The following is a 62,697-nucleotide window of genomic DNA, read 5'->3' as shown; positions in this document are numbered from 1 at the left end:
ATTCAGAAGCAACAAGGGGAGAACTTCAGTATGACCATTAACTCTCATTAGCCATGGACTCTGTTATATGGAGCTTTTTGAAATGATGCCTGAATAGTAACACAGAGCTGTGCCTGCTCTTCAGAGAGTACAGGTGTTCCTGAAGTAACTTCAGCTTGTATCCTCCTTCTGAGTATTTCTATTCCAGGTAAGAAGTGGTTGTGTCCTTAGTACCAGACTTGATCTACACAGATTCTAGTGACTTTAAATTGATGCAAGTGGTAGTTTCAGAATAGGCAACATAATGGTATTTAAGAGGGTAAGCTCATTCACCGTAAACATCTACTTTATAGTAGATATCTCTACTATAGTATAAACATCTATACTCTCTATACTATACTATACACATCTACTTTATAGTAGTATCTCTGCTGCTGCTGGCCATCATCATATTGGTACTTGATTTTGAAACACCATTTTGGATTGCCACACAGATTTAGTGGTTAGACCTTGATCAGTAAGGTCTCATTCCTCTTATTGGACCATCTGCAAATCAGTTCAGTGATCCTCAAGATGTTTAGATTAGTTCCCTTGTCTTTTCAGTAACAGTTTGGACCTCTTCAAAAAGTCAGTATGCTACATGTTTAAATGTTAAATTAGTAAGACATTAGTCCAAATCTAAAGCACTTATAGAGACTTAAAATCAGACAGAACTAGGGAAAGAAAGAGTAAAATGCAAAGTGGCAGGGTTGTGGAACAGGCTGTGGAAGGGCGGTGTCCGGTGGGGGGAGCAATTTCAGGGTAAGCTTTCACATGTGTAACTGTTGTTGAATAGCAGGGGTGTATGTTTAACTTTTCAAAATTGCAGAAAAACTGCAGATTATAAGCATGAACATGCAATAATGTACCATTAATATTCTAAGGACCACACTGCATGTGAACAGATAATGGGACTGGAATGGTTATGCTCTACCCTAAGTGGAAAGAAAATCTGTCACTGAATACTTGTGTATTCTGCAGTTTCCCTCTGTGACTTCCATAGGAAGCTTCTGTAGTCTGGTTTTATACAAAATACATTCTTAGGCCTTTCTTTGTTGCTGGCAGCTGTCTTCAGCCAATCCAGTAATATTTCTGGACTAGAGGAAAAGCTGAATGTGTGCAAATAATTCCACACTGAAGAAATGCATAGCATAAAACTTTATCTAAAAAAAAAATAAAAAAATTGCTCGAGAGTCCAGTCGTGGTGGGCTGCAATTCTTGCATTCCTCCTTGGATGCAGGATGAAGTTCGGTCTGGCCGGCCAATGGTATAAAGGCAGCAGGCACTAAAAAGGAGGCGGTGATAATGGCAGTGACGGAGGAGGCTGCCCCCCGCCCCAGGTACAGCGGGCGGTGACCCCCGGCGGTGCGGCCGCTGCCGGCGCGGGGCGGGGGCGGCTTCAGCACCAGGCCCGGCTGGGACAGCGGCTCGGGCTGCGCGGCCGCGCCGCTCCTGCCCCGCGGCCCTCCCGCGGAAGGGCGGGCTCCTCCCCGCGGGAAGGCCTGCGTTCGAGCCGTCGTCCGACGTGGGACTCGAGTGGTGCTGCTTGGTTTCTTCCTCCCTGGTGTCCTTTAGCTGACTAGTCCCCCTCTTCAAAGACAGAGAAATGGGAGGCGGTGTTAGTTCGTTTCAGCTCTGCCTGGTTACAGAGCCATACTGCTTCCTTTGAGGAAACTCAGAAGAACCCCTTTCAAGGGTCATTTAATGTTTGTTTTTATAGTGAATTACCCTTCATACATATTTCTTTTCTAATGACTTCTTGATCATTTCTCTAATTGGGAAGTCTAAAGACTTCTGGTGACATGTTTATTTTTCTTAGATGCTTATGGAACAGAAACACAACCTCATGAGGCATGTGTGTCCCAAATGGAATTAGAATGGTCCCACAGTGTTAATTCTGTTCATCCATTATATCTCTGAATATTTCTTTTCTAACTTTAATCCTGGAATTTTAGAGAAGAAACTATTTTGAAGAACCTTGCTTTCCATGCACACATTAAAAATATCAAGAGGGTATAAGCATATGGAAAAGTTACTAGGCAATTTCTCCTTCCCCCTTCACCTTCCCACATATGCAAATGAACATGGGGGGGGGGGGGGAAGGCAAATAGAACCAGAAATTTATCTGTGACCTTTTTACACCTACATTTGTGATGACAACCTTGTACTTTCAATCTGTCATTTTTTCAATGAGATCTTAGAAATTTCAGCCGTGGGTAGTGGGGTTCACAGATAGATGCTGGAAAGATGGTGACTTCCGCTTTTTATTGCTGCCTGTGGGAGGAGATCTCAATTAGCGTGAAAAATATTGAGAATACTTGTATTGAGTGATTCAAGAAAAATTTCTTTATTTATACTGCATACTTGCCTTTTAAAATTGTATGGTTTATTGCTAGACATCGAATAGGAAAATGGGACAGTTTGATATGCTTTAGCTATGGCAGTCTTTAGATATAAGTGTGTGAATGGTAAAGCTACTAATTGATCTCCCTGTGTTGCAGATAGCTTGCATCTTCTTTTCCCTAATGGTTTCACAGTGCTCTCCTCAGTAAACCATGAGAGCAGTGGGGCTTTGTTTTTTATTTTTTTTTTTTAAAAAAAAAGGTTACCAGTAGTTGCAGATTTCCAGTGATTGCTAAGTAAATTAGCAACAGCAATTTACAGCAAAAATTTGCTAAAAGTCAGCAAATTAGAGATTTAAGATGGTGATGTACTACAGCTCTGATGTAATAGTTACAGTTGTAATAAAAATTAGAATAATTTAATACATCTTATGTGCTAAGAGAATACGAGTGAAGTTACCATAGTTTCAGAATGTCTTGTTTTTTAACGATGTCAGTGTTGGTTATTTTTAATTTCTTTTCCTTTCTAAACAATGTAAAGGGAAGAAAAATTAACTTTTGTGAATTATGAGTCCTCTGTTTACCTTTAGAAAAGCTTTGTTTCAATTTATTAATTAATTTTATAAAAAGGGGGTAAAGGTGTAGGTATATGTATGTTGTAATGCTCATTTTAAGAAACTTAAATCTCAACGCTTCTAATATTGGCAGTCTGGCATTCATTGTAAGTATAATAGGTTATTTCATGCTGCTTCTCTTTATATTCATGGTTATGATACCAAAATGTTAAGACCACACACAGACAACTAGGTCTCTTACCACTTACGCATGTAAACAGTCTAGCTTTTTACAAAGTGGAAAAATATTTCTTGTGCAGTATTTTAACATGATCAGCATGTTAGGGCTCAATCTGCAACTGTGTCAACATTTCTTTGGCTGTAACCATTAATTCTGTAGCCTCTTGATAATATGTAAAATGTGAAACTGGTTTGTTTACTACTGGGATTTGTCAGCAATTACTGTCTGCATTTAGCTTAGTACTTTCAAACAGATAATAGATAAAAGAATTATTTTGTGTCATCACTCTGGTTTTAGTAAAACAAAGGATTTTTTTTCAGCTGGCTTTGGGCTCTTTAAAGGGACACGGGAGCAATAAATTTCATAAATACTGTTCTTACACCTGTTTGATGTTAGTAGGCACAGGTACAATACATTAAATAAGATTCTGTAACTACTATTGACATGAATTTAGCTATAGAGACAGGAATGTACATATCTTTCAGGTCTCTGTTATCACGAGACCTGGCATTGTTTCAACATAGCTAGGATTTCTTGTTTTGTTGTGTTTTTTTTTTTTTTTACCTTAATTCATGTTTTCAACATTCTTATTACCATTAGGAACTGCGAGTGCAGTGGTCATGTGCAATATTATCTAAGCACCATATCATCTTCATCACAAACGATTGTGAAGACTAAAAGTTCTGATAGACTGTTCTTCATTTGTTTATAGTATGGAGCTAATAAGAGTAAGATGACATAGAAGTATTTTTGTGGACATCATATCTAGTCAAATAATAAATACTTGGTTTTATACAGTGTCTTTTATCTCTGTTCTCAAAGTCTTCATTAATGTATTTATGAATTTAGTTTCAGCATGTCTTTGAGGTTTTACAGGTAACAAAAAAACCCCCAAACGAACCCCAAAACTTGCTAGACATACCTACAGAACTTCGGTGAGGATTTTTTTGTTTACTTAGAAGTAGGCTGTATAATCACTAACTAAAACTTGCTACTACTCCTGAGAAGGTTGCCAATAATTATTTCCGTGACCTCAGAGGCACTTTGTTGAAATATTTCACCTGAGCTTTTCTTATAAGTTTGTACAAATCTAAAGAATTTGTTTTCCTACTAGTATTTTATTTAAGAAATAAATATAACAGCATAGTATAGCATACACACCAATCCATAAGACTGCCTCTTTAAAAATCTCAAAATACAGACAGAATTGCAATATGGATGAGCTAAATTGTTGGGAGGAAATTCAGATTCAGGAATAGTCAGCTGATAGAATAAGCTATTATATGAAACTTAAAAGGCAAACCTGTGTTTTTAAAGTCAGTATTATAAAGTATTCAATAAATGTGTCATTATTACTATAGGAGGTTAGTAAAGCTTTCAGTTTGTAGAACACTATCTTTTCATTTTTAAGACTTAAATGCTCTTTGCTCTTAAATTGTTACCATTACTGAATACCACTCAGACAGATGTTTTGTAAGTGCTAAAATTTGAATGAATCTTTTGCCCAGTAAAAACTAAACATACCATTCTCCCAAACAGCATATGAACAAGAGAATCAATGTGTTTCGTCACTCCTTTTCAGCTGTCTGGCCCAGCTTAATTTCCTTTGATGGAAAAATGATAAAGATTAATTACAAAGTGAGGCAGCAAAGGATCTCTATCTGTTAGTGAAAACTAAATTCTTGATACCAGTTTTGTTTTCCAATATTTTAAACTTTTAACTTAAATTGTGAATTCTGTGCAAGGAATTTGTTTAGTACAGTAGTTGGAACAGAATATTTTTTCCAGAACCACACGATCATCTTCTAGCTGCATGTAATGGCATAGTAAGTGAGCTCCTTTAAAGCTTTTCCTAAGCATTTTGGGTTTTTTTCCCCGCATTGTCAACTGACAGCATGTTTGGCCTCTTCAACATATATACACACTGTATAGTGTTTATATAATGTTTCTATATTAAGGTATATATTAATACATGTATTTAAAAAGTTAATTTTTTACTTGTTTTTTTCCCTGCAAATGGTAAATTTTGGACATATCTACCAGCTATGTATTTCAGTCTTTTGATTGGTAACAGCTCGTAGGCTTTAGGAAGCAACAGGAATTGTAAGTTGAGTTTTGTGATGAGCCCTTTCCAATTGGTTTGGAAATCTCCCCACCAAGTTATACACATCTGGGAAAATCAGTTTACTTTTATTCAGTGGATTCAATTTTTAGTTAAGAAAGCGCTCTACTGAGAGTGAATCTCCTGTGATCTTAGTGGCCCCTGCTGGACTGCAGATTAGAAGAAGGGTGAAGATGGAGTCTGTCTAATTTGAAAGTAAAGAAGAGAAAGGGTGGGATGACTTACCTAAACAAAACAAAAAAGCCCCAACAACAACAAAAGGCAAACAAACCAAAACCTGCTGAAGATCATTATTATTTATGGGGCAGAGACTGGGCATGGCTGGCATGAGAATGGGCTACGTACAGGGATTCAGTAGTTTGGGTGAGGAACGGAGACTGACTGTTATGAGAGCAGTGGATCATGAATAAGGAGAAAATTAATGGTGGACGTTAACACTGGAGCAGGGATGTGCAGGTAGTGTCAAACTGAAAGCTGAACTAAAAGGTTGAATGGAGAGAAGGTTACAAACAGGGCAATAGTCTCCTGCTTGCCCTTTCTTTTTCCAAAGTATGGAGCAGGGGGAGTAAAACAGGAATTGTTAATGGCTCAATAATGAGATGAGGATTAGGAGTAGTAAATGATACTCAAACTGATGGAAAATCTTGAGTGGCAAGATTAATTGGTTGAAAGACTGGTTTTGGCAGCATGAAATAGGGAAGAGATTAGGAATATCCAGAAGCTGGAAAGTGTCATTTTTTGGGGATGATGGGCACAATTGCCTGCTTTATAGTCTCTGCTCTCCTTTGCACCCTGGAAGGAGAACCTAAGGCCCCTGAAGTGAGACAAAGTCGCAAAATTTTTTATCCTTTTCCAGTGCTAATCCAAAGAAAGGATGATGGTTTACTGTAGGTTAATTGTATTGGTTCAATTGGTGGAGACTTCTGTGGTGCTTCCAATCCCACTAATTTCCCTGTGGGAGTCAATGTGTCACCATATGGTAGATTTTACTTAATCAGTTTTCTGCCTGCTCTTACCAAGGTCGTATTCAGAAGCTGTTTAACTTAACAAATCTACCTGCAGTCATCTGGGAGCGTGTGTGATGTCCTTGGCCTTTTTTGAAGTCTTTCTGTAGTACATTGTGATTGTCTTTTTAGTATATCACTGCGTCACTGTGTACATTTTTCTTACACAGAGATGAACAATATCTGTGTAAGGCTAGAAAAAATAAAGATCACTTCAGTGTGGTATTCTTACAGGAGCAAGTCTTTAAAGGTGTATTTAACTGGAATATAGGTAAGCTATTCCAGGAGTCCATTTTTCAAGACTTTGTTAGAAAGGTCAGACCTGTTCTTTAATATATATCTCCTAGTTGTTCCTACTTTTAATCAGTTAATGGAGGATAAAATAAATGTGGATAATCTCCACATCCTCAGTAGTATAGAAAGACACTGCTTCTTTAAAAAACAAATCAAACTCCCTTTAAAACAGAAAATCTGTATGAACACATTTTTTTGATTGCATTGTGTTTTTGTCATCTACAGTTATATAAAAGATCTAACATTTTATCCAAAAAGTGTATATTTCTCTTAATGGCTTTTAAATGCTTGTATATTTGCCTGAATGTTTCAAAAATGCTTGGTTGATAAAATTGCAGATTTTTTATAGGTTGTTATTTTTCATTGTTTTTTTGAAGCATGAAATAAAAATTTTGGTCTGTGAAAGACTTTTCACTGAATACTCTCAGTTAGTAACTTTTTTTTCTAGTCATGTTTATTCAGCTATTCATGACCTATTTTATAATTTCAAGAAAATGTAACTTTTGTTAAGCTCAGAATGACTTTTTATCTATTATTTTTTAGTGTAACTATTTCGCAGTAATCTTCAGCCTAATGAAGGAAGATTGAAGGCCATGTTGAAAAACATTAAAGCCAGCAAGATTTGGAGCATCTAGCACTTTATCATGTGATAATCATAAATATTAATGAATTAAAATGTTTACACACCCTGGTCTCTAGTGTTCTCTTTGATGTTAATTACTTTACAGTAGATCATCTAAATTCATTCTTGGTGTCAGACAAGTTAAAGAAATGTTTCCTCTTCATTTAACTGTGTCCCTTAGCAACACAGTAAGTCTTATTAGTTGATTAATAACCTGTATTTTTGCTGTGGTTGCTATATACAAATGCTTTTCTTTCTGTCTTTAAAAAGCTCTGAGCAGACCTTTGTTACTAAGTTCAGGCAAAAAATAATATAAAGATATAAATACATGGCTATATGTAAGTATAATGAAGCTTAACAACATTCTCAGACATGTTAAAGCAAAGTTCTATTTTTTGTCTTTCTCTTACTAATGTGAATCGGGTAAAATGGATAGTGCGTTCACTTGTTCCTGTCTCTGTGGTACTCCGCGTTCCTGACATCCAGGAACTGTAATCTGTCATCTGCTGTCATCTCTGTTTCTTCATTCCTTTTAACAAAGACAGTTGTGAGGCTATAGCATACTATCAATTTTTTTAATTAAAAACCAAGCTGTTGCTTTCCAAGAGGTAATTCTCTCTCAATCTGTAATGTAGGGGTTTTCTTCTGTTGAAATCCATGGAAAAAGTTTACATTGGTTTTTTTTTTACTTACTTTATAAAGTGTACTCTTTCTTGTGTTGGCTTTTTAAAAAGATGAGACATATAGGAAGTGAAAACTCAGCCATAGCAGTCTAGCTTTGCAGATACTGTTGAAGATCCTTAGTTGGCATAGTCTTATCAGCCATTGTCTTTGGTAGGTGATTTTTGCAGCATGTGAGAGTTCATCCTTTGGTTTTGCTCCTGTGATTTTCACACTTACAATTGTATGACAGCTGTAGCTTTTTTTAAACCAATGAAATCATATTCTATTAGTAGAATCTATCATCATGTATTTTAATATAAAATTTCTGACTACTGGTAGGCACTGCTTATGTTCTATTGGAAGTGTTATTGCTGTATACAAAGAGGCCTTTCCATCTTGTCAACATGTCTTTTTGAACTTTGTGGGTTTCCAATAACATATGGGTACAGGTGAATATTGTAACAGGAAGAAAAGAAACTTTCTGACCTGTAATATGATCTCTCCATTGGAAGAATGCTTCATAGACCTGTTTATCTACTGCCTGCAGAGGCTAAAACCTTTACACAGGATACTGCTGTTGCACTGCCTTTAGAAGAAGGGGCAAGTGTATTCCCTAAAAATGACCCTGAAATTCATGGCTGAATGTCTTGAGCAAAATGCAAGTGGATTTATGCTATTGAACCTGATAGAAAAGCTTTAAAATGTTAGAGTTGCGTGTCCTCTGGGATTATTATTCATCTTATTCAACTGTTTTAAAAATTTAATCAGGAATGTGAAACTTCTACTGGATCTGCCTGTTTTTACATATCGGCAAGTTTAAAGATCCTGAAGGATATGTTTTGTCCTCAAGTACAACAAATTGTCTCTAAGTGTGTGTCTGTAAACCTTTTCTACAGTTATGCAGAGATGTTACAATGGCAGAATTTGACCTCATCTTTTAAAATCTATTCTTTTCCATTGCTGCTACTGTTGTTCGTATCCTTTGTTTCTGTAGCTGAGATGGATTTTAATGACATTTTTTAAAAAAATTACTTTTTTCTTAAGCAGCTGTAACTAGAAATACATATAGAAATCTTTATTTATTAAAAGGGATTGTGAAAACAAGGTAATTAAACATAATGCAGCATTATAAAGACTGTAGTCTTAAAAAACTGCTTCTGTATTATGCCAAATTGATCTTCAGTTCTACTGTTTCTATATGAGTAGAAGTGCTATTGGCAGATATGTTTTACATATATAGATTCATGGGGAATTTTGTTCTAAAACCTCCAACACTTTCTTGTAATACTAAACAGTAAGGATATTTAAAGCAGCTATTATTTAATTTCCCATGCATATTGAGTGAGAGTGCTTTTTAAAAATCCCTGTAAAGCAGACGTAAATACAACTCTTGTAACTTCAATGGAAAAGACTCTGGCAGGTTACATTTCTTTCATACTTTTCTGTTTCCTTTGAAAGAAAAACTTTCCCAGATGGTCATTGCAGGGTACTGAATGTGACCAGTAATTTTATGTAAGCATTTAAGTTCATAGCCCCTATCAGAATTCCTTATTTGGGTATAGGATTCTTTGCAAAGGGTTTTTCATTTTTTACCACTATCTTTACACTATTAAATGAATGCAAGTTGAGGGTAAGATTATCTGCAAGGTCATAGTGAAACTTAAAGCATGATGGACAAAGTATACTTACCAAGGTTGAAGCTAGAAATAAACACACAAAGGAAAGTATATGGCCATACTGATAGTTATAAATTAAGTGTCAAGGTTTCAAATCTGGGAAAGTATCATCAGAATTTATAAAGTTCTATTTAAATAGTCCATTCTCCTCACTTCAGACATCTGTTGCTGGTTATTGTTTGAGTGACCACCATGTACATTATACAAAAAGGAATGTGTTTTTTGTAAGATCTCTGCTAATGTGGCAGATAAAATCCCAGTGTTTGATAGCAGTGCCAAAGGGCAAAGAGGTGCTGAACAATATTCCTCATCTTTACCATAACTTTCCTTCCTGGAAAAACAGGCTTTGACAGTGGGAAAATGAAGACTGAGATAAGGAGAGGTGGAAAGAGGCTTGGGAACTGAGAGTGATATAGACCAGAACTGTACTTCAGCAAGCAGGGGAAAAAGCCTTCTCGTATGCTGATGTACCAATAATTATATTTTTGTTGATTACAAATCTGAGTTATATCTCCTTGCTATGCTAATAAATTAAAAGGACCAGCAAGTTAAGAAACAGTTGTTTTTGTTGGCATGTAGTGTAAACTGGGACTAGTTTTTACAGCTCTAGCAACTGATTGTTGACTTTTTTAAAGAAGTGTGCTCTGTTTTTATTAATGCAAAATGTTGTATCAGTCTCCAGATTTCATTTTTCACAGGAACAAAATTGGAACTGATGAAAATAATTTACTCCTTGTGAGATATGAAGCAGTTGACAATTATGGTTGTCTTGTTTTTATTGATTATGGGCATTAAATTGCAGTGTAGCAGGTAGGGATGTTTGCATGTAAATTGTATTTCTTTTCCCCTTACAGAGCTAAGCAGGTAGATACAGGTTATGGAAAATTAGGTGTACTGTATACATGTTAAGTAATTCAGTTTTAGTTTTCCATTTTAACATATTGCTGGATAGACATAAACATTGCAATTAAGCAAGATTTAATTCAGCTAGGTGACATCTTAGACACATATTATTCGGTGGCATACCTTATTTTACTAAGCTGCTTTCTTCTGTCAGTTTTACTATAGCACTCACCAGTTTAGAAGATGAATTATGGAGGAATTGTGACCTTGGCGGGCATAGAGAAAGTCTTGAATGATGAACTTAAATTCATGAAAAATGTCATGAAGCATTAGGAGACTATAGAAATTTTTTGTGATAGGCTTACTGATAGAGCAAGGAGAAAAAGAATCTGATAAATATAGAAATAGATGTATTTTTGGCTAGAAAATGATAAAAATAAAAAAACGTTGAGGGACTGTTTTACACAAGATTATTATCTTATGTACAGAAGGTGGTTTTTTTCTTTCAGCAGTTTGGTTCAGTATGGGGGGAATGTGGGAGATGATGAGTGAAGCAGAATTAGCCTCCTTAGGGAGAAAGCACTAGCCTGAGCACAATTCTCTCTCTGTATTTGCACACAACAGGAGAGGGTACTAAGATGCATTTGTAGAGTTTTGCTATTTACTAAGATGTTGTTAAAAAGCTGAATTTTTTTGAAAGAGATGCATTAACTTTGAAAACTAATTTTCCTGTTTCATAGTGTTCTTAGCTGCAACAGAAACAATGGGTTTTAATATAGTTGTCTATTTTAGTTAATTTGTACTCTGCACTGGAATAAGTACACAGAAAGCCAGATTTTAGCATGTGTGTGAATAATAAACTTTGGCAGATTTTGTTCTTTTTAAACTGCCCTAGTTCTGTGTATTTGAGAATGCCTTGTGTGATAGGACTAGAAAGTTGTCAGATCAATGTCTGACATTTGTAGCAGGCAAACTAGCACAAACTCCGTTAAGGCAGAATGAATGGATATACAGATTTGTGTAGTACGTTGGGAAAAAGTCAAAACACCCATTGTAAAGAGAAGCCATGCCTCAGAGCCTTCGGGCTTCTTTACAGAAACTGGTGAGTGTAAGGAACAAGAAAATCTGGTTGCTATAACCCCTTTAGAATCTCCAAAAGTGATTGACAAGGTGCCTCACCAAAGTCTTCAGTGAGCTGAAAAAGAAGGTCCTTACATAGATTACCTGGCTAAAGGATAAAGGTGGATGGAGGCAATACTGGAGTCAAACAGGGAACTCTGGGGTAGACACTGTATTTGTAAATGACCGGAGAAGGGAGCTGAATAATAAAGGCTTACAATGCGGTATTGCAAAAAATTGCGGAGTGTTGAGTTGACTGCACAGTTAAATGACAAACGAATAGGTAAATGCGATGTATGTGGGGGTGAGGGAGAACAGCTTCAAACTTACAGATGCAAATGATGGGTCCTGAACACAGGACCACCACACAGGAATGTCTTCTTAAAGTTTATAATATTTTGTGAAAGCATCAGCTCAATTCACAACAGCATTTTAAAAAGCAGTGTCAATTTGGGGAATTAGTAGGAACAGAATGAAGAAAACGTAAGTAATACCATCACTGCACCATGGTACAAATTGAGGGCCCATCTACTTTTTAAACACTACGTATGCTTATAGTTCTTCTTAGTGGAACTAAGAGAATTAGTGAGAGGTGTGGAACTTCTTCAGTATAAGGAACAATTTAACACTCTTCAGCATGGAAGAAAAAAAGCTGGAGGTGGGTGGGTAATAATAGTGGTCTATTAAATCATAGATGGTGGGAAAAGATAAATAAGAAATGACTGTTTTAATTTATCAGCCAAGGGTATTTAATTAAACCAACATGATATTTTGAAATTAACTAGAAGATACGATTCCTCATGCGCATGTGATTGGTTTGTGGGACTGCTTGCCACAGGATATTGTGGATGCAAAAATTCATGCCATTTTATAAACCAATTTAACAAATTCTGGGAGAAAACAATCACCGATGACTTCTAAATACAGATACAGCCTATGTGATATGAAGCCCCTGTATCTCACATTGCTGAATGTCTAATACATCTACTGAGGAAAGTATCATTATTTGCTTATCTTTTTTAACCTTTTCCTGTAGATGTCTACTACCAGTTGCTGTCAGAGCATATGGGTCATTGTGGACCTTTGGATTGACCCAATATAACTTTTTATGTATTTAAAGTGTACATTTTGTTACATAAAATCAACACTATTTATCATTTTCAGTGATTTTAATGTTTTCCACGTGTGTTAGGATTGCTGCTAAAGATCATTGGAACTTGACATTTGTAAACATAATTGTGGGAAATATTTCCCACATATTCCCAATTAGTAACATAATCCAGGGGAAATTTGAAAAAATTGGCTTTGAAATTTAAAGCTTCAACTTTTTTTAAATGCATTCCCAAATATCAGTTGAAATCCTAGGTACTGAATAGTCCTTTTTAACATTACTAAAATTATATCCTTTTTTCTTTGAGGCAACAGCTTTTTTGATCTCGGTGAAATAGACAAATATTTTTGGAGAATAAATATTTTTGGAGAATAAATCAGTCCTTCTTGCCAATCCTCCCCACCTCCAGCTTTAAAATAGGACTTCTCTGAAATCTTGGGAGCATGTTGTTTCTATTACACTTTGTAATAGGTGAAAATGAGCAATGTGTTACCCATACTGTCTGTACATTGTATTAAAAACAAGTGTTTTCCCTTGGGTTTTCATTACTTGATTGACCACATGTGAATATAATACCTATCAATGCGCTTAGTGTGAAAAAGAATTACAGAAACTGACAAAGCCAGTGACAGATTAAACTATACTTGTGTAAAGTACAGAGTTTGTTTCTTTCTATGTCTATTCAATGTTTGTTTTCATGTTAAAACAATCACACTTAGTTTGGATCTTCTTTTCCCCTACTGGAAGAGACTTGAGTTGATTAACTCATTTTTACAAATCTTTAGAAGAGAAGTGGTAGGCACTTAACCCCCCAACCTGAGAAACTGAGTTGTAGAAAGAGGAATATTTCCAGAAGGATTCACTTTTTTTTGTTACAAATTTTTGATGTGCCTGCTCTAGGTGCATGTAAATACTGATTAATGTCTATGATCTAATGCTGTACACACCTGCCTTCCTTATAGGTAGGTGATATGTTACTGGGTGCCTCCTGAAGGCCTGATGTTAGAACAGAGTCAGGTGTGCTTTTTCAGCTGCATCTGATTTAAGTTAAGGTCTAGTCATCCACCACCTGCTTTTCATTGCCCTATTCTCCTACCAGAGGTTACCACTTCTTAAGTTTGCTGGGAGAGATATATAGTCACTCCCTGTTTATTTCTATCAAACTCAGTAGTTTTTAGCATGCATTTTAAAACAGATGTTGTATCAAAACTGGTTTAGTAAGGGTACAGTTGTACCTGTTCAGTGCTGGAAGCGGCTACCTCTGGAAGAAGTAAGATGGAGGCAGAATGGGCAAGGACAGACAAATGGGGAAATTGCTTCCTTAGCAGGTTAAGCTTTTGTCTGAGCAGCCTGTCTGGTGACAAACACCTCCACCAGGAATCAGTGGTACATTCCACAACTCGTTCTTGCTTTTCGCTAACTCTTCAGTGTTCAACTATGTTACTATTTTACATATTTTTATAAATCAGTTGTTGCTCCTATTCCTTTTGTATCCATTTTTCTTTAGGTACAAAGTGTATTTACTATATACTCTGTTCAGTGCCAGATGAAAACAGTTTTTTTCCCTTGGACATTAAAAGAGAAAAATTATATCCTTTTGCTTTCCAGCTGGTAATTCCTTGAGGTTTTTGCTGATCTGTTTCCATTTTGAAAAACGATGTATTCTCCCTCCATTTGATTCTACTTTTTCAGCAGTAAGATTTAGAGCATCACTTGTTCACTTGAAAGGCTCATCTGTTTCTTCCCTTGTACCTTTGTAGATTATTTTGTTGAGCTTTCCTCTGCTTTATGTTGACTAAATATGCTCCCACTTAATAGAAGGATTTTGTCCAAAGGGTGTCACTTTTGTAATATGGCTTTTTCAGAAGTGAATCACTTTTTTCTTACGTTATTTCTGAAAAAGCTTTCATGCAGTTCTGAAACTTTCCTGGCTTAGCTTTGTTTCAAAGACAAATTAGTTAAAATATGGAGTTTAAAAGTACTTCTTTTACGCACTTGGAAAATGTAACATATCAACCACTTAAGCAAATTGAACAATGTTAAGAAATTCGGCTTGCTAGCTCTTTTTTGCAAATAAAAAATACTTTTGCTTTATGTATTTGTCTTGAAGTCTGAGCATGTGTAATCAATGTATCTTTAATCTGTTAAATTATTTTGGCATAAAGATTTAACATCTGCAAATATTTTATATTGAAACATGGACTGCAGATGTTTTGGTTTGGTTTTCTGTTGCCTCCTGCTTCCCACTTCAGTAGCTGCATGCTGCGGTAGGTAACATCTTCATGAGAGGGAGGGAAGGAAGTGAATTTTAGGGCAGGTGAGACCTTGTCTCTTAGTATAAAAAAGAGTCAGAGGCTTTGTGAAATAATTGCAAAGTTGGGGAACGTGGAACAATTTCCTGCGTGGGACCTCACTTCCCCGTTCTGTTTTTGTGAGAGGGAAGTTGGCCCATCCCTGCAGCTGTGGTACAATAAACTCAAGAAATATGTTACTGGATGCATCATATGCTTGAGAACTGCTGCTCCCTTTGTCTTGGTAATGTGCACATTAGCTTACCAAACAAACGTTGTGGTTTATCTCTTCTTCACCTTACCAGAATTTTGTAAATTGTGTTTTCCGTACTATCCAATGGCTGGATTTATTTCCTCTGACAGAGTTTACATTAAAAGATACTGAGGGTGGTGTCTTTTTACTGTAATTTTTATTGCATTTAATTTTCTAGTCATGACTAGCATATACAGAAACACATAAAATCAGGTGGTATATTACTAAGCATCCTGTATGGTGGTTCTTTTCATATGCTTAACAAATACATCAGTAGCTTGCCAATACATGCTTGGTGATCTTTTCTTTATACTTTAAAGTTTGGCTCATTGATATTAAAATATAGTATGTAGACCATGTATGTGACAACTTGTGAAAATTATATAACAAACTAAAGATCTGAAAAAGGTCCTCAAGCCTTTGTATTACTGGCTGTAATTTCTTCAGAAAAGTGTATTGTCACTTTACTGTTGGTGATTTTTACATTTGTTGGAAGCTTTAGTCAACCCTGCTGTTTCTTAGCAGGACTTTTTACGCAAGCCCTTTTATGTCTTATGAACCTCTAATCATTCTAGTTGTTTTAACCAATCGCTAGACCTGTGATAGTTGGAAATAGCTAAATTTGAAATTCAATTTAGTTACTATGAGGAAGTATTGAAGAAGCTGATAGTGAACTAGGCACTTCTCCAATCTACAGTGCAGAAATCAAAGGGAGTAACAATCATTGTTAGGGTTACCATTCTCAATACTTAATATGATGATACCTATTACTGTAGTGTCTGATCATTACAAAATGAATGATTCAGATCTGCAGAGCTTTTTGTACAGGGTGCGTACTAGTTCCTTTGTCTTTCCACCTGGATAATAAACTAAAGCGCAGAACTGACTTTCTAGAACCACAAAGGATGTCCCAAATTCCAGTTAAGTACAGCAGTGACAAGGCCATCCTTCTCATCATGAATCACTTTCAACAATAAGGGTTTGGTATTATGATAGCTTAGGGTGGGAGCTAGGTAAGGTAGCTCTAATCTTTGTCTGCATCCACTTACCAAAGATCAGGTGATACACAGTAACGCATTACCCTGTGGCACTCTATTGGTGTGTCCAAGCCCTAGGAAATGTTCTTAAAACTTACAAATAAGAATTAATTGTGTTTAGATAGATTGTGAACATGTTCAGCTATCCAGTTATTATGGCCTCTCGCCCTCCCCAACCCAAAGTGGCATAAATGCAGGTTGCTACGGAGATAAGTATTTCTTCATCACTTGCTAGCTATGATTTTAAAAATACCATATTTTTTATAATCATATTTTACGACAAAAGGGTGAAAGCAGCTTGTTGGAATCTCAAATTATCTTTTTATTATCTTGAACAAATACTGTGTTGCTATTTCTGTTTTTCTGGATCAGTTCTGACACAGGCAGGGACATGGTGTATATCCTTTCAAAACAATGTTGAGATTGCACTGTTACTTGGAGACTTTGCCCTCAGGAAAAACTTGCTTTTTGCAATTGTTTGAGCTCCAGCTACATGGCTCCTTTCAATACGTAGGCTACATAACCTCCTACGGAATTGGGACCAGACCAGCATAGATTGACAACCTAAATTAAGCTTAATTCTCTCATGCAATTTAGGCCTTTTTTTCAACATTGTACCTGATAGAGCAGTTCTCCGGGACCAGTTCAGATGTTTAGATTAAGTAATTACTCCTTAGCCTGACTGTGGGTGATGAACTGAAGGGCTCTGTTTGCACTGAAGCATTCTTATGTTGCTAAAAAACATGCAGATCCTTTACCACGGCAGATACTTAAGGTGTTCTTGAAGGAGTTGTCTTGATTAATTTATTTTAATCTGTTGATTTGGGTGGTGCTCTCACAATTATGTACTTTAACAACAGCATATTAGTCCCTAATTTGAAAGTCTCCATTACACACAGCTCCATCAGATTTGAAACTACTTAGATTTCTTTACATTTTCCTAGGGGTTGAATCATCCACACATTTCTTGTTTTCTTTTTCCCATTATTTCTTACCTTTAATATCCTGTCTGTCTGCATCTTCTAAGAGTCTAACATACTGCCTTGATGATGCCTCCTAGTTTCTTCTTGTGTTCTCAGACTACTTTTCTCAGAAGTTTGTTCTGAAGGCTTGTTCTGTGCTTGCACGTCTTTGCTTGGCATGGGACTCCTGAATGTGATCTGAATACTCCTATAGCTCATTGGTTGAATTTTCTTATATTACTTCTTTCCTTACACTAAAACACTGGAAAATTGAACTTTCCTCCCTTTAGGAATTTCTCATACATAGACTGTACTCCTAAAAAAGCAAGCCAACCGCTTGCAAAAGATTACTTACATGTAACTTGTATTCAGATTATAACGAGGGAATTTCCTCTTTGCTTTTGGGAAGTCTGAATGTATTTTAGGTTGACTGTTTCCTGCTTAATCTGTGTATATATTAGTACAGCTACCTTTGAGGGTAGATCTTCAATTTAGACCTCCCTGTCTCTATGCTGTTGATCTGCTGCTCCCTTTTTACTGTTGCAGTCATCCCACAGATTTTTGAAAGCAGAGGGCTAAAAAGATCTAGGCGATGTCAGCTGGTGGCTATAATCCTTCTTTAACAAGACCAGCTATTTGTCCAAATTTTTTACAACTCTAGTAAATAAAAGAGAATCCCATTTGAGATTTCCAAAGGGCAGCCTACTTGTTTGCTGGACACTCACAAAACTGCAATATACAGCCCAGATACTGTAAAGTTTTCTGAAACATAGCAGACCTTAGTTTGTGGGTATGAGTTTCTAGTTACTCTTCCAGTTGTGTGCATCTTCCGTCTTTTCCCCTTTTTGTGATTCAAGATCCTGTAGTCCCATTTTGCATCTAGTACAAGCAGCTGTGGATTCCCCAATAATATAGAGAATGGCTCAGCATTGAGGACGGTTTTGGGTTATGACTCATCTCCTTGGAGCCATGCAATATTTATAACAAACTACAAGATTTTCAAAATTTCCAGAACCAAGCAGTTCTTATCCAGAAACGACAAAAGGTCGAAAGTGGAATTGCCCACCACCACCACCTTTTGCTTCTTAATTCTTGACCATTCTGAAGAATGGACTTGGATCACAAATTCCTTGAGGGTTCCTGCTTGTGGCTTCTTACCGAGCCTTCTCTCTGGTCTGTTCTGCACTCTTTCTGAATCAGCTGGTGAGAAAGTACTTACAATCACCAGTTCCTTTTGTCAAGTGACCTTCTGATTAATCTCATGACAGTAAAACCAGTCACTGGTGACCTGTTGTTTTCTAAACATTCTCCTGAAATTCAAAGTTGAAAACCCACCTTGCTTTGAACAGTAACTGGAGGGGCAGTATTTCTGTGCAACTTGACTGTATGGTGAAAAAAAAATGCTATCCTTTTTTCCCCCCTCCCCCTTTTTTTTTTCCCAGGATGAAAAACCCCAAAAAACAGACCCTGGAGTTTCTGGAAAAATATATGGGAAAGCTGTGCACATATCAAATTGTAACTTTGTCTACTTCTTAAAAGAATGAGAAATGTATGATGTCAGGTGTCAGCAAACCTCCTTTGCTCCCATGTAGCCATCAGCAGTGGTGATGGCATAAATAACTATCCTGACTCATGTGTTTATGCAGCTTGAGGTGTTTGACTACTTGAAAAGTGTGTCCTGCAGTTTTGGAAACTCTGTGTATTGCCTCGAATCATAGTGCTCCTAGACATGCTTGTATATGAAAGGTAAATTAATTTTGTGTAACAACAAATAACCTCTCCTGTGCTGTACACTCACTTAAATGATTTTTGCCTCTTGCTATCACTCTGGAAGAGAAGAGTCGTCAAAATACTGAAAGTCATTGGTGCTAATGTGTAAACGAAAGGAAGATTTGTCATTTTCTTTGGGGAGTGAAAGATAAAGGAGGAGAACAAATTTTTACTCCTAAAAAGCCTGGAAAAAGTGAAGATAGCATCCATATATTGTTGTAATATAGTTGGCACAGTGTACAGGCCCATGACAATACAGAATTGTACTTAATGCTGTAGGTGTTTGAACTTGCATAATTGAATGTATAACATTCACTGATTTTTAGAAAGAACTTGGAAAGGATGGAATATATTAAAATTTTCCTCTTTATTATAAGGCAAGATACATAAATAGAAGCTTATGTGAAATATTTTATTTTATTTTTTTCCACAAGATCTCTTAGTCATGCTTTTGCCACCTGGACACTGATGAAACCTCCTATCAATTATGCCTTTGGAAGCCCTTTTCAGCATTGTAACATTTTTGAGTGCTCATCAGGATCTAGTCTATTATTTTGAACTATTGACATCATCTGAGAGTGGAATAAAATTATCACTGTAACTAAATAGCACAACTTTAAGGCAAGATGTGACGTTAGAAAGAAACAGTCCCTATATGCTTAGCCTGGAGAATTAAAATTTTACAGTGTAGGGCATGCTTCTCTCCCAGTGGAACCGGGAAACGTGTTTCAAAATCATCTTTAATTGAAATTGATTATAAACAAAGCAAGGCTTATAGGGAAAGGTACTGTCTTTCTGTAGACCAATTAATATAACAAACTTCCCAAGGTTTTGGTACTACAAAGACCATTCTGATCTGAAGCAGAGACAGCAAACTTCAAGCCAACTACTACTATTATGTTGATGGTGTCACCTATATTTGCAGCTATCCTTCTGGAAAGTGAAAGTGTGTAATGCTGCAACTGCAGCTCACCTCCTCCCTGCCTGCCCCCAAAAGCTAGCCAAACTATCATATGTTTCCTTTTCAGCTAAGCTTCAATGAATTCTGACCCTACAGCCTGAATCCGTAGAATAATCACAGAAATGGGAAACGCTAATATGTGTCTTGGGAGGCTGGCTCTCCAGTCCTGTCTGGTTTAATGATACTGCGCATTTGGAATGATGTAACTGAATACAAACTCGCCATGCTTATCCCCAGTATCCCAAGTATTTTTGTTTATAATGACTGTTTTTATGCTATTTGAAGTGATGTAGTTTAAAGAAATAAGAGTACCAATGTAGGAGCCCCCCGACTGTAAAAATTCTTACAGCAATAAAAAGTATTTATTTGGGTTTATGTACTCGTTGGGGGATTTGAGATAGTAATCCACCATCTAATATCCTGGGCCAAGGTTTTAACAGGTTATGAGCAGATGACTTTCCTTGACAGACTTACCACTTTGCATTGGTATTCATTCTGTTTACATTATATGTCTGGTTATCTTTTCCATTTGCAGAATCAATGAAGTGTTTGATGTATTTGTATAAACAGTTTGATTCCTGAAAATATGTTCTGAATTAGATGCCATGACTGTACAACAATACAATAACAACATTCTGAGATCATTTAAAGACCTTTGTTTAATAACATAGTGCATGTTAGTAGACTGTTACAGTAAGTATGTTAATGTTAAAAAACAGCTTGTAAAAAATTAGGAGGTTTTGAATTCTAGAATTATGGAGGATATCAAATTGGCGCATCTGTTTCTGTCTTTAATTTTTCAGTGAAATGTTTTTCTATTGAGTTTTGACAAAAGATAATCAGGTGTTTGGGTTTCAGTTTTGACCTCTAAAAATAATTTCCAGCGCTAATTTTGAGACTGAGGTTGAAAACGTAAAATTAAAAATTTCTGTTCGTTTTGTTTGCCTTTCGGTTACAGTACTTAGGAGTCACAAGTTGCTTCTTGCGGCCACAATGACTGGAAATTCTTCATTTCCTCTGAAATAAAGCTAGTATTTTCATGGAATTGCATGTCTTCAGAATAAAAATAAAAATTATTTAGAAACTTCTATAAGATCATCAAATCTGTTAATATAAACATTATCTGTTTTTCTTCCAAGCCCCTCTGTTCCCCACAATTATTTGCATTGGAATTTAGTCTGTACAGAGAACTCTTCCTTTGCTGCTGGAGCAGCCAAAGCTGTATTGAGCTGCTTAGTGTAAATACCATACATAAAGCTGTACCACATGAAAGCATGTAAAGTATAAATACAGGTGGAGGGTATACAATGTATTGGATAATTTGAGAGTGCAAAGGAGCCTGCATGGGAGCTGTTGCTTATATCATGTTCAGGACTGAGGTAAAATAGGAGGTAATGAGACCCAGAAAGATCTGTGCTTATATTCTCTTACTCCCCGTATTCCTCTCTGTCTGTGACAGTTGTGCTTCCTTGTGTCATGTCCCAAAGCTATTCTACTTGAGTGGCAAAACTGTTGGCTTTTGGATGTTGAAATAGCTCCAGACTTGCTGTCTACCAGAAGAGTGCTCCAAAACTCAGAAGGATAGAAATCTTCCATTGGGAAGGCTCGTCTATTACAAGGATTTACATGTTACTCATATATATTTGTTTTTCTTTTAAGTACTACAAATGTTTGGTCTGTTTGTAATATTTTTAAGCTAATTTTGAACTGTTCCATTACATACTTTCAAATATGGTTCATTATTTTCTTTTTTCCAGTTGTTTCAAGATTGGTAAATGAGACAAATATTGCCATTCAAAAGATAATAATTACAAACATTATCTCTTCTTGAAAAACAGGTCTGTGCATCTGTATGTATATATAAAGTTTCTGTAGTCAATAGAAAATTACGCAAGTTAACATGTAGCATTTAATAATTTGAATTTTCTTGATGTATCAAATACTTGTTCGTTGTTGTAAGTGCTGAACCATGAATAATTTACTGGCTTTCTCTTTATAATATGCAGTGTCTGCTAACTTTGAAGTTCAGTAGTCAACTCAAAAGTTTGCTGGAGCTGACTAATGATTCACCAGAGATTTTTGAGAGATATTTTGTCATCAATTTAAAGCCTGGAGAGGTTTGCTGTTGCAGCCATCTGGTAATTCTTGGTTCTCTGGAGGAAAGAGAAGCCTTTTGATAAAACAGATCAAAGCATTCTGCTCTTTCAGTGACTGATACCTATAAGTAACCTAGAAGTTTCTCAAAATGATTTTACAATGCCTGTCTCATTTGCCAAACTTCTGCATTCTAGTTACAATACAATATTGGTCATGAATTATACTTTAATTATATTTAAATCATTATTTAAATACTTCTGTTCATGGATAATTTACAGATCTAAGTGTTTTGTAAATCCAGAGATTTTTCATTTACCAAATATGCTGTCATGATTAATAAAATCAATGCTAAATCTTGTTGTTCTTTGTCTGTACTAACTGTACAGGCAAGGGTACTCTCAAAATCTGTACTTCCACTATACCATAAGCCTAGGATATAGATGTACCTCTTAGACTGTAGGTGATGTACAACCACAGTGTAAAAATATATATCGTACTATTTCTAGAACTAATTCTGTTAGCAGTCGGAATGCTGGCATGGGGTTTGCAGATGTTTGGCAGTGAAGAACGAATATGGAGAAGAGAGAGTTAGGACAGGAAGTGTGCACTGCAACGTCCACTTGAAACGAGACCAATCTAACACTGGATTGTACGTACACATTTGAGATTTGTCTGGAATCAGGATGTTGTCTCTATTCCGTCAGACATTCCAGATGTGCAATTGCCATGACTGCACATGTCCAGTCTTCTCAAAGAGTGAGTTTATTGCATCACAAGTGAGGCACAAGCAGCCAAAACAGAATGATGAAAATTGGCTTTTACCTTGCAAGTTGTTTAGTTAAAGGATGTCTGAGTGAGATTTGGTGCTGTCTTACAGTAGAAGAAAGGGACAGCATTAGCTTGTAATGCATCACACCTCTGTGCATGAAAAGAGGCAATATTCTCTTGCTAGGGGTGAGTTAGTGCACAGTGGAACTAAGGAGATGTATTTGTGCTGTTCACTCTTTCGTATATTAGAAGGTCATTGTAATGGCTGATGTACTGACAAAAGAAAACAATTAAACCTTGTATGTCACACTGTCCTCAGTTAAAGCCTATCAAGGAATTTCAGAATTAGTTGATGTGTCTTGGAATGTAGCCTGTATCATCCTAACAACTATGTATAGTGTGTATTAATAGGTTAGCCTTATTACCATTTAACCATTCAAAGTATAGTATTGGCTAAATGCCGGATGTCAATGAATATTAGGTAGTTACCACAAGTTCTTCAAAGTTGCTGTTCTTTACATTCGGTAGTTTGGAGAGAGGAAAAGACTTCTAAAGAGGCTGAGTTTTTAAGTACTTAATAAGTTTAAAATGCAAACTAGATAACTAATATGGTACTAAATTCTCAGAAAACAGAATGATGGGAGTTTGGTGAAGGAATAGCTTATTTTTCACGTTAAAATTTGCTTGAACTCCCATTTAGAAGTGGCATGTAGATAGCAGAAGAAAAATCCATGTACTTGTGCTTGTTGTTATTGTTTAAACTTTTCAGTGAGCTATCCAAGATGGGTCTGGTGCTCCTTTTTCTCATTAAGCCCACAAACGATGGTTTGTAATTCCATACTTCATAATCTTCCACAGTTTTATGTTCTGCCTGCTGTATCTCTGAATCAGATGCATATGCTTACCTGATTGTTTACCTCCTTGTCTGCTCAACATGTGCTTCCTAGCAGCTACAGTTGAACTTTTTTTTCTTCTTTGTTTTTTTTTTCAGTGTGGGAACTTTGCTGTTTTGGTGGATGTTCATATTTTGCCTCAAGGCTCCAGTAAAGACACCAGCTGGTTTTCAGATCATGAGAAAGAGGTACAACAAATATCAGTGCTACTTCAAAAGCATGTGGCTGCAGGGAAAAAGTTGGACTGCCTTGAACTGTTCAGAATTTTTCAGTGTTATGAGAATATTGTTAGTTATACCTAACCGTCAATGGTTGCTGTGGGACCCCTAAGTCAACCATATGTGCTTTTTGGGTTGCTAATGACCGCTTTCAATTTGCCTTTTAATTTTTAAACTCTGTGTGTGTGCATACGTGCATGTGTGCATGCTGTTTTGATTCTTCTGACTTAACTTTTAATTTTAAAAACATATTTCTTGTGAATGTTTGTAAATTATCCTGAGTGATACAAAACAGATTGTGACAGGTATCATTTTTGCAGAGCTTGTTGGTGAAATACCTTTCTATTAATTGTGTGAATGATGTTGCATTTAGACAGTGCAAGAAAACATAATGAGTATCCATGATAAACTGTAGTAGAAGCATTGTATCTTGGGAAAAGAAACTCCCAGTATTTCTTTTTAAGTGTATCATTTGTATGTCCTGACAACAGATGAAATTTTGGAAAATCAGTGACCAGCAAAATTATGAATGTAACTTTCATCAGATTCAGTGTGATTTCTGCTACAATCTTGTGATGAGTTACTGGCAGGAGTTTTCCCCTATTTCAGTGTGTGTGGGAACTTGAGAAGTTCCCTACTGAAAATGAATGCAGGACATGTTTCAAATGCCTGTGGACTTTCCCGCAAGTCTCTGTTACGGTAATTTTCAGCAGATAGCTTTCCTAATAATGGCATAATTAACTTGTCACTGCAGAGCATCCCCGTACATCTCAAAGTAATACGCTTAAATAAAATTAAAAGAAACAATAAATTAATATCCTGAGGGAGTGAAAGCAGAATATTTAACAGCATGCGATTCATCTAATCTGTGCTTTATTAAGCAGAGAAAGAAGAAAATGGGGGAAATCTTTTAGGCTTCTTTTTTCTGACTAAATGAATACTCATTACCCCTTCTATTTATAACCAGTTTTACTCTCCCAGTTTTAATCTGACTTTTAAGTGTTTTCAAAATGTATTTTGTAAGACTGCCAAAAGAAAAGATATGAATTTCAGGAAATTAGATCATGATTGATTTAATAAAGAGGCATGACAGGGCAGCATTCATTACATTTCTGTGATCGTACGTTTTGAGTGAAGTACAAAGGTTGCATATTTTTGACAACTGGGAAGTGTGATTCCAATAGCTTTACAATTTGTTTCCTGAAAATCCTATGCAGAAGCTTTGTTAAAAGTGGGAAGAAAAAGGTCAGTAAGGTATTATAGGAAAATTATGCCATTTTTTTTTTTTATGAGAGCGTTTACATATTCATCGCAAGCAGTTTTCTACATTTTTGTTGCTTCCAAATTCTGGAAAATACTAATGGTAGTACAGCCCTCTTTGCTTGTCTGTGGGAAAAGCAGATGCCTCTTAGACCCCTTGAAACACAAACTTGATTTCTGCTGATCCCCTGCTTACCCTGGATCCAAGTCAGCGGCTGCCGTTTGTAGGAAACGGAGCCTGGCGATGCGTCCGAGGCAGAGGGAGGGAGCAGTGCTGGCCTGCCGGCTGCCAGCTCCTGCTGGAGCATGGGTCGTGTAGAGCAGGCTGGGAGCTCGTGTGTGTGCCCGTAAGCATGAGGCTGGTGTAAGAAAATACAGTGCACATTGTCTAGCTGGGCATTGTAAAGACCACAGTTTGCAAACTGCTGTCACGTGTGTTGTGTATGGAGTCATCTTGGGATTGCTGCAAGACACAAATTGAGGCATTTGGGAGCTTTTCTCTCTTTCTGCCCTTCAAATTTCCCTGCCTTTTCTGTCCTGCCTCTTTCCCCATGGAATAACGAAGACAAAGTTTTATCCTTGTACTTCGAGAAACATTTATTAAACTGATTTGTATTCATGTTATTGCCATGATCTCTCCATATGCGTATAGAAAGTCTCACTTACAAGTTCCTTTTAGCAGTGGAAAGTACGTAGAGACGATTCTCTTGAAGCCTGCTCTTGTTTATGCTTTCTTAAATATAGGTCTGTATAGTTCTTTGTGGAGAACCATTTGAATAATATTTCTATAAGCATAACAACGAAAGTATTTTCCATGTAAATTAAGGAAGTGCATGCTAATCTTTATTGTTGCAGAAGGAACCAAATGCACGCTATGTTTCCGCTGCTTTCTAGAGCTTTTCATTCTAACCTGAACAAATAGTCCTGTGAAGGAATGTGTAATGAGATCGCTTTAATGAGTTAAACAGAAGAATAAGTAAATAGAGTATTTTATAATTGTGCTCTTCAAGCAGAAAGGAAAATTTATTTCTTACTGTAAGGAGAAAATGCTGTTTGTGGTTGACCAATACATGGGCATTGCTTTCATTTAGAGCAATACGTTAAAAATTTGTTGCTCTGCATACTTTCTAGATTAATCAAAAGTAAATGTCAAGCAAAGATATTTTAGTTTAGATAGTACTAATATAATTTTTTCTGTTGTCCAAACATGGTGAAAAAGTAAAATGATATTTTTGTGTGCCACAAAGTATCATTTCTGTGAGCACATAGTTAGGCACAATGGAAGAAGAGAATACTGAGGGGAAAAGTCTCAAATATGTGTGTATGTATTAATCTGAAAACTTACTCTGGTATTCAAGAGATTAATTTTTTGCTTTTACTCTCAGTTTTTTTCTGTGGTTATTCTGGCTAAAGGGTTTGTTCTTCTTGAGTTGTATGCGTTTTTTATTGTGCTTCGCTGAAGGAAGTATGAAAGATATGAATGGTTATGTTTAGGAGCAGAAAAGTAAAAATGAACTAGAGAAATTAGGTTGCTGTGACCTAATTAGCTCTGAGTCTTCACCCCAAAATTACACTGAATTGAACCAAAATAATCTCTTATGATTTATAAGGATTCTTGCAGAGAAGTAGCATGTTGACAATTCCTGGGAGGATTTTTACTAATATTTTGCTTAAATACCTAATGTTATGATACATTTTTAACATGGGGTATTTTTGTACTTTGCATACAAATGAAACTAATTTGTTTTTCAAAAATTATTAGTATTGTAATATAACGTATTTCATCTGCCAAGTGAGAATTTCATAATGTACTTCATCTCTTGTTTTGTATCAAAATTGTTTGATCCCCGCTGCCCCTTGTTCCCATTCATTTCCTAAATTATGTGCCTCTCACCTCTATGTAAAACCTTAGTACTTAATTACAGATAATGTTTTTCCTTTTTATGTGAAAGAGAGTGATTTTGTATTGATTTCTGCTGTGTGTCTATGGGCATGTATGTCAATTTAGCTCTAAATAGGCCAATGGTTACTCTTCCAGGAGGTCTGCACGCTGCTAGAAGAAGTTGTTGCTTCAAGGGTCAAGCACTACTTGGAAGCGCCTAAACAACGTGGTCAATGGAAATCAATGGAACATGCAGCATCTGGTCCTTTGTTTCTTACCGGTAAAATAGATGATTTAACTTATTGTGTAATAAAGTATGGTGGAAACTGCTGTTCTCTATTTTTTCCATGAGAAATTTGCCATCGGGAAAGCCAGTAAGCGTGAAATACCTCATGTTTGGGTCTGAAAGTACTTCAGCTATATTATTGAAAAAGTTAAGGGGGTTTTAATTTTCTGTGTTATCGAAAAATGAACGTAATGCCTGTACTATTGGTATGAGAGCCTATCATTAGAATTAAAAAGTATAAATGGTATAATCCTGGGTTCTCCAAAATTGATTTAAATCTCACTGGTTTGTTGTCTCCTTTCCACTTGAACATTTAGTTTAGAAGATTTTAATTTAGAAATAATATCTTTACTTCTCCCTCTTCTGACAATTGTTCAGTCTTAAAAAGTTGCTATGATGTGATAAGTGGCATTTGTCATTTCACCAGTGTTACTGCAGGTTTGGCAGTAGCATTGGTGACTTTGGGAGTAATTACTGTGCAGAAGAGAACAGTAGTAAGAACATTTTCCCAGCTGGAATTTTTCGTGTGTGTGTGAGGGTGGTGCGACTAATAGGTGCAATTTCAGTACATGCATGTTTTAAACGAAAGATAATGATCGCTGTAGCTTGTGCTCTAATGTTAGACCAACTTTGGGGCTAAATAGCTTGCTAGTTTTTGTTTAATGTTATTTCACTAGCTGTTGTGGTCATCATGGTGGGTTTTACAGTTGATGGGCTTATCTGTTGGCGTCATATCACACAAGCAATTTATTTTTAAATAGTTCTTAGGAAATAATGACTTTTTTTTTATTACCACCCTGGAGCATGTTGTAAACTTGTCGCAGAAAAGAAGGGCTGCAGTAGTAAAGCCCTGTGTTGGCTATGGTTTCTCACATTTCCTTAAATATATTGAAATAGATTTCTACTGAAGTATGAATTCTGCAATGAATATAATCGCATACTTGCAATATATACTCAGTACTGATACAAAATTTTGAATTCGATGTATATTATATTAACCTTTTTAATTCTGAACAAATTATTTGCCTCTCAAAATGTTTTCAGTTATTGAAAAAGTGTATTCCTATAGAATTCTAGTTGGTGGTTGTAGCTTTAAACACTGTTATCAGTATTAATGATTTTTTTTTAATAAAGAAAACACAGGTTAAATACTGTATGGTTGGCTTATTGTTGCAAAATTTTAGGCATATGTGGGAGCCAGAATGTTATGGCATGACAGTAGGGTTTTTTCCACCCACAAGAACACAATACCGCATACGTAAAAAGTGCTTCGGGACACTAAAGGATTTTCAAACAGTCTTTTTCCTTGCAAGTTATAACTACATTTTATTGCTTTAGAATATTATTAATGTTTATAAAACACATGAACTTTCAGATTCCCGTACTCTTCTGGTTTTGAGTGAACAAATAGAATTTTCTTACAGTGAAAGCAGAGGGACATTACAGAGGGTGGGATCAGAATTTCTGAGATTTGTTGAGGTTTTTCTGTGTTTTCTTTTACCAAGTGATATTTTTTTATTATTTATTTTTAAAAATTTCCTGCCTCAGTAAAAAATAGGTTTTCAAAAACAATGATTTTGTGAGATAAAACTGCCAGACATAATAATTGTTTTTATATATGCAGACAGATACAAGACTAATTTGAGGGTGTTCATGAGATTTTAGGGTCTTACATTTTCTTTTATATCATGAACTTTTCAGTAAAAGTACTGGTATGCTGTCCCAGGGTTGTGAACTGATCTTCTGCTTGACTCTTCCCCTTACTTCCTGAAAATGAAAAACTTAAGGATATGCATTTGAGGAGGTCATCAGTAATATCTGTGACAGTTTTAGATTAAAGAATATTTACTTTGGATGAGGCAGAATTACTGTTCCATCAGTTTTCTGCAATTAATCTCACCGTCATTAATTAACACTAAAGAACTAAAGGAAGAAAACAATCTGTGATAACGAACATTCCTGTTGAACTTAATTTCCGAATCCATCTCTTTCCTCTTCTCTCAGCCTGCTTTGCTCAGGGCTGTAATTTGTAAGAAAGGAGTGCTTTCTTCAAGTCCAAGAATCAAGTTTATTCAAGTTACATTCAAGTCTGTTCTTACCTGAGAAGGAAATAACAGAATAGCTGGGTGTTCACTGCAGCAACTGGGACCTACCTCTAAGGGACTGACCCTTTTAGGTGAGCCACAAGTCTAATGGTCTTTACAGTTACCATCGCTGAAACGTGGCTCCAAAACCTCTTGTGTTTTGCCTTCCTCTCTAGGATCGCAGGTTCTGTTTGTAGAGTACAAAGATATGTTTTTGTGGTTTTTCACAAACAGATGAAGTGCAAGATAGCTGGCCAGTGTTTGGCTGACAGTGTCTTGTAGTACACAAAGAAATGTGCAAGCTCGGTAAGTGGCTAGCTGCATATGCATACTGTAGGTGCTGCTGGTGAAATGTTTAAGCTTGCAGCTATTGTTGCATTTGGAGGTTATTAAAAGTTTTTGAGCTCTTCAAACTAAATGTGGTTTCTTTTGCTCAAAGTTATGCAAGTCTGTGTCTAGAGTTTCACTGCTGTAAAAACCCTGCTATTGTAAGGAAGAGTGTATCTATAGAAGGAACATTAAGATGCTTATTAGCTGGTTATTTACTACTTCAGGTATCCCAGGTCAGCATTACACCCTGATTTGAACTCGCATCTTCTCAGGCCAATTTTAATTAGTTTGCTCTCCACATTGCAGGATGTATTCAAAACTTATTAGAATCAGAATTATTAGACCGGTATTAGTAACATTTTAGACTACCTCTGATGTCAAAGCATGTTGTATTAGGACTTTCTTCAGAAATAGAAGCCAAGCTACCTTACCTTTGATGAGCTGGCTAGATCTGTTGAGCAGAGAAGACTGTTGCTAAACTGGCTATCATAACTATTTTGAAGAGAAAATTTTCACCTATCATAATTTCTTTTTATTAGTAATGTTATGTTTAATATTAATATTATTTAGTACCACCTTTCAGTTTTGTGGCACATAATATAAATATCCATGCATATTACTTGTTAATTTACATTTCTTTTTCATTTAAGTTACACCCACACAGCAGTGTGTGGTGGGTCGCATACCATCTCATTAGGAAATCTGTGGGTGTTACACACAGGAGAAGAAAGAAAGAAAGAACGGAAAAATGAGAGAAAGTAGCCAAGACAAGCAAGTTCTTCCTATTCTTCCTTCTGTCTGAATGATTTCCCCACCCCTCCCAAATGGCCAGTATGAACAATTTGCCAAAGTAAGCTTTAATTTAGTCTTTGGACATAGGCTTTGGTATAAACTCTCCATTTCCTGTGTTTAATTAATGTCCAAATGTGTTCGATTTTGGTTTGTTTTTAAGAGAAAATGAAAATGGGGTAGATTTTCAAAGATTTAATTTTGCCTGCACCCAATCTGCATGGCCAAAATCGTGCAAGAAGGGCATCGATCAGGTATGGTTCGCTTGCGTTATTTGAAGTTCAATGAATGTAAGCCATCCAATAACAAAACCCACGTATTAGTGAAAAAAAACCCCACTACTTCACTTTACAAATGTATAATCTTTAAAGTTAGAACTTATGTTTTTATTTATATGCACCATACGTTTTCACTTTGTACCGCTTGCGCTACTCAATAACACATACTGGTTTTTAGTGATGATGTCAAGCATTTTAGTGTGTCATAATGCTCACCTACTGTAGACTTTTAAACAAGCTGAAAGCAGAGCCTGTTTTTTCGTGTTCCACAGAAGGTGGCTGTTTTTGATTAAGAGCAATGAGAATTAAGTAACAAGAGGCTATAAAGAGAACTGAGTGGCGATATTAAATACAGGAGAATGACAAAGGGAGAACTGTGGAAAATTAAGGAAGAAGGCAAAGTTTACATGGACACAGAGGAAACAATAAGGAGGATGCGGAAAGAAAATACGGCTGGTAGAAATGTCCACATTAGAAATGGAAGGAAGGAAGAAGGTATCTTGTAAACTGACCTTCTTGCCCCTCTTGAGGGAGGAAAAAGTTAACTGTGTTTACCCCACAAGTAATTTTCAGATCTTTTCTCATTTCTTCCCTAGCATCCTTGTTGTTTTTCTTGGCTTGAGGGTGGAACATTTTTGCTCTGATTTCAGATCTTTTTATTGTTCTGTCTCTTCTACAGTGAAAATAATTAGAGAGCATGCTGTCACATGGCACAAAGAGCTCCCAGCTTGATTTTATCTGCTTTCTCTGGGATTGTGTATATTTTTCTATATTTTAACCTAGTTTTCTAGAGGAAATGGGCCTTATTGTGATCATGTTTTCTCTGTATGTGTCTGTCTATCCATCTGTTCCCCCAGTTGCTTTTTGCAAATGTGATTGAACTTTGTGAACAGGTAGAAGTCTGAGACATTAAATTTTCAGGCATTAACTTCTGATAAGCTCTTGAAATGAGAAGCTGGAAGAAGAGCAAGCACTGTTATCAATAGTTCAGCCTTACAAAGATCCGGCGTCAAAGTTCATGTCTTATTTAATATAAAAAAATGCATAAGATGCAATTTCATAAGAAAATAAGCTTCTGTTGCTTACGAAACTATTGTTTGGCTCCTGTAAGCACACAAAAAATATGCAGTAAATCATGATAGTAAATATTCCAAACTCTTCTGGCCTTGTATTTCAGTTTGAATATTATGATATTTTTAAGGAAGACACCCTTTTCAGACTGCCCTCCTTTGCGTTAGGAGTGTTAGCTATTACTGTAGAACGTGAAATGTGTAAGATGTTCGTAGGCTATGTTCCACACTACAATCCTGAAGCAGCAAAACTAATTTATTCACACCCTCCCAGCAGTTAATTCTTACTCCTCTGCTGTGAAACAGTGTTGTGTTTGGTTTTAACTAGAATTGTTTCACCTATCTTGCTTAAAGAGCAACTCCATAAAAATTTGATGGGCGCAACGGAGGGAAAGAAAGCTATAGCAGATAAGCCACCACAGGGGACTGAGGAGGACAGAAGTCTTTTAAATGAACTTTGATGTTTGCAGTTGCACGTTGTAATTTCTGTCTCTCAAAAGAAATATATTTCAGCTTCTTTACAATGGACTCATTTATGATTTGTGGCCAAGTCCTGCAGATCTTCGTGAACTTTAAACTTACATTCATCTGTCTGTGACAACAGAGCCTCATAGCTCCCTGAAGTATGCAGTAACTTATGCAATAACTTATGAAAAATGTTTTGATTAGTATCTTGTACTTAATATTTCCTGTATTTGCTTTAGATTACTTTTTCCATTTTTTACAGCCAGCTAATGGGGAATAAAAGCATCTTTTTTTTCACCAAAACATTTTTCTTCTAGAAGAGCAAGGTTGTACATCTGAATTTATTATTTTTTTGTGTTCTTTTCTCAGGATAGAGGATATTTGACAAGAACAAAAAAGCCCATACTTATGCACTGTTTGGGTAGTTTCTTTTTAGTGATTTTTTTTTTTTCCCCCTTACCTTAGATTATAATACAATAGAATTGGGAAAAACTCCAAGAAGGGCAAGATGATCCAAGATGTGAAATGCAATACAGGGAACATACAAAATATGGGGAACAGTTAAGTGTGCTAGGACTTTTCAGCCTGGAAAATATATGAATTAGGGAGAATGCAACAGAGATAATGAGTATGATAAAAGCTTACGCTGAGTCTACAAGGACAGGGGAGAGTCATTCCAGGGAGGGTACAGAATTCACAAATCTCCTTTGGTTCAATAAAGGCCTGAGCTGAGAGTGCGTGGAGTCTGGGAGAGTATTGGGGAAATAACCACATGCACTTTGCTCTTGTATTTAGTCTCCCCTTGTAGCCATTTACAGCGACTTTTACATGGAAGGCATTTAGCTATATGTACCTTTGATCTTACCCAGTATGGCCTTTCTTATCATTGTACTTTTCTGGAAGAAGCCTGCACTATAAACTGAGAACTTGTTAATGTGTCAGAGGGAGTCGGTGTGTTTCAAAGATTGTCAGAGAAAGTTCTGCATTTTCTAGATTGAAAGATCTACCTTTGTGTTCCTGTTATTACACTGATCTTTGCAGAGACTTTAGAAATTGCTGTCCCTGTCTTACATGGGACATTTGCAGCTGCAGCACCAGGTGGGTTGAACACGCTCTCCTTATTTTACTTCCTCCCTAGTTGTAGATCCCATGTGAAGTTATTTATGGTCTTGGATAGGAAATGAAATGGTGTATTTATTTTAAAGACAACCTTAATAAAGTGTTTTATATAGTTACTATTGTATTGAAAAGAAATATTTATTTAAAACAACAGGAGAGTTGTTTAATTTGGTGTGTTTTTGTGAAAAGAAAGAATTTGGTGTTGGTTTTGAGAACAGCCTTGACCTCTAACCTTTAATTACTATCTGCCTTAATTAATTCTGTTTCTTTCTCTTGCTTCCATCTCTTGTTTCTGTATGATTTTTTTTGTTTTATGAAAAGAAAAAAATATTATGAAAATTACTCTTAAGTATGTGTGTGCAAAAAAAAAAAGTGTGTTTGCATGCACAAATGTTGACAGATATTGGCTTGTGTACCTATATAAGCTATAAAGGTCTTTATAGCATCCAAGTACATCTGCATAGTAATTTTGCTGTTAGTACTTCAGTTTCTGCAAAGACACGTATATTTATGCAAACTTAAACTTTATCTTTGGAGTTTTCATCATATAGTTAGGCAAAAAGTCAGTGTCCGTTAATCGTGTGTATTTACAAAGTGGAATTATGTCTCTTTTTTCAGTTTATAAAAGCTGGCTAGATGTTAACAGGCAATTAATCTCTATCCGTTAAAAATGAAGTTTAGGATACTAGTTTGATGTAGATGTTGCAAGTTAAGCAAGATGAGCACCACCTTTAATTTCTGATTTGATATGCACTCGAGAATGTCAGAGTGCCTCTCATCTAGACCAGAGAGCATACAGCTACCTTTTGAAAGAGCCCTTAGTGTCTGTTTGTCCCAAGTGGGAATTCAGCGGTTTTGGCATCCACATGGACTGATTTTGAAAATCTGTCCCTAGGCATTTGCCGTTTCTTATTTGACTGCCTGATTCTTTTTTTATGTCTTTAGGTACTCTTTCTTGTGTGCTCTGTATAGTTTCTTAAAGCTTCTACGGTCACTTGGTAGCAGGAATACAGAGGATAGGGTATCAGTGTACAGCTTTGGACCTGTTTAAGCACTAGGCACAGTTGGAATAGGTAACAGATGGGTTTGGGGATTTTTTTGAGTGCTTGCTCAAAGTTTGACTTCAAATTATCTTCTCCCATCCTTTGTGAACATGGCAAATAGGATTGCTGCTAGAAGCATTTTATAGATTCTGTGGTCTGCATTTAATGGATGCTCAAATTCCTTGCGTTGGAATGTCTGAAATACCAGAGAAGAAATTATTTGGTCATTATGATAGACCTGACTTGCCTTAGCTGTCTGACGTTTACAAATATGTGTGTGGGATAGCTCAAAGACTGTGCTGCCTGGAATATGCTACAGATAAAGTACAGGAGTCATCCTCTTCTAGTGAGGGCAGTTTAACATAATATGTGCATTCTGCTGAAGTAAAGTGTTTGCAAATAATGTCTGAATCTGGTCATACGTTTTGTGTTTGGCTAAACTTTTAGTATAGTATGAATATGCCTTTAGGATTTCATTTTTTCAGCTTGGGTACGTGTGATAGCATGTATCGCTTGCTAACATACACAGTGAGTTGCGGTGTTTGGTTGCATACTAGGCCTACCTCTCGTGCGTTGCAAAAAACATACACTGTGTTCCTGTTGTGCTGCTTGTCCATGTGGAGATAACACTGTGGCTGTGTGTTTGGGACTTCCAAAAAAAGCTCTGAAAATCTCTGTGTTACTGGGGATTCTGTGTTTTTAGACCTAAGTAGTCTTGTTGCGCAGTGATAGGCGTCATGAGATTGTTGGTGTGTTTTAGCAGGCACGTAAGTGCTTATGTCAGGACTATTGTCAGCATCTTACGTTTGAGGGTTTTTTGTCTAACTGCATGGGAGGGGAGAAAATAGCTTGATTTACTAAAAAACCCCAGAAAACCCAAACCAAACCCTACTACGAAAATGCAGGTAATGAAAGTGGATGAAAAGACAAATACTATTTCTAAGGAGAAAAGAAAGACTGTATCTATTTTTTTAAAATTAACTAGGTTTGATAGCTTCTTTTGCCTTTTTTTAATTAGTTCAACTGTATATTAAATGAGATTAAAAAAAAAGGATTTTATCTTGATTTTGAGATGAAATGTCAGGTTCCTTTAAAAAAAAAGTGAGTACTCTTTATTAAATATTTCTAAAGAGAGCAATATTGTTTTGGTTACAATGTAAGCAAGAAAGAATAGGGATTTGAAATAAAACCTAAAAGCAATAAGATTTCCCTAGAAATGTTTAGAGGAATTTACTTAATTGCAACCAGAAGTTTGACCTGGAAGTGTAACGCTTTGACCTTTTAGCTGTCTGGTTTCCTAAATGTGTTGTTTTGCTCTGTCTAAACTGTGAGAAAATCTGTTTTACACATCTTTAACCCTTGCATTCCCTAAAATTCTCAATATGGAAGTCCCCAAACTATCACCACCAGTTCAAGAAAAACAAAAATTGTCATTACATTTGAAGAAAAAAAATCATTACAGATATGTGTTGAACATTGATGTCTTTTCTGTTTTCATTATAACTGGAAGTAATTGTGGGTGTAATTTCATGGTTAAATATGAATAGGAATTTCTTTTAAACGTTCCATGTTACCATATTACATAATAATACTCTTCTTTGTGTTCTTTTGTTCTTAAGTTTCATTATCATATGACAAAGGTAGAGAGAAAATACAGCTTTTTAAATTGCAAACATTTTTGTGGGTTTATTTCTATTTGGAAAAGGCTTTTATAAGGCTTTACAGAAATCTATCCAGATAGAGATTGAGGGCCAATTCCTGAAAAAAGTTACGCATACTTTCTTTGCGTAAGTAGTTTGGTGAGAGCAGTTTATGTGCATTTGATTCACTGCTGAAGGTACTACATATGTTGTGTTTATTACACACTGACTATTTCTATTGACTACAAAGGCACAAGTGGCAGACCATAAACAAAACTACACCAGCAAAGCTTTGTGGGGCCCCAGCCTTAATTTATTAAAAATGTATAGAAGTAAATAAAAATTTAGTAGTGCAGCAAATAGTAAAGACTTCTACTTGAAAAGAGGAGGAAAAAAAGCCCAGTGCAATCTTGAGTATGCGTTGTGGGCATAGTAACAGAACTTGATGTATTCCATCAACTTCAAACAGGTAAGAGAGATGATAATGCAGAGCAAATCACATTTATTCAGAGAGAAATGTTTTACCTGTGAAATAGTCACTATACAAATCCATGGAAAACAAAGTTGTTCAAATGACAAAGCTTACTTCAGAAAGGATAGAAGGTGACAGTCTTGTATTTGTTTACAGAGTATCTTTCTCTTATTCTCGGTCTTTTTGGTGGTGTCCTCTTTGCATCAGAGCTTGTGAGAGCAAAAAGAGATTGAGACTTATTTGGAAATAGAGCCTTTCAGCAGCTGACTTAATTACAGTCTATTTGCCAGCTTTTAAAAAGAGAAAATACGGAAGGCTCCATTGTGGTGACTTTCCACCTATTTGCTATGCTCCTTATATTCTGAGTTGTTGTAAACCTAACAAGAGTCTGTTGTGTGAAAAGACAAAAACCCGTGAACCTCTGGCACAACTTGCTTTATTCAGACAACAGTGTGAAACGCATGCTGGTTCAAGTCCACATGTGTCTCTTAGAACTCTCTTTTGAAGTGTCCTTTAGATGATAGGGTAGAAGAAAAGAAGAGTCATGACCATGAACATCTACCTCTTAGCTCCACTGGGCTGTTCTAACAGGAGTCCTCAAAAAAGAATCACAAGAACATTTACTGCTGCCATATATCAAGATCAGCTTTGAAGAAACTACCTTCTCACGTTCATGCCATCTTTTTCAAGTTCTGCTGACGATACCTACTACAAGCTTTTCTTTCCCTCTCATTGTTCCCCATCATGTCCCCGATGGCAGACTGTCGGGCTTTTTTCACCAAACCCATAGGTTTTGTAGCCATGTGATGCAATGTATTCCTGTCATTTTTAGTGACCCTTTGCCTAGAGACCTTGTAATTGGTAGAAGATGAAAGTCTTGTCAGCTGTGGGAGCTATGGGGTTAAAACCCTTTCCTCTCTGGGAAGAAGTTTTGCAGAAGTTATTTCCTATTGCTAGGGAAAAAAATAGAGCCTGGACACCCATGAAGGGTTTGACTAAGTTTATTTAAAAGTCTTTCAGCATCATAGTATTGGCACCCCCGATTATGTTGTTCTCATGAACAGTAAGGGGAACCAGTCATGTCTGTTAAATTCTGAAAGGCTCATTTCCACATTTTGGTTGAGTTTTTGTGCTAGAAGAGACTTTGCTTTGTAGAGATTCCTGACATTTAAAATACAAAATCCTCCCTTTCAAGTACTGCACGGCATCAAAAAATTTCATGAAGCTCATGGATATCCTCAAGGAAAAAAACCACAGAGACAGTTAGGCTGAAAGGGCACATTTTTTTGAAAGAGTCATGTACTTTAAAGGTGACTGTATGCATGCCCCAGTGCCCTGGAAGTCAAACTTGTCACCATCACAGTCTCTGTGTTTCATTTTAGCTAGAATCTACCTTACTTTTATCACTGCAAGGAATTCAGTGGTGTAAGTGATCGACATTGCTCCATTTGGATACAGCTGTGTCTGGCCAGTTGCGGGGAGATGCTCAGCTGGATGTGCAAGTGTGGCATCAGTCAGTTTTTAACTATGCTGCTCCTTTGTGGCAATACAGCCACTTTGAAGAGACTTTAGATTCTCTTCTGCTGCTGACTTGTCAGACAGCATTTACCACAGGGTTTGTTTTTCAGTTCTCTCTGCCTTTTGGCTGGTAGCAACAGATGCCTTTCTCAGCCTTTCTCTCAGTTGTCGGGCTCGTTCCAGTGGTTAAAGAAGTCCAGGCACATGGCTTCCTCTGGAATACAGTTCATATGTTCAAAACAGCGAGGATTCATAAACAGCTTTTAGTTCATGTGTTAAAGCCCATCACATGCAATTAATAATATGGTCATTGAGTCTGAGATCAACAAAAGGGTGAAATGAAATCTTGTCTCCTATTAGAAAACAGTTGTCTGTGGTAATGGTACACTGACCATGAAATATATTGCTCTATCTGCTTGAATGCATTAGCAGGTGGCGCTGGCTATTACTGCTTATACATTATGAATGGGTATTGAGCGACTGTATCTTAAGAGCTGTTTTCCAGGACTGGATCGGCCTGCCTCTCCATCTCAAGTGTTAGTGAGGGGAAGATGGTCTTTTTCCTTCAGAGCTGGAGTGTTCTCAGGACCTCCATCAGGTGCATTTCTCATCTTGCAGCCAGATGGTCTCATACAGGCTTTTCTTCTCAGTTCTTTCCTCCAGAACACTCATGACAAGCAGGCTAAGAAATGCCTTATCCCGGATCCAGTTTGGCCAGTATAGTTCTGGTTTCAGAGTGAATTCCATGCCTCTCCTGCTAGAGGAGAGCCCTACAACCCTGCTCTTGGATTTCCTAAAATGGCTCAGTCCAGTTTCACTGTTAATGGCTCATACTCTGAAGGTTTTAGACAGTGTGCCATGTCCAGCTATCAGTGTTCTGATAGCAGAGAGGATTCTGCTAGGGATATCTCATCCTGTCTTGATCAGATTAATTTAAAGGTTAATTTCTTTCTTCCAGTCAGGGACCCTGTTCTCTGATAGGAACTAAATGTTGTCCCCACATCCTTGATGGGACAGAGCTCTTACCTATTTGTGTTAGCAACTAGCCTGTGTTGAGAAGATTTAGCAGATAGAAGAATAGCACTAATACTAATAAAATTGTGAAAAGGGAAGAGTAAGGAGAAGAAAATCAGTAATCTGTTTTTGTCTAGATGTGGTTTAAACTGACTATAAGGCACCCTGGAAAAGACAGAAGCAACTTAAATCACTGAATTTATTTGTGTATACAAGGATTTGCAAGATCAGACCCTGCATATTTGCAGTGTGACCGAGCAGCAATACTCACTCAATACTGCACCCAAGGGTTTTTTTGTTTGTTTTTTGTTTGGTGGTTTTTTAGTCCACACTTTATTTATATAAAGTTAATGGCCAAAATGTTTTTTCTTAAGTATTAAAAAATTTTGAAAAAGTTTAAGGACTTTTTTGTACATTGATCAGTACACATTTTCCTGTGTACTTGCTTGTGAATATCACTTGAAAAATTAAAAAAATAATTTTAAAATTCTTTGAACTGAAGGCAGAATGGATACTATTTGGTGTATAAAAATTTGCAGTAGGTGAAGATGCTGTTGTCGTTAGCGATGAAGTTTGGTTGGGTTTTTTTTTTTTTTGGTGTATGTGTGTGTCTGAGGTGATACAGAAATTCTGACCCATTCTGAACACCAGAAAAGGGTCAGGAAGCCTTGACAGTTTTTTGTATCTGCTGTCTCACGTCTGCTGTCGTGGTCTATCCTAGACTTGGACTTACATGCCAATGTATGGTTTTGAATCTCTTCTAAATTAGAAATGGCAACCTACTCTGGAGCACATGCTGTGAAATGAACGTATGTTTTGGGGAAGGAAAGCTGCACGTTTAACAGTAGGTTTAGAATGAAATGTTTCTTTTTTGTTTTGTTTACAAATGATCAGGAATTTGGATTTGGTGGTGAATAATTTTAAGTGGAGAAATATGACTGCTAAAAAGCAGTGTAATAATATGTCTGTAGAGCACTTTGAAGATGAAAAGCTCTATATACTGTAAACATTATTACTAGTATAGCTTAATCTGTGTGGAATAATTAATCTAGTATAAGCAAAACGTAGATTTTTTTTTTAAATGTACAATATAGTGTTTCAGAAAGTCTAATGCACCTGTGTATTTACTTTCATATTGTAACATAAGAAATTCAGCCTCTTATTTTTTTAATATCTGTGTGTTGCAATGATTTATGTTGTTATTACTTTCCAAACCTAGAGTCAGTCCTAATCCAGAACAATCTGTCAGAAATGTGAAACATCTAGGCTGGGAGGAAAAATAAGTGTTTTTTTTAAAGATAGTATGAAAATTCTGTGCAATGAGAAATAGGTGCCTGTCAGATAGGGAAATGTTTGGGGGGCAGTCGGCCTCCTTAGGCTTGTGCTGTGGCTTTGGAGAAGAGTTGACTGAATTTAGTTACAGAGCCGTGCAGGTGCCAGATTGCGCTGGGAAGTGAACACCTGCCAGGCTGCTCCAGATAACTCAGCAGCTCAGAGGCATTTTCCCAGGCTCCCAGATGAATGGTCCGTAATAGCCGTGGGAGAGGGCTTCCCACTGCTCCACGCTGTACCACAGCCTCTTCTTGGCAGCCTTCTGGAAGCACAAGTCAGCTTGGCTGGGGCTCCTTTGGAAAACAAGTGTTGCTGGATAGTCTTACACTAAAGAGTCAGTGTCTGATACTTCCTCTCGGTGTCATGGGACTATGAAATATAACAAGCAGGGCAAATTACCATTCCCTTAAAAGGTAGCACTCACTGGTGCGTATTTCAGCTGAAACTGAACTGTGGCTTTTCTAGAACCACTTTTATTCAGTCACATTTTGTGTTTCAGGGTCTATTTATTTTGTTGGGTTTGGTTTTTTGTTTGGGTTTTTTTTTTCTTGTTTGTGTTTTTTTTTTTCTTGTTTGTTTTTGGAACCTGGATCTGATGATTTAGGTGCACAGTTTTGAAGTAAGAAAAACAAACTCCAAATCACTAACAACAATTTTATTTCTGCTTCTGTGTTGGTAATCTACAAATGGAGCTTTGTCTACATTGCATGATGAAGAGGAAATTGAAGAGTGGGCTGACTGAGTTTGCTGAGCCTGAGATCTGTGAACTTTCTATGTTACTGGCTGCAAAACACTGTATGTAGCTTGAGGTTAAAACTTCTATGGTGTGCTTAAAAGGAGTTAGTGATGGGTCGTTTGGTACATATCAGTTGGTCCTTGCTTCCAGGTATCATGAACGGCAGCTTTTGTTCCTTGCTGAGTATACACTGGCTGTCTTCCCTGGAGCATAATCCACAGCTTGCCCAAAGCCAACATTAGTATATGCTAGTATATAAACAGCGTTGATGGTGGACAAGTCTGGAATTGAGAACAGACTTAGGCTCATGCTGAGTAACCGTGTAGAAAGTTTAGAAAGCTGCAAGTTGCATGAGGTTGTCGGATTAGAAGGTTTTCTTGTGGGGCTTATTTTTTAGTTTCTTATTTCATGAAGCAGAATGGTTAATTGGACAATATATTTCTCTTGAAGGAAGCAGAAAGAGGATATCACAGTTTTTACAGTTCTGCAGTAACTCTGGCAACTTTAAAACTAGGGAAGTTTTGCAAACTCCAGCTGACTATGGGTTAGATCAGACGTCATATACAAGAGGGTTTCAGAATACTTGATGAGCGTAGATATGCGATACTTTCAAAATACAGGCATCTTGAACGCAATGCAGCTTAACATTTTCTCACAGTTAGCAATAAGGAACAGCAAATCATCTGTTCAGGCTTTTTCAGCAAAGTCAAGTAGTAAATAGTTATGGAAACTAAGAGTATTTTCTAGTGTTAGTCCCTCTGGACTGAGCTTATTAGCTCAGGTGCAGCTCCCTGTGAAGGCTTTATAAGACTTTCAGACTTGAGCTGACGCTGCAAAAATAGCGTAGAGGTGTCTTGATCTCTTACATAATTATTTCTTTTGTTAGATTTGAGGTAGGTGTTCTCTTCCAGAGAACAGTAGCTAGCTGAATCAAGGGCCTTTAAGAGGAACCTGAAACTTTGTTCAAGCCGTTAGCCAATCAAATATGATTAAACACTTAAGCTCTCAGAGAATACCAGGATAGCCAGAAAAATAAACAGATATACATGTCACTGATTCATAAAAGAATTTCAGGAATGAAGTATCGTGCTTTTCCCTGTGAAAAGCAAAAGATTCACTCTTTTTCATTTTAAGTTCCTCTCAAGAAAAATACATTTGGAATATCCCAGACAAACAGAGGTGGAAAGACACTTTTAATATTTACTCTCTGTTTCAAGATTTGTTTGCAAAGTTGCACTTTTAGGAATGTTACTTCTTCAGCATTACGGAGGTCACAGTGGAAGATGCTATTATCACACTAATAACTTATACACAGGGCAAATTCTTTATTTGGCTAACCCTACTAACAACGTTAAAGAGCTGTGGATGCCAAACTGGAAATAGCTAAAAGTAATTTTCTTTAATTGTGCTCATAAATACACAGTTAATAAAGCTGGTGGATTACATCCAAATTTTTCTCTAGTGCTCATCATTTTTAAGGGATGGTTCAACTTGTCACATCTTGACTTGATTTCTAAAGGGAAGTCGAATTTTAGGTATTTTCCTGAGGGGAAGGAAAAAAGATGGCTGATAAATTTTAAAGGGATTGATTGTGATCAATAACTATAGTTCTTAATGAGAGGTGATGCTGACCAGCACTTGGTGGTGAGCTCCAGGAGATCTTGAACAAGTAGGAGAGTTGTAGACTGTGCGGAAGAGGACATGCATTTGGGGGCTTATACTTAGAAATAAGGCATGCCTTGGCACTTGCTCAGTAGAGATTGAGACTGGAACAAAAACGCTTTCCTTCCTTCTTTTTAAATGGTTTGATTAGAACAACAGCAGTAGCACTTAATTTTCTAACTTTTCTGTGGTAATTGCACCTAGGGTATCTGACTGTCTAGGAAGCAGCAATAATTTGTCTTGCAAAACCCATCAGAGTTAGGGGAAATACCACTAACCCTGTTTTGCACATTCATTTTAGTGAGGTGTACAGAGAGACTATGGAGCAGGAGTCACAGATGTTAACTTCTTTCAATTTCAGTGGGAGTTAGGTTGCTGAATACCTTTATGAATCAAGTCCTAACTGATTTACTCAGGGTCATTTGGGAATTTAAGTAGAACAAAAGTAAAAGCTGATTTCCTTAGCCATAGTCTAATAGTCTCTTTGCCATAATATAATCCTTTCTGTCCTTTTCTTATGCCTCTGGTGCACAAGGATTTCTGTCGTTCTCAGGAATAGAAACTGAAGAAGTCTCTGTGTATGTTACATGTATCTGCTGGGTCAGCCAGGCTAGCTCTGTCTGTCTACTTGTAGATACTGAAGAGTTTAAATGTATGCATTTCTCAATTAATTCAGTGGAATTGTAGATAATTAAGACGTTTCATGTTGGTTGTTGGGTTTTTTTAATAGCCAGCATTTTTTCTATCAGCTTTGAGTATGTCACCTTTCTTCAGAAGGCAGTTAAGTAAATAGTCATCTGTAGTGTTCTTGTAGAATATGTATGAAAACATGGTAGTGAATAGGACTCTGGGCTATTGGACTAGTGACCATGACACTAGGCTATTAAGAGGATGACATCTGTGATCAATTAATTGATTTAAATTTATTTCTGTGGTTGGATACCAGAACTTCGTGGTTCGTAATTTTTTTAGATTTTCCCCCTGTTTTAGATTCTTATTTCTTGAGACTTCAGTATGAGCAGTTTCTTTTTAAAAATATTCCTTTAAAGTTATGTTTTCTTTTGTATTCTTGAGCTGCTGCTGCTGCTTTCTCTCAAACAATCCTATCTTCCCAGATGTGCAACACTTTGAGACCAGAATGCCTAAGATACCCATACACTTATTATTATCCCTTTGTTTTATGTTGCAGGCAACAGTTTTCACATTACTGCCTACTTTATGAAGAGATGGGTTAATCTCCGTTGTGCTGTAGGGAAACATTATCGTGGTAAGAAATCAGTTTCTTATAGTGTTACTTAGAATTTTGCATTTCTGGGAGAAAAAAAGGGAACATAAGCTAATACTTTGTCAGATTTTGGTCTACTTAATCAGAATTTCTTTCAGAGCTTAGTTTTGTGGATTTTTTTTTTCTCCAGAGGATGTTTCCTAAAAAAAGGAGAAGTGTTTCTTAACAGATGATGGATTTTTTAAAAATTTAATTTTAAATTTCTGTATGCCTTGCCCCAGGGTAATCAGCTAAGCCACACCAAATTCTGTAAGTATGATGAGACTCAGCATTTTACTGAGTCTCTGCAGGGTGAATCAACCAGAGGTTGCAGTATGAATCATTCATTATTGCTCGAGTGTCTTGTGACATCAACGGTACAGTACAAGTGTATGCAAGAAAAGGCTTTCATTCACCTCAGTGCTATAAAATCTTTACGTAGGTGATGTCATTGGACCAGTTCTTTTTTTCATGTCTTCTCAAGCCAAGATGCTCTGTAAGGAAGTGATACCAATCCTTCCTGCCAACAGCAATAAAAAGGAGCTATAACGATCACTGCCCTTTGTGTTGAGCTTTTCGTATTAAAAAAAGCAAAATAAATCAGGTGCCCTTAATAATATTGAATACTTGAATGGATATTTTTAAAGAATTTCTTATTTTTATAGGAATTGATTATATTCATAAATGTTTAAATCTGTCTTCAAATGCCAGCTAGTTGTTTCCTAAGTCCATATTGGTTGAAGAGATTGGAGTGTTGATTTTAAATACTTCATCAAACTTGTTCTCCCAGCCTCTTGGAAGAATAGTTAGAATAGAATAGCAGAGTGTCTGCATTGGTATCTCAACATTGGTTTCTGTGCATTAAATTTGAACTTTTTTTAAGCATCAATGAATACCTAAACATACTTTCATTTTGTTAGCCAGCAGGTGAGATTATTATAAAATGTAACAATAAAAATGTCTTAACTGGGATGAACTTGCCCTACTAGTGCTGCCAAAAAGAGAGGCTCTGATGCTGCAGTCAAAACTTTGCTTCCACATGAAGTTCCTAAGAAGAAAGGAACTTCATTTTGCTGCGTTTCGCTCCCAGTAAATAGCAAAATAAGCACATATCCTAAAAAATAAATAACTTGACACCAATGTTTCCTTTCTGTAAGATACACCTAGTACTTCATAAACAAAAAACAGATGTTGTGCCTAATAGAAGAAGAATCTTGCATACTTTAATTGGTGATGCTCACTCAATATCTAAAGTAAGCTTGCCTAAGAGGCTATTGTTGGAATCCCACATAATGAATTCAGTTCTTGCAACAGTTGTCCAGCTTTTCTTTTGTGGCCCGTTTGGAAGATGTCCACCATTGTATTAGACCTTTGCGGGTGGCTTTTCAGGTCTTGAGAATACAAGCACAGAAAGAATAGTCTGGACATAAGGCACAGCCTGAATGCATCCTTGGACACAGTTTTGCTAACAGAGTTGATATTTCTTGAAAGGATTATGAAAGGTTCATATTCATTAATGAGTATGCAGTAGTTTAGCAAGCTATTGTGCCAATACAGATGCATCTGAGGTCTCTGTAGATGCTTTTTCAACCAATGGCAAATCCAAGATAAACTGTTTCAACATCCCCATCTTTCATTGTAATGACTCTAGAAAAGTCGCCCCTGGTATGCGCTCAGAGGGGTTTGTCAGATACTAATGGAGATACGCTGTTGGTGATGGAGCAGTACCTTGTAGAGAGGCAGTCACCTGTATGGATGACCTGATTGTCACTGGCAAATTGTGGATATCATGCCTGTACTCAATTCGTTGTGAGGAGATATTCTACCAAAAAAATCTATGAGGTCAACCTCGTGTTTTGTCTGCATGCCTTGCCTCTTTTTTGTCCCAGAAAATAGGGTGTTACGGCTTGTTTTTGAAGTATAACAAACTTTAAAAATTAGTAACTCTCTTTTTATAAAAACAAAACAAAAACCAACAACAAAAAAATCTGAGCTGAAAATACGAAGATAGTAATCTGGAAATTATCTGATATGTAAAATACCAAAATATCCAGCTATGTTCTTTTCACAGCATTGCTAGGTACTGAATAAAGCTTTGTCTGGTCTGTTCTAATCTGAGAACCCTTCAGTTTTTCATCCTTTGTAAATAGAAGCTTTATTGTGTTCATAATAAACCATGCGATCTTGAGTAAAATATGTAATTTGGTAGTAGTTAACCAATTTGTTTAACAACTTCAAAAATCGCTGTAGTCAGAGTTTGAAACACTTAGCCTTATGCTGAGTTTTTATGCCAAGTCCTGATTGAGTATGTTGTGCTGTATTACAGACATAATTTACAGCTTTTGTGATGAAAAGACTCATCACCAGAATAGCACAAAAGAAATCATCGTTAAGTGATTTATCTGTTGGTTCTGTCTGGTATATTTGTCCAGGGGTGCAGGTGGACTAATTTGCAGCAATGTCTGTCCTCTGGGGAACTAAACTTACTCTGACATATTGATTTTTTTGAATGGTTTAAAAAAGCAAAACAAAAGGAGGGATGGGTTGTTGTAGAGAGTAGGTAAGAAACTAGTGGAGTGCATGAAGTGAGTTAGTTTGCAATTTAAAGAATAAATTATTCTGTTTACTAAAATGTATATATGTTGTCATTATATGTGGGTTTGAATATGGTTATAATTTTTGTAATCATCTTTTCAATTATTTTTGTATAGAGCTACGTGTGTTTCCAGACAGATTTATAGTTTGTGTCAGCAAACTTGAATCTAATCCAAGCGCCTGGACATCTGAAAATGGTGTATTGGTATGTACAAACCCATTTTATAAATTTTCTGGTTTATTTTATAGTAGTAAGATGAATGTTTATGTACAGATGTAGGTAGCCACATATTTGTGACTGTCATCTTGGAACCAGAAAGTCACATTAACAGTTGGGCCAAAGTATTCAAAAGGACATCCTGAAGTGAGTCTGAAGGAGACAAAAATGGGAATTTTTGGAAGCTCAGCGTTTTCTGAGCCATATAAGGCTCAGAGAAAAAGACCATGTATTTAGAAAGCTAGGTATGATTTTAGCACCTTGATTTAAGGATCTTTTCTTCCTTTATATTTTGTCCTTGTAACATTTTACTTTCCAAAACTATAATGGGGCAGTTTTTAATGTCCAAGGGTTTCTTGTATGTTTTCTCAGCACTTGTCCTGCAAAACAACTCAAATGGATCAGTGCTAGCCCTGCTGGGAAAAAAAAAATCCCCAGACGTCTATGGAGAAAAAGGCACTGGTGTGTAGTTAAACACCATAAACAAGTCTACTTAAATATTTCATCCTGAAGGCTTTATCAGGGTCAAAGGCTTTTTTATGCTGCAGTTAACTGCTGATTGTCTCTGGAGTGCTCACATTGACGCAGGTGGCCTGCTTCTATGGCAGGCAGTCTCTTCTGTGCTCACAGTAAGAGTCAGAATTACACACTGAGGTCTATGAATATTTTAATAGTTTAACTTAGATGTATTGAAGTATATTTGAACCTTGAAAAAAAAGTTTTTCTTCTACTCATTCAACTTAGTATTTTTTTAATGTCAAGCAGGGTGGTTTTGTTTTTTATATTAAATGCAGATTTTATTATCTTGATTCCTAGATTGGTAAGTATCCTTAAATGTCAAAGGATCAAGCAAATGTTTTTCTCTCTCTCAGAAAAAAATCTAAGTGCTTTAGAAATACTTTGCTATTTTGAAAATTATTAATTCCTCGGTGTTGTCTTGAAAACTACTTAGGATTTTCTACTGAAAGCATCTTTCTCTGAAAGCATTTTGACTGAGAAATAATTATCTTTTTTTGTCTTACTTAAGTATGTCTTATGAGATATCCAATTCCTCCATTTGGTATTTTTAATCTTTCCATAAAATAAAAGATGAGAAGTTTTCTTTAGTTTCTTTCACATGATTCTGTCTAGTAAGGAGAAGGCAAATGAAAAATACAATGTTATGGACTAAAGCTTGACGATTTCAAAATTTGATCTTGATCTATGGAAACTCCTTGTTATAAAAGGGAGTTTAAACAATTTTATATTTAAAAAAATAAATAACTCTCTTAATATGATCATAACCTAATCAATAATAAAGTCTTGGAAGTTTGCTTGACTTAGAGATGCAATACATGTGCATAGCACTGGCTGGAATGATCAGTGTAGTATGTTGGTAGGAGAAAGTAAGATAAAGTTATCCCAAAGCCATCTTCCCCGAAATGAAGAACTGACAAGATGTGAACAGATCCTCAGCAAATGTTTTGGAGTATCTTTTTAATTCTTACCATTGTACCTTAAAGGGTCCACTCCAGACTGTTTTGTTGTTCAAAATTTCTACAGCATGTTAGTACCAAATTTGTCATATACTCCAGTTCAGTACTTTGCCAAACTAGGGGAGCATTTGATTGCCGCTGAGAGGTAATTTCAAGGTTTTGGCACTCCAGAAGTAAAGGCTAAGGATCTGCACTTTGTGAGTGTACTTTTCTCTATGCAATTTAGCAGTGAGTATGCTTGAACTCTAAACTAGACTACAAAAGACCACCCAGAAGACCTTTCTGTTGATATACTCCAGTGTATTCTGTCATGGGCTAAAAATGAGGCATATGTTTTGTTTTCCTCTGTATGTTGTTTGGGTTTGAATAATTTCATAATGTTGCATGCAAGTTCTTTTAAAGGTTTAAGAAGCTCACACCCTTGCTTTTGAGAACCTATATTTGTTTTATAAAAGTAGTTGACTATACACTAATGGAGACTTTGTCACTTTTCAGTGTTGCTGAATGTCACTGCGATTGACTTAGTCAAGGCTTAACAATTTTTTTTTTTTTTTTTTTTTTTTAAACTGCTTTTATGCTTGTTTATGGTTTGGGTCAAGCTTTCATTCCTGAGCTCTGTCAAGACAATTCAGGCTCAATGCCCTGCTTTCCCATTACATGGAACCAGTTTTATGTCAGCCTGATACACATTTCTTTCACTCACTGCAACTCTCTCCTTCTTCACCTATCTTCAGCACTTTATTCTTTGCCTTTTCACTGCCTTTTAGGCTGTTCTCTGTATCTCTGAAATAGACTGCTTAAATCAAGAGTTTCAAGGCAGGTAGCCAGATACAAAATGAAATTCTTATGTCCTACATCTTAGAAAAGATCATAATTAGATACTTTTGAGATATTCATAAGCACAAACCTTAGCATCAATTGCTGAGAGAAGCAATTTGAAGCCTTCTGTGATGCATCTTGTAAGACCAAGGAAAAGGTGGATTAGGCAGTCTGTCAAATTAGCTTTAAGCATAAACTAATAAAAGATTTGAGAGCACTTCTAAGGAGTAGAGCTGAAATAAAATGGAAGAAAATCTATTGATATGTAATTTTCTATTGTCTAGAATCTATTTAGAAATGGGTGTTTCTGTAGTCATAGCTAAAAATCAGGCTGCAGGCAGTAATAATCATTTTGGAAGAAGGGAAATCTCTATTAAAGAAACAATACAGCAAGTTATTGAAAATACATAAGCAAATTAGAAGTCTCAAGGAAAAGATGGAAGAATAGCCTGGCTGATTAATGCTAAGTTTAAACAGAAAACCATTGTTTCCTGTTTTGCCAAACTGTGTTGGTAATCTTGAATAGTTTTATCTTTAAAGAGAAGACAGTTTTGGGAACGTGGCAAAAGAGGAAACCCAGGGAAATATGTAAGAGCTCTGGAGAGATTAGTCATCTTTGTCAATGACGACATTTTCTTGATGATTATTATGCAGAGAGCTAAAATGGAAAATTGGAAATGGGTTATCTGAAGAAACAGTGGAAATGGAAATGGGTGGAAGGCTTATTAGAGGCTTGTGAGCATTTGAAAATGTGCTAACAATGGAGTATTCATTGATAACCACATTGGCTTTATACTAGACTCTATGAGAGGAAGCATTTATAGGGAAAGCATGAAGGAGGTTAAGCTAATGATGATATTAAAATGGAAATTTGAAATTACCGTTCATGTGAAATCAGAAAAGAAAGTGGGGAAAAAAAACCCAACTGAACAAAAAAACCCCACATAGGTTCACAAGGAGAAGCAAAGTGGAAAGAGATGCCCAGTACTTTTTAAATCCCCAACAGAGAAATGAAAGCAAACTATTTAATCTTCGTCATACACATCTGATTTTATAAATTGTGTCATTGAAACATACTTCAGGTACATTAGAGAATTCTCTTTCTTAAAACTCATAAGAGCATAAATGACATGATTTGCTTGGATTTTGATTATGCTGCGAAGAGGTTCTTTCATGAAAATGTACATTTCGCTGTAATGAACAGCAGACTTTTAACGTAAGAGTATATGCTGCTGGAATAGGGTGTCTGTTGGAAGGTAGAATGAAAACTTTTTTCAGATAGCAGCAATTTGTAAAGATTAGTAGAAGACTTTATGTGGAATTTAGTTATCTTAAATACTTTAAAGACGATTTTATTGTTAAGTGCTATCAGATTGGGTAGGGGAAGAAGGAAACGCTGTGAAATACAATTGCACAATTCACACTGTGTAAGTGCTAATCTTGGCATGGAACTCTGTGTGTGCGTGTGTATATATATATATGTATATATAAAAAAATATCACAGTTAAACTGCTGTAGTGGTGGGCTACTATTGAAAAGGTCAGTCCACATCCCCTCTAGCTCCAGCTACATACTCCTTTCCTTTCTGGTTACAATGGACCAAGTGATTTTTCAGTCGAGAATGAATTAGTTCATTGACTTGATCCAGCAGAATATGATTTATTTGTGAAGTTTCTCTGTTTTTTATTGGAGGATTAGTTTTCTGTCATGTCAGTTCACTGAACCAACTCATCCTGTACCCACACAGTTGCCAATTGTGACACAAAAAATTTGCAGGAGCACGCACCCAGGATGTGGATGAAGAGAGCAGGACCATCCCTTTAGGTAGCAGCTGATAGTTATCCCGGTTTGGAAGTAACATCCAAAAGACACATTAATATTACAGTTGTTGTAATACTTGTCTTGTTGATGGTTCTTTATTTCATTAGCCTTTTTTAAATTCATAAAATCTAGTTTTCATTTATTTTCAGATAATATGCTTAATTCTTTCCAGTCAGTATAGGAAACATAGCTACAAGGAAAAAAATATTAAGCTGTAGTTTGGTAATGGTATGAACAGGGTTCACTGCTTTTTCCAAAAAGGTAGAGAGGGGAAACTGCGGACCAATGAACTTTATCCAGATGCCATAGTGGAAAATGTAACAAATTGTTTTTCTCTTTGGTGAATTTTCACTTTTGATACTTCAATCTTCAGTCACTTTTTTCTATTCATCCTTCATACTCTGCTCAAGCTGATGCAAGACTGATGATACTGAAACATGCAGTCCCTCCTGCCTTCTCTTCTCTTACCCATGCATTCTTGTCCTCATTCTCTGTCAGTACTGGCATGTGTGGGGAGCTGGATTAATTCATTGATCCCTCTGAAAACAAGGGGGTTTTTTTGTTTCGGGTTTTTTTTGTCATTTGCATGGTTAGCTTTCAGCTGGATCACTTTGGTCAGACTCTCACTGCATGGCTGCATAAACGCTAGTGTGGATACAGAGACTTGGCAGGACCATGTGTTGGGCAATGGTGAGACTTCCTTTTCAATGTTAGGACAGCTTTAAATTAGCTTGAATCATAAGACTGCTCTCTCTGAGAAACTGCATCACAAAGTAATGATACTAATGTCTTTGACTTGGTCATAAAGAAGCAAGCTATGGCACTTTTACAACATTTTTGCCTTTTGTCCCAGCTGTATGCCTCTTCTCCTTGGAGATTACCACTCCTATAGAGTCTGCCAAAAGGGCTGTGTGCCTGCATCTCATCTTGCTGCATATCACGGTCTTGTGGATTCACGCAAACCAAACTTCCCTGGCTTTTCAGCTAGTACATTGAATTGCATGTGGGAGCAGTGGGGCGTGTGTGTGTGTGCTCCCTTCTGCCAACCCTGCGGTGGGGGCAGGAACCTTCTGCAAAAGGGGAGGGAGGATACCTGAGAGCGGTAATGGTGTGAATTGCCTCAGTGAGATTTGTCTGAACTTGTCTTAGTTTCTTCTTATAGCTTACAAACTGACTGATTTATTTTCTTCATGGCGAAGTCTAATAGCTGTCTGCTCTTTGTTATAATAATGATCCAGAGAAGCGGACAAATGGTGAAATGAAATCTGACACAATTATTTCAATTAGTCAAGACTGGAGAAGGCTGTGGAGAATTTCAGAGAAACCTCACAGAGATAGGTAGAGGGGCATTAGGACTGTAAATGAAAATCATCTGTTGATAAATGCACAGTATTTTTACTGAAAAGAACAATTACAGTGTTCATGCATACCTCTGAGTGAATTAACTGTACGATCTCTGGAAAAAGGCCAAGATATTGCTACAAGGAACTGATTTGAAAATCTTTGTTCATAGCATTATTTATCTGAAAACCAGAGAGAATATTAGAGTATATGGAACGAAATAAAAAGTAATACTTAAATTGTCTTAAAGCCAGTAAGTTAAATACATCTTCAATAAAAGATTATGTACCTCTTACTGTGCAAAATCCAGATGAAGGATAGCAGAAATACAAAAGTATAAATGATTAAGCACATAAAATGATTTCCATATGAAGCAATCTTCAAAAAGTAGGGACAAATTGAGTAATCTTTTACTGATTTTGGTAGTTGCTTGTTATATGAGTGCTCCAGTTGATTTAAATGGAGCTACTTAGCAGTGTTCACAAGATCTCATTTGTCACAGCCTTGTGGTTATTTAAGATATTATCATCTGTCATCATCCTTTCACCTCCCTCATTTTCCTCTCTTCTCTCACTCTTTTGCTGTCACAGCTTGTGCTGGTGGTTGATGCGGATTTGAGCTAAGATTCTGGACTTCGCACCGAGTGATATTCCTTCCTCTCTGCAGGCGTTGAGAGGATGGGCACCTCCAGCAAAGGTGTAGGGTGGAAGGCTGGCAGTGATCATGTTTAAAGCTACAGTGAGCTAAAGGTTTTATTTAGCAGCTGTGCATCTGCAAGATTTTGATGACTCTAGGACTTAGAAAGGTTTAAATTACTTCAGTTTTTGATAATAATTCTCTGTATTCCTGTTGGGCAAAGAGTATTTGATGGATTATTTTTTTTTCCCCCCAATTGTTTTAAAGAACAATCCGTTCCTCAGCCTTCAGCAGAAATCTGTTACGGCTAAAAGGAATTGTAACTTGACTGAACAGTAAGCTGAAATATATGATGGTAAAGTTCACGGAAGGATTTTTGAACTATTTGTAATGATTTGAATTTGTTTGGAGGGACAGATCCCCAGTGTGAGCTGAGAAATCTTGGGGGCTTTGCGAGTGGTGGTGTTTGTGTTGGAAGCCAAGCTAAAACATTGACTAAATTGTTGAACAGTAATTATCTCCTGTGCAGTTGTGCCTATTTTGCATATTTTGCTTTTGTATAACCAGCAAAATCAAGAGTATTAGTTATTCTTTCCAAGATCTCCTACAGTTGTTAAACACTATTGTAATTGTACAAAGAGAACAGTTGTTTTTTAAAATTGATGTATTCTTTTCCAGATTTTTTTTCTGCAAGAATTCACGTTTTAAGTATAGGAATCATGTTGTTGTATGTATCATCTACTCTAAGTAGTATTCTCTTATGTCATATAACCCATGCTATATCTGGAAGGAGAAATACAAAGTTTACTTCAGTATTACTGACAAGTGTTTAGACATCTGTACTGGTTGACTCTGATACCCATTTAGATTTGGTAGGCAGATAGAGGATCCTCATGTCAGACTGTTAAAAACTGTAGTACAGGATTACAGGAGTGCCTTGCCTTTTTATATACTCGTGACAAGTGAGTAGTAGATGCCTTCCCTCATGGTTTGTAAGTTGGGGAAAGGGGTCGAGCTCCACCTAAAATTGCTATCTTCTTATTTTATAAAAAAGTCTTTAAAGTATAAAGCATGTATATCTTGCATGCATGTCTTCTTTCATAACTACTGGAGGCAGGAACCTTAAAATTGTTGGGAAAGGCTAGCTAAAGATGCATGCTTTTAAGACGTTGGTTTTCTTAAAAAAATACACATTCCGCATTAATATGCTTTACATTTTTCTTCAGTGTCATTGAGCGAAGTTGTTTTGGTTGAAAAGATACTGTCTTTTCCTCCGTTTCTTATCAGTGGACACTTTCTCTGAAGATAGAATCTGAGTCTTGTAGAATCAGTATATAAAATCAGAATGATTAATAGCTCAATTACTTAACATTAATTTTAACGCTTTTTGCCTTCAAGCAAATACACACAGCATGTATCACGTGCTTCTCAGTATGTAAATAAATCGTTTGTTTCAGGAGCACCTTCTGTGGCTTTAGAAAGTGTTATGTATGTCTTGCTATCTCTGTTACAGATGTGTATCAATTTTTAAAAAGGCCCCCCCTGCAACTTTAGGGGTTTTTATGAAGTATCACATTTTATTTGTTTTATGCCATTTATAGCTTATTAGGAATTTTTCTATTTTCTATTATCGCGCAAGTGTTCAAATGCAAATCTAGAGAACTCTGAATTCCCTACATTCAGAATAGTCTGGGATTCCTGCTAGATGTAAAATATCATTAAAATCCAAACAGAAGACTTCAAAAGTAAGAAGGCATTTTCCTCATAGAAGTCATATGCTTTAAGCTAATCTGATGGTGCTTTGGGGACCTTTGGAGTGTTTGGAATTGCCAGCACTTAGGTATCGAGTGAGAAACCCAGGTTCACACCTTCTGTTCTGAGAAAGTGGAATGTGTATCACAGGGGCTTGTAACAGGTTGGGCCAACTCTTGGACTAAATAGTACAGACCATAGGGACTCTTGACAAGCAAAAACTTAAGAGTTAAGATCCATGGTGTCAAATAAAAATGGATTTTGGTAGTAGATAATGAAGACTGTACTGGTCCAGGAGTTAGATTTTGCTTTCTGTGCTAGGCCACGGGTAGGTTACACAGTTCTCCTCCTCACCAGAGAGATGCAGTTTTCTCTGGTTGTTTCTCCAGTTTCAATCTTGAAATGAGTGTATTCTTTACAACCAGCAGCATTCCTTAAAAATACCTATTTCAAATGAAAAATCAGTACTCCCACGTGTAACATGGAATAATCCTTAATGTTTTTTACTGGAACTTACTGACATATATAGCAGGACAGTCCATTTTAAGATGTAGAGCAATATTCCACAAGTCGAATCAAAGAACTGTATTTCAAGTTGAGAATAATATCCATTTCTGTACTTGGAAAACTTCTATGCATGTTTTATGATGTGGTAGGGGTTCATAAGTAGAATTGCTAGGACAGATGCATCACTACATTGGAAACGCTGAAAAACTTGCATCGTGAAATTGTGGGAAGCTTTTCCTTCATGTGGGATGGGAGAGGGCAGATGACTAGACCCAAAGTCCTGTCTCTGTCGATTTTCTCTCAGTTTACAGTATCTGATTCTCTCAGTACAGTATATTTCTCTCAGATTACAGTATCTGATTCATTCTTCACTGACAAACCTCCTCACTTGCTTTAGGAGCCCTTTTCTGTTTATCAGGTTTGTAAGGGTCCTGTATGACCTCTCTGATCTGCCAATCATCTATTAGAACAGTCCTGAGACCTAAAGGTTATCTTAGATGGTTGAGCTTCTGATACTGCTTAGAGTGACATTAAGAGAAATCATGCAAATGCAAGCTCACGTAAAGCTCCCCTAAATAAGTGTCTGAATCGTTTTACTGATTTTAATTTTATTCATTTGTGTGTGCCTGGGATAATACTTTATTTCATTGCTTTGTCTACGTTATTATATTCAGAGTCCCCTCCCGTATGCCACTCCAATACTAAATTTGATTTATTGGACCCATTGATGTTTTCCCTTAAGTATTTTTGATGTGCAAATTGTGCCACGTTGATAAACACAATTCAGAAACAATGTGTGTTTTTAATTGTGGGGTTTTTTTGTTAACCAGACATGAAATTTAATTATCGCTTAGTTATTGGTACATTGGTACATTATTGGTACATAAGCATGTGCAACTGTTATCCTGGGCATAGTAAGAGACAATTAGAAAGTATGAAACCAAATGAGAGGCGGGAAAGGGGGGCAGCGTTCACTTGGGAAATTTTTCTTACAGCCCAGCATCCTAAACCGTAGACTGAAAAAAAAATAAATCAGTATTTGGCCCAAAAAGGCCAAACCTTTCGCACTTCTTCAGGATTATGAGTTGCAAGGATTCTTCACAAGTGCACATCCAGGAGTAGTTCTTTTACAGGTATTTAATGCTGTATTGCTGAATTTGGCTGTCCTGGAGAGAGCTGCAGATGGCCATCACCACTTTTACATTTTTGAGAGTTTCTTTTTCATTTTGAGTGAGATAGCTATAAGTTGAGTAAGATAGTAAAAGAATGAATTTTCAATTTGATTAGCCTTAAAGCAAGTATATTGTGTGCCTAACAGTCATGTTTCTCTGTAGGTCTTAATAAAGCTTTTTTTCCCAGACATCTCTTTAGATAGCTACTAAGGATCTTAAAATCAGGTTTTGAGAAGCCAGTATTATGAGCAGGTAGGGGTAGTAAGACTTTTTCAGCTTCGTTTCTGCAGGCCCTTCTTTGCCAAGTTTTAGTGACAAAAAGGAGTGAGCTTACCCCAGGATTTTAAGAGCACATATTTCTAATAGAACTTGGCAGCTCAAGGGCTAAAGAAGCATTTTAATCTTTTGTGCCCACCCACTCTCTGTACAAATGTAAATATGTCTGTCTTTAACAATTTGCCAAGAAATGTGGTTTTAATTTGTTAGCAGCAATCCCACTCCCTGCAGCTCTTTCAGAGTCAAGTCACAAGTCTGGCGGTGCTTTGACGTTTTTCTCTGTCGTGGTGTCATTGTTTATATGATGTCTGCTTCTGCTGTCCTCCTTTTTATGCCTGGAATATTTTTCTTTAATTATTTCACTGCCTAAAAGGAATTTGGGATTACTAGACAGGATGAGAGCAGATTAGCTCTTTTTCTTTCCTTAACAAGTCCTGAAGTTCCCATAGGAAATAAATAGTATTCCCAAAACAGACAGTGTTTTTTATTTTTTTTAATTAACTAAAATTATTAAGTCTAATAAAGAAAATAAAGGAAGTATCACCAATAATGGCTGAGTGTCTTAGTAGTATATGGAGTGCCCATTGTTGTTATTTATGACTCTCTTTGCCTTCTATTGTGGACTTATTCCAGCCTTAGGGAGTTTACATCACTCCTAATAGCAAAAGGCTCTCTGGTTCCCACAGAGTCTTTCAAAGACTGACTCATATGCCTTATGTTAATTGTTCAGCTCTCAAAATACAGCACTTACAGGGTGTGGTTCCAAGGGGAAAATCTACTGTACTTAGAGGGCATGTTCAGAAGTGTTTCACATATAAATCATTTTTATTTTTAATTTTTTTAATGCCTTAACCCTTTTCTGTCACTACTTTATGTGATAAGTTATTTGAAAACAACGTAGAGGTAGATGATGGGGTAGTGAGGGAATGCGTTAGCCCTTCAACTCTGGACCAGTAACTCCAGTCTGACTCAACTCATAAGTGACATGGCTTCGTCATCTTTGCCTCTCTCCAGGGTCTGCTCCTCACACCCTGGCATGACGGTACACTCCAGGCAACGATCACGCACTCTTCATAATTGGATGCAAGTTAGAACTGAGGTTTATTGCTTATCTGCAGTACTGAGTAGGTGTGGACAGGAACTGTCCCCAGTCCTCCTCTGGATTTTGTACAAAGTGCTACTTTCCACCTATTGTTTTCCACACCTACAAGAACTGCCTTGGCGGACTGGCGATCCTGTCCCAGTGTGCTGTGTTGATGTCCTCAGATGAGGACTGAAGAAGATTTAATAGAATTAGCCCTACCATAAAGCAGAATACAGAAACTTCAAATGCTTGTGCTTCTGTTCTCTGGCTCAGTAAGAGTGCTCGCCAGCTGCTTTGATGCAGAATGATTGTGCAAGATCCTTCAGTCTGAGTTGTGTGAATGTTACTGGAAATCAGAATAGTTTCTACAGATTTTACAGTTAAGAGTCTGTGTCTTCTCTTAAAATTAGCAAAGCTCTTGAGTATCTTAATAATATTCCCTTCTTTAATAGTTTACAAAATATGAAAATGTATTTAGTCAAATTAGGGGAGTCCATACCTCTAACAAGAATAGAAGCAGCAACTAATCCCTCAGATTAAACTAGTTAGGCTTGATTTCTGAGGCTGAAATCACATTGCATGTATGTCCCATGTGTTTTCTGCCTGCTGTAAACATACTCGCAGCATTAGTGGACAGAACTCCGTGGTCTATCAATACACACAAACACGTTTGCGTAATTTGCCTCTGAAAGGAAGGCTCAAAACAGCTGTAGTTTTTTAAACTGTCGAACTGGCTTTATTTCTTTCCCTGACTACCATCTTTCTGCTTACAAAACAGGAAGTTGTTTTCACTGGCTTATTCTGCTGGAAAGAGCAGCGAGGTTTACCCCTTCTCCTTTAAAATAGAAATAAAAATACAAACGGGCAGGGCTTAATCCCCTATAAGTGACAGGTTCCTGAGGGGTGTTCCAGGCAGCGGGTCATGTACACGCTTTGGCCTTCTGCCTCTGCAGTCATTCTCTACTTTCTTCAGTTCTTTCATACTGCCTGGCTCCAGCGTGCTAACTTCACAGTGTGGAGTAAGAAAATAGTATAAATAAGCACTCCCCACATTTCATGAGCCCTGATCAGAAGTTGCATCATGCAGGCTGATGAAGAAAAACGCTGTCAAAGAAAAGGAGATGCACAAAGCCTCTTCTCTTTTTGACTTTGCCACATTTTTTTCTCTCCTCTCCATAGCCTCAGAGAGAGAGTACTTTTTTTGAAGTATGTGGTAGCTAATAGTGAAGTCAGAAAATGGCCCTTCTCTCATTGAGATTGTTTCATTGTGAAAGGAAATGCTCACAGCTTGAAGAAAAAGAGCATTTTCCTTCCCTCCTTCTCGCCCCAGTCTCGTATGATATAAAACCATGGTGCTGCTGTTAGCTGAGACCAGAAAGAATTCCCCTGTTGTCCTGTAGTAGCCAACCACTACAAGCTGTGAGCGTTTGAATGTTAGTATTGAAAGTTTTAACCCTTGCCTTCTTAAATGAGCAAATAACACTCTGTATATTTTTTTGTAAGTATGGAAAATTATGGGAATTCTTCTGAGAATAAGTGTATAGACCACTGCGCCAGTCAGTCTCTTCAGAAAAAAAACTGACAAACATGCTCCTGTCTGCAAGAGCGATTCCTGGCATTTGTCACAGTTTGAGCCACAAAGATGTCAAATATTTGCCAACAGTTTCCTCAGACGGTTTGGAAAGCTACATCCTTTGCATTACAGTCTTGTTTGTTTGCGGTATATTTTAGCATATGAAATATGTTCGTTGGGAGTCTGAAAGGGGAGGGAACTGACTAGACTCCCAAATTTTAAAAGATTAAAAATATTTCTATTTTTCTTAGACTGCTCAGATCAAAATAATAAAGAACATCTGTAAGTCTTAGTATTAGAAATGGAGTTTTATGTTAAATAACCATAGCTTGATGTGTCATGTTTTAAACCTGTATTTTCTTTTGGAGCAGAAAGAAGAACTTTCCAATGGGACGTCTGAATATTTTACTGAATCTGCTGAGAACAAGAAGCTTAAGATCAGTCTGAATGAACAAATAAAGCAAGACATCTTGAAAGAAATGTATGTCACTATTCTTTCTAAGGTCTTCCATTTATAATCTGGTAAAATTTGGGTAAATAGAATCTAGCCTATATAATAAAATTTCAAATAATATAAACTCCTTTACAAAAGATTATTTCAAATTACTACTGTAGTGTGGATAAGCACATAAAATGATCGTTGTTGTTTTGTACGGCATGAAAAAAGCTGTTACAACCCACATAGATATCTCACATAGTGCTAGGCAGAATCAAAACAGGGTGTTTTTTCCTTGAATGAAGCTCTGAGCCAAAATAAATATATGATGTTTGAATCTGGTGAAAAACACTTTGCAAATATATTTTTTGTTCGTTTTGAGAGTCTGCAGTGCACCACGATGTTAGGCTGGATCTTTGGTCACAGTTAAAGAGTGTCCCTGGTGTAGTGGATGGGGAGGGTTTAGTTGGTCAGCAGAACATTTACTGCTCCTCTGCTGTACCAGGATGCCATTCTTACTTGTGCAAGCTGCCAGTAGCCCCACGTCAACTGTGGAATCAGGGATTTGCTGTGAACCCTGGCAACTTTTCTTTTTACCCATGTTGGCTCATCTGTGTTGTCTTTAGAAATGAGATTAGATTTGGAGGTATGACAGCTCTACTTATTTTGGAAGACCCCCCTTTCTGAAGAGTTAGATATGCCGACCTGGGAACTGCTCGGCAGCAGGAGAGCAGCAGAAAGCGATCTCAGCATGGGAGGATCTATAGCAGTATCTTTAGACTCGAAATCTTGCATAGGCAGCTTCAGTACTTGTGCACAAAGTTCATCTTACAGCCTATGTGAAACCTAGATTTGTAGGTAACACGCTGCTGAGGAGTGTTTATGTACTGACACTCCATCATGTCCCTTGTGATCCCATTTTCCTGTATAATTCCTTTTAGAATATCGTCTACTTGCATTACCTAAGTCCTTCCCAGATGAACGGGCTTGATACTAGATGAGTAGTGGTTAACTTTAAAGTAATGCTTTGAAACGTCCTGGGAAAAATTCCAGAGGAACATTCTAAAACAGAGATTAGAAACTCTCACAGAGACACACACGCTGCCTCTCCCTGCCTGCCCCCTCTATTCTTTAGATATACATTATGTATGTGAATATATGGGAATGGTTTGAAATCATTTAGGCACTTATGAAATACTATTTTATCTAGCCAGTTTGGGGAGGAATTCAATCTACTTATGCCGTGTTGACCTTTAACATCTGTAATGAATCCAGTTCTGCCTCTTGGAATAGAATGTGAACTCCTTCATGGCTTAGTCATTAATAAATAGGGTTCCCCTAGTGCAGTGGAAAATCAGATGGATAACACTTGATATTATCCACACTAGACAAACATTACTGCTTGTCAAGATGATATACAGGGGTTTTTTTCCACATTCAGAAAGAGGGTTGCTCTAGTGGTGTTTCAGAGTTTGTAAGATGGGCAGATTGAGGCAGTGCAGATTCTTTTTTGATTTAAAAGCAAAATTTCTTTTTATTGCAGTGTGAAAAGGACAAAAACAAGGAAAAGTAGCACATGCAAACCTCAAATCAGCAAGGACTCCAAGAAAGTGTATCTTGGCTCAGTGGACTTGCAGACAGGGAACAGAAAGAACGACTGTCAAACTTCTCTCAGTCCTCAATCTGAAGTGAAATGTAGGAGTACAGGACTGCTAAAGGACTGCATAAATACAGCTGAGAGCAACTTGGAGCTTCCTCTTTCAGAGCTGGAAAATTATGTTAATCAGAGACAGCCAGATGATGTTAGCAGCCAGCAAAAACCTCACTCTGTGGAGTGGTTGAAGTCGAGTCTTCTAAGCGAGGACCCTCCTTGTAGCTCTGAGTCAGCACTGCTATGTCCAAAACAAAGTCAAGAAGTGACCAAAACACAGGCTCAACAAAAGAGCTGTGGTTCAGAAGAAAAGTTAGAGCATTTCAAAAAAGTACCTTCTGAAGGGGCTACTTTAATTCCTAGCAATACAGGAATGAGTAAGTGTGATGACGATTGTTTAGGTCCATTCCTGGAGGAGAAGACCCCACTTAATTCCAGGTTGTTTTCTAAACAAGACATGACAAAGACTGCATCTGATGAGGAGTCACTAACTTTGAGAAGAAACCTCTCCCGGTCTCTTTCTGCGAGGAACAATATAGTGCAGACAAACAGAAATGAGCCAGGCACAGCCACTGAAGAATTGCCTGTGATGCCGTCATCTTGTTCAGAACTTCAGCCTGTGTCTTTGGAGAAGCTTACCCAAAAAAGAAAAAAAGAAGTTGAAAATGGTCTGAGGAAGTTAAAACTGCGAAGGCTTAAGAAGTCGTAAAGTCTGAAATACTACCTTGATGGCATGGGTGGAGAGCCAAATTTGTGTTTGGAATGCATATGCAAAAAGTAGGAAGCAATTCAAAATGATGAAAAATGGTAAAAATACGAAGTCAACATTAGATAGAACTTTTTAAGAAAATTTAGTATCTTAGTCATTTGGAACTCTAATGAGGATAATTCGGTTAAGTCTTTAGGAATTAGACATAAATATTGTACAAACCAGTGTAGTATTTATAGCAAGAAAAATCTCTTATAAAATAATATTTACTAAGGAAAGTTTTAGATCTGTGTATGTTTTAGTACTATTAAAAAGTCATCAGCTGATGACAGTAAAAGTTGAAACCACTTTCGTGATCTGTTAGCAGCTGCAGTTATTCAGTGTTTTGCTTGTTTCTGAACACATAGTTTATTTTGGTAAAAATTAATCCTTTCTCTCGCTGTGTCAGGAAGTTCATGATTTATTCACATGATCTTTACAACAGTAAGGCGAATTGAGGTTATTTCAAATAAATCTTTAACCAGGATTTA

General features: G+C 36.8%; 1 protein-coding gene across 1 annotated transcript; it reads left to right on the top strand.

Annotated features, from left to right (window-relative positions):
* The first annotated feature begins 11,717 nt into the window (after positions 1-11,717).
* Positions 11,718-62,294, top strand: SLX4IP (SLX4 interacting protein). The gene is given in 9 exon segments (XM_009809725.2): positions 11,718-11,781; positions 17,270-17,298; positions 23,740-23,829; positions 27,158-27,281; positions 44,029-44,106; positions 46,815-46,903; positions 59,743-59,852; positions 61,351-62,164; positions 62,167-62,294. Coding segments are annotated over 9 exon segments (1,419 nt in total). The 3' UTR covers positions 62,188-62,294.
* The last annotated feature ends 403 nt before the right edge of the window (positions 62,295-62,697 follow it).

The sequence above is a fragment of the Gavia stellata genome, chromosome 23, assembly GCF_030936135.1.
Source record: "Gavia stellata isolate bGavSte3 chromosome 23, bGavSte3.hap2, whole genome shotgun sequence".
Taxonomy (NCBI): domain Eukaryota; kingdom Metazoa; phylum Chordata; class Aves; order Gaviiformes; family Gaviidae; genus Gavia; species Gavia stellata.
This window is presented reverse-complemented; position numbering and strand designations above follow the sequence as displayed.